This window comes from Juglans microcarpa x Juglans regia, chromosome 4D, assembly GCF_004785595.1.
Source record: "Juglans microcarpa x Juglans regia isolate MS1-56 chromosome 4D, Jm3101_v1.0, whole genome shotgun sequence".
NCBI classification, from domain to species: Eukaryota; Viridiplantae; Streptophyta; class Magnoliopsida; order Fagales; family Juglandaceae; genus Juglans; species Juglans microcarpa x Juglans regia.
The window spans coordinates 23,466,448-23,538,536 of record NC_054600.1 but is presented as its reverse complement, the minus strand read 5'-3'; the positions used below and the strand labels follow the sequence as shown (position 1 = coordinate 23,538,536).

The window sequence follows — 72,089 nt, the reverse complement described above, 5'->3', positions numbered from 1 at the left end:
ATTTTTATGATCTAAGATCTGAGGATTGTATCTTATTTCTTTTCCTTCATTTTCTCTTTCCTCTCTTTTTCTCTTCTTCTTTCTTTTCTTTTTGTTCTTTTTTTTCTTCTCCTTCCAGTTCTTTCCCGCGCGGCACCTCCTCCCTCTCTCTCCCCATGCGCTTCTCCTTCTCCACCCAGTCGTCATTGCACGCCACCATGCGCGACACCGCCCCTTCCATCAGCTTCCACACCCACCGGTGACCTCCCCCTTCGGTTTTCAGCTCCTCAGTTGCCGCCATTCTCTTCCACGCGCAGCTTGAAGACGCGACGTTCTCTTCTCTCCAGCGCCGCTGTCACTCCACCTCCGGCCACCATTTCTTCACCACTTCATCCTCGACCTCTTAGCAACCCAATGCACCCAACCCCAGCTCCGATCCTTCACCGGTGAAGCACAACCAACCCCATTTCTGATTTGGGTATTTTTGATCTTTAACCACCCTTTGCGCCGCCACCCATGGCCAACCACCACCACCACTAACTTCACCGACATCTCTAAGCCCTACCCTATCAATTTCGGGTCTTGGTTTGTCTCCGTTCAAAAGTGAATTTTTGAGACCCACGGCCATAGTGCATTTTGCACTGTTCTGTTGCAGTGCTGCCACTTCTAGCACCTCCGTGATCTTTCAAAAATTATATTATAACATTGTAAGTATTTTCTCAAAGAACTTTTGAGATTTAAATGTATTTTGCATTAACTCATATTTACTGTGAATTGGTTGGTTGTGCCGGACTGAGTCCCGAGGAGTAAGGGAGTCGGTTAGATTGGATTATGGAGTTGTTTGTGTGATTGGTTTATGATGTGAGATTTATTAGCGGTTTCGGGTTTAAATATTGGTGTTTTTAGTTTGACGTTGATTACGGTGGATATCGATAATTTTAGAAAGTGGTGATATATTTTAGAATTATGAAGGTTTTAAGTTTTGAGGAATTAAAATAGGTTATTTTAGAAGTTTAGGCTTAAATATCGAAATATGTGATTGATTGGAAATTTATGAAAATTACGTGATTATTTTATAGGTGACAATTTATAGTCGACTTGACTTTTTGAGGAAAATTTTGAAAAAGTTAAGAATTCCAGGTAAGCGGGATTCCTATGCTAGGTTTTATACGAATTATTGAGACTCAGGTTGACCTTCTGAAAACTTTGCATATTTTGTGATGAAATGAAAACTTGAGAAAAACCAACCTCGGTCGTTTATTTGCATCACTCATGAAATCTGTACGGAAAAAAGAAAATATTTTTCTGACATGTGTTGTGTAGACATGAGCAATATTTGACATATTTCTGAAATATGCAAAAGAGCGAATATGATATCATTGAGATATTTTTTTATACATGTGATATGAAATGATTTGGATATGTGTTTTGATCAAATGGAAAGGATATGAATATGTTTCGCACGTGTTTTGATATGATATGAATATGATAAACCTTTGGCATACTTATCTGTTCTGGATCAGATTCTGAATATAGTTCTAATATGATGATACTGGTTCACGTGATATGGTTGGTACCACCATGATATGATATGATATGAGTGCACCTACTTTAGAAACAAAGTGGTCTTTTTACTTGTTCTTTCCTGTGTGTACACTTGGGGCTCCGAGATTGAAAAATGGGAAGTTCACCATATGATACTGCCTGGTTTGGCCACCGGGGATAGCACAGTCCTACCACGGGGGTTAAACATGATATATGATATGATACAATATGACATAATACGATAAAATGAAGAGGTTCAGTTATGTTATGCCAAAGCGATTTTGAATATGAAAATGATATTTAATATGTACAGTTGGTTTTCGAATATGAAAATAGTTTTTGAATGCCAAAAAGGTTTTTGAGTAGGAAACGGATCTTTGAATATGAACAATTGGATGTTGAATATGAAAATGGTTTTTGCATATGAAAATAATCTTTGAATATGGAAAGTGTCTTTAAATATGAACAGTTAATTTTTGAGTCTAAAAAGTATGAAAAGTCTCTCTGATTTTCTGATAACATGTTTATGAGATCTGCATATAAAAATATAATGTTTTATTTCTGCATACTGAACTTTCTGAAAAGGCTCATGCTTGCATGCTAGTATATGCTCTCTGCTTACTGAGTTGTTGATAGCTCACCCTCTCTTATCTTCAATATTTTCAGATTATTAGAATATTTTCAGTTGAGGATTAAGAATATGGAGCATAGGTAAGAGGAGCTAAGAATAGTGGTTTAAGCATAGGAGGTTTACATGAGTATTGAGGATTTTGTTATAAAGTAAGTTTAATGCGTTCTGATGATATGAATTGTTGGGAGGTTGATTTTTTTATTAAGACTTTGTATTGTCTTGGATTAATTATACTGGAGTATTGATGTGAATTAATGAGTAGTTTGTGAGATAGAGAAAAATTTGATTATATATTATGTGGATGGAAAATGATTTTTAGCGACATGAGTTAACTCTCCGGACCCTCGGGGACGGGGCGTTACATCAATGCTACACACAATCTAATATATATATATATATATATATATATATTTATATAATGGGAATGCAGCTAGCCAACCAGTTTCCTTAGGCCATTTTGTTTTATTTATAATATCCATCTCAATGGTCTAAGATTCTCAAAGCAATCAATGACATATATATGTTGATACTGTACGTGAATGCCATATATATTTTGGAACCATAAGTAATTAGACGTGGGTCTGATCACAATTAGGCCTGTGCAAGAAGCCTGATGGGCCAATCAACCCGCATGACCTGATTGGATTCACTCGACAATAGTCGGGTTCATTGGGTCCAGATCATCTAACGGGTGTTCGATAATTCTCATGTTGGTTGAAACCGATCACCAACGGATTCAATCTTGCGTCCATCTTCGATAGATTTTGAACGAGCTACTCGTAAAAACCCATCGATCTTGCGTCGATCTTCGACGGATTCCCCACTGCTAATCAGACCCACCAAGAAATCAATAAAGTTTTACATTTTTCTCTGAGAATAAATCAAGCAAGCTAATCAGACCCACTACTTCCTCCCGAGGTGAAGGTCATCGATGATTTCAAAGGAAATTAAATAGATCTCGAAATAGATTTCAAAGAAAATGAAATACATCACAAATAAAATGAAATACATCATAAGCTTCATCACTGGTAAGGCATCCGGCAAGTTCCAGAGGTAGAAGCGACGATCTGTGGTGGGCCCTGACCACCCTCGACTTCGAGGACTACGTGGACCCCTTAAGGTGTACCTGCAGAGGGAGGGTGGGTTTGGGAGGAGAAAGGCTGAGTTGCAGAGGAGAGGAAGAGGAAGAGGAGGAACGAACTATGTGGGAGAGGCTGAGTTTGCAGAGCAAGAAAGGGGTGTGGGTCTGCAAATGAAGGTGAATGGGTGAAGACGATAAAAAAGCAAGACGAACGGGTTTGACCCGATCCGACATTTACGAGTCGGATCAAGTCAAGCTTAAAACCGTCTTCCTTGCGGGTCGGGTCAGGCCCAAATTTGATCGGGCCGGGTCTATGTGCAGCCCTAATCACAATCATCTAATTAATTAAAGATCTGATCATCACCAGTACGTACTCACCCACCCTCCCATTTGGGAAGTTTTTCACTATTATTTGAACAACTGATCCAAACTCTCTAACTCAAATTTCAAAGAAATCAAATCAACTTTATTTTAGCCGTACGTTTTGGTATATGGAGTTCCGAATCTAATTAACTGGCCAGCCATGGTGGCTATACACATGATCAGATCATTAACTAATTCTTCTTTTCATTGATCTCTCACGAAATCGGTCGAGTTCAACTTGAGTAAGTACTGCCCTTTCAACCAACTGAAATCTTTGAAATGTTTGTGTTTGCCAACTCAATATCACAGGCCGTTTGATTATGTAGCCGAAGCATTAATTGGAAACAGATGGTCCATTCATGTAATTAATTCTACTCATCATATCCTAATTCTCATCATCTTGATCTCATCATCCCATGACGTGGTATTAGATAGTTATAGACTATTTATTATATTTTACTTGTAAATCTATTATCTAATACTATATCATGAAATGATAATAAAAGAGATGAAGAATCACTACAAGAAAACTGTTTATTTGTGACCAGTTAATTCTAGCGAAATGACTATTTACAGTCAAAATGAGTTTGTTTTGATTACAAATAATTTTTTTAGCTCAATTAAATGGCCACAAAAATCTATTTTTCTTGTAATGAATATATAGATTTTTTCTTAAACTTAAACCAATATCATAAACAGTAACAATGCTAATCACTACTCTTTACCATGATTAATTCAATTCATTATTTTCAGTCACACCTAATTATATATTGATATAATATAGTTTAAGTCATTTATTTATATAAACTATATACGTACGTACTTAAATAGAAATTAATCACGTATAATATATAACAAACCAATTGATTTGACTGAAAAATAATAAGATCCAAAATAAAAATAACATTTTACTACCATAAATCCACGATCAACAAGCTGAAAAAAAAAAAAAAAAAAAATACTTGGACAAATTAGTTATGCCTAGACCACTATCACGCCACCAACGTACAGGCTGCAAGATCAAGTAGTTGACTTTACGAATACATCCCCCTCGTAATATTCCCATGCATCCAAACCACCTTCCATACATTCTATTAAACTCATTGCCTATTCTACCTTCATCCAGTCCCTGATCTCCTATAAATTCAACACATGCATCCCATCTCCCAGCACAAACTGTTCAACTTCTTCCTTTTTTAATCGCAATGGCTTCCAAGCTTTTCTCCTCCATAACAATTTTATTTTTCGTTCTCTTCCCCTTCTCTGACACTCTATCTTATGCATACAGCTCTGATCTCACTAATCCCGTCCCGCCTGAAACCATTTGCAGGTCTACCCGTCATCCTTCCTTTTGCAAATCCTTGCTTCCTAACCGTAATGCCAATGTCTTCCACTCTGGCCGATTTTTTATTTTGAAATCACTTCTGAAATCTCGCAAATTTTCAAAAATGGTGGACGCGTATCTGCAACGTAGGCCCAGTTTGTCCGAACCCACAATACGTGCCCTTGAAGATTGTAAACTGCTTGCAGGCTTGAGCCTGGATTTCCTTCAAACCTCCTACAAAACTGTCAATAAAACTAGCGTTGCTCTCTCCAGCTTGGAGGTCGATGACGTCCAAACGTTGCTTAGTGCCAGTTTAACTGACCAGCAAACATGTTTGGATGGTATAGTGAACACGGCGTCGGAGTCGAGCATAAAGAATGATCTCTTATGGAAACTTTCTAATTACACTAAGCTCCATGGTGTTTCTCTTGCCTTGTTCACAAAGGGTTGGGTGCCTATGAAGAAGTATAGCTCCCTGCCAAAGAGGAAACATCCTGCATTCCGAAATGGATGCTTACCTTTGAAAATGAACAGCAAGAAACGAGCAATTTATGAGTTAATGGGTGGCCATAGGAGTACTAATGGCTTTGGCTTTATGCATTTTGGTCTTGAGGAATAAATCCATAATGTATCTACGTTGAGATAATATAATCTGTCCTTTTGAATGAAGAGCCTCAAAACCCAACAAAAAATTCAAGCTGCCCAGATCTTTAATTGCAAAGTCACAATGTAGAGTATTTAATAGTTCATCAATGGCATGCTTGTCAGAACAAGTGATCAGAATGTCATTAACATAAATAAGAATATACATTGTGAACTTAGATGAAGTGTGAATAAACAAGGATGTATCTGACAGCGACCCATGGAAGCCTAAGTCCAGAAGGCGAGTGCTGAGACGTGAAAACCAGGCCCTTGGGGCTTGCTTCAGGCCGTATAGTGCCTTTTTCAGTTTACAGACATGGTTTGGAAATTGTGAGTGAACATACCCTTGAGGTTGGGACATGAAGACCTTCTTCGATAGAGTGCCGTGTAAAAATGCATTGTGTACATCAATTTGTCTAATCTCCCAACCTGAAGAAATAGCAATTGATAAAACTATCCTTACCGTTGTGGGCTTTATCACTGGACTATAGGTATCAGAAAAATCTACTCTGGCTTGTTGAAGGTAGCCCTTGGCTACTAACCGTGCCTTGTAGCATTCCACATCACCATTAGCTTTTCGTTTGATTCGATAGACCCATTTTGAACCAATAATATTTTGGGCATCCGTAGGGGGTACAAGAATCCAGGTACCATTTTTAAGTAACGCATTGAACTCTTGGTTCATGGCATTTCTCCATTGAGGATGCTTGACCGCAGTTGTATAACAAGATGGTTCAACCATTGCAGACTCTATTTCGGCAAGAAGAGCTTTGGGTATGGGATATCTGACGGTGCCGTTAGTGTGGGTTTTTGGCTTGGTAATGTTGTTCTTCAATCAGGTGAGCATGGGATGCTAAGATGGCTGGGTATTTGAGGTTGGCTGAGAGGGACTTTCTGGTGAGTTCGAGATTGGGGAATTTTGGTCGGGCGGGTTCGAGATTGGGAAAATTTGTTCTAGGGTATTGGAAATTGGGGAAATCGGGTCTGGTATTGAGGGAGATGATTCAGGGGCGAAGGAAGAGGAAGATGGATGTGTATGGGCTGGATGGGCTTGGGTATGTGGACGGGATGAATGTGATGGACTGGATGCACATGTGGGTTCTTCTACTGCATGATGAGAGTAAGTATTGGGCCTCATAATGGGTATCACAAAGGGGACTGCAAGAGATACTTGTGGAATAGGAGAGGATGAAACCGAATGTGATTGGAATGGAAATACTGATTCTTCAAAAACGACATCGTGAGAGATAATGATCTTGCCCGTAAGAAGATTGAGACATTTATAGCCTTTGTGATTATGGCTATACCCAAGGAAAACACACTGAATAGATTGAGGTTGTAACTTGTGACGATTATATGGTCGTAGATTGGGCCAACAGGCACAACAAAAAAATGCGAAGAAATGAATAATCGGGATCACTTAGAAATAAACGATGGAAAGGTGATGTGTTGTGAGAGACTGGTGATGGCATCCAATTAATCAAATAACAAGCAGTATCAAATGCATCATCCCAATATTTAAGAGGATTATGACTGTGATTTAGGAGAGCTAAACCAGTTTTAACAATGTGACGGTATTTACGTTCAATAGTACCGTTTTGCTAATGAGTGTGAGGGCAAGACCTTCGATGAGAGATGTTGAGAGAGACTAATAATGAAGATAGTGATCGAAATTCACCACCTCTGTCAAATTGAACATCTTTAATTTTACAATTAAATTGTCGTTCTACATGGGGCTGGAATTTACGAAAGATGGTTATAACATCACTTTTGCATGTTATGGGATAAAACCATGTGTATCGACTGTATGAGTCTAGAAAAGTAACATAATATCTGAAATCATCATGAGAAATAATAGGAGACGGGCCCCAAACATCACTATAAATTAATTCAAGTGGTGCCGAGGCACGTTTACATGGCTCAAAAAATGGTAATTGACGACTTTCAGAACTTAGACAAGCAGGGCATAAAAGTCTAGACTTATTCAAAACAACTATAAGAGAAAATTGCGATAAGACTCGATGGATTATTTTGAAGGCTGGACGACCCATTTGAGAGTGCCATTGAGAAAGTGATGCTCGTTCACTAATGAGTGCAGACGAAGAAGAAGATTTATTGGAAGCTAAAAGAGGATAAAGCCCATTCTTACTCGGCCTGTGCAGTAGAATTTTCCCCGTTGCTCGATCCTTCACAAAAAAACAAGAGGGATGAAATTTAAAGAAAATGTTAGTGGCGGTAGTAAATTTTTAAACAGATAGTAAATTTTTGGTAATTTTTGGCACATGAAGAACATTATGAAGAAGAAAAGAAATTGTAGGAGTGGAGAGTTTAGAGGTGCTAAAGTGTGTGATGGTTAAACCAGTGCCGTTACCAACTCGGATTTTATCGGGTCTAGTGTATTCCTCAGCAGTAATATTGAGATTGGAGAGATCTGAAGTCAAGTGATGCGTAGCACCCGTGTCTAGGTACCAGTTGAGATTGTTGAACTGAGAAGAATCTGTAAAATAAGCTTGCACAGAAGCGGTATTATGATCATATGATTCATCATACCGGTGGTAACATCGTAAAGCAGTGTGACCTGCTTTATTGCACACTTGACAAACAGGTCAAGAGTTTGAGGAATTAAAACTACGACCACGACCTCTGCCACGACTTGTGCGGTCAGATCCACGCCCATAATTGTACCAAGATGCATGACCAAAACTTCGACTGCCTCGAGAGCCATGAGAACCACGTGAGGCATAATTAGCACTGGCCAGATGAAGTTCGTTTGGCGTTCGGTGTTGTTCCAGGCGTATTTCGTGTGCAATTAAATGGCCATAAAGATCATCCATGGAGAGTGGCTCAACTCGGGTTGTCACATAGGTGACAAACGAATCATATTTCAGTCCAAGGCCAGCAAGTAAAAAAGAGACCAGCTCAAAATCATTTAGAGGTTGGTCAGCCGCAGCCAACGTATTGGCTAGAGTAGTAAACGTGTGAAAATAATCTGAGATCGAGGAGCTACCTTTCTTAAGTGTAGCTAATTGATAATGGAGATTCATTGAACGAGCACGGGACGTGGAAGTGAACATTCGTTCCAGCATTGACCATACTTGACGAGAGGTTTGACATTTCGTAACATGAGCAAGCACTGTTTCGGAAAGGGAGGAGTTTAACCCAGAAAGAATCAACTGGTCTTGCAAGATCCACTGCATAAAAGCCGGATTAGCCACTGTTTGGTTGGTGGCCGTAGTAATTATGGGTGAAGGGCAGATAGATGACCCATCAACGAAAGAAAAAAGATGTTGACCTTTGAGGTAGGGGACAACCTGTGCTTTTCATAACAGGTAATTGTCTCTCGTAAGTTTAATAGGTGTGAAGTTAGGAAGAGAGGTAACAGGAGCAGGAAAGGGATTTGATGTAAATATGGGTGGGAAGGGAGAGGAGACATTAGTCTCTGATATAAGGGTATTAGAATTTGCCATAGTCAACGTTAGTCTTAGGCTCTTGATACCACGTTGAGGGAAATATCAACTACACATTCAGTGTGTTGTTTCTCTTATTAATAGGTAAAGTTGTTGAGTACAGATCTAATAGTTGTAGGACTCGTAACAAATATTTAAAATGAAATAACAGAATATTCTTATCAAGATAACTACGGCTAATGAGATTGAGTTTCTGATCTTCTACTGATGTTAATCTTCTAGTCTTCTACGGCTTCTATAGCAGCTTTATCCTTATCCTTAACAGTGAGCAAGACAAAGCTTCTTCAGACATATGGCCAGGATGAAGAGGTTAAAGTTTCTGATATTGTGATTGTTTGCAAAGATGGATATGGAAACTTCACCACTATCAATGAAGCCATTGACGCTGCTCCAAACAACACGGCAGCTTCTTATGGGTACTTCTTGATCTATATCACGACCGGTGTTTACCAAGAGTATGTGTCCATTCCGGAGAACAAAAAGTACTTGTTGATGATTGGAGAGGGTATCAATCAGACTATTATCATAGGCAATTGAAGTGCTGATGATGGGTGGACAACATTCAACTCCGCAACCTTTGGTAAGAAACTATATCTAGTTTCGACATTTTAGGGATGTACATTACGTTGAATTAGGTTCAATGCTTTTGCCATTCTATAACAAGCTTAATTATCCTCTTTGATGGGTTTTCTGCTAACTTTCAAATCAATATTGCAGTTGTGGTTGCACCGGGGTTTGTTGCAGTGAACATAACTTTTATCAACACTGCTAGGGCATTTAAGCATCAAGCGGTCGCACTTCGAAGTGGGGCAAACATGTCCACATTTTATCGCTGCAATTTTGAGGGGTACCAAGCAACCTTGTACACTCACTCTCTCAGGCAGTTCAATAGGGAATGTGATATCTACGGGACAATTGACTTCATATTCGGAAATGCTGCCGTTGTTCTCCAAAATTGCAACATATATCCTCGGCTCCCAATGAGTGGACAATTCAATACCATCACAGCACAAGGTCGAACGGACCCAAATCAAAACATAGGTATCTCAGTTCATAATTGTACAATTAGACCAAACGATGATTTGGCTGCAAACGGTGGTACTACTCAAACATACCTAGGGAGGCCATGGAAGGACTACTCACGGACAGTTTACATGCAATCTTTCATGGACAGTTGTATAAATCCTACAGGTTGGCATGAATGGAGTGGAAGTTTTGCATTAAACACATTGTATTATACAGAGTATGGCAATAAAGGACCTGGATCAAACACTGCAGATAGAGTGGCATGGCTTGGTTACCATGTCATTAACACCAGTACTGATGCTACTAAGTTTACGGTGCCTTCCCTCTTGGATGGGGATGATTGGTTACCTAAAACAGGAGTTCCTTTTTCCAGCGGCTTAATATGAGCTACTCTATTTTTCTTTTCTTTTTTTGGACAATCTACACAAATGATTCCTTCGGTGTGCCCTTTTCTCTTTTTTCCTCCTTGATGCTTAATTTTCTATGATTATTTTAACTAAATAATTCAGCACAAGATCATGCGATAAGCAAGATCATGTGATAAGCTTGGCAAGTACGTATTTGTACACTACTTGACTCTGTACTATTTGATATTATTAATTTTGTTATTTTCAAGGCTTCAGGAATTTGGTATTCATGTAATATTCATATATATGGAAATATGGAATGCAACAATAGTTCCATGGTGTTAGCAAAGTTAGCATATATGTCAACATTTTATGGCTGCAGGCTGCAGCTCTGAGCCTGATGGGTTCCGGGCAACCTTGTATGCACATTCTTTTAGGCAATTCTACGGAAATGTAACATGCATGGACAGTTGTTTGAAGTTTAAACAAATCCAATGTATGAAACTTTTGTGCATTCTATGAAGAAAACTTTTATGCTTTTCAAGAGTTTCTTTTATCAAAGTTATCTTTTTATTTCGAGATAATGTGTCCTTTTATTTTTTCAACAGTAACTCAATAGTCATGAAGTGTGATCATTCTTATGTGCCTATATATAGGTTGATGTATTGTAATCTATTTTTTAAGAGAGTAAGAAAAGTTTTGATAAATTTCTCCCTTCAAATTGGTATTAGAGCCAGGTCACAACATATTCAGAATTTTCTAGAAATGGCCTCCAATTTTGTCCAACAACAAATTTTAAAACGTTCGAAAGATAGTTATGAGATATGTTCAATCCAAATGAGAGCTCTATTTGGGTCTCAAGATCCGTTGGATATTGTTACCGAAGGATTTACAGAGCCCACAAAGGCACAAGAAGTTGCATACACTGTAAATGAGAAGCAAACTCTTAAAGAGAAAAGAATGAAGGATAAAAATGCATTATTCGTACACTGCTTGACTATTTGATATTTTTAATTTCGTTATTTTCAAGACTTCAAGAATTTGGTATTCATGTAATATTCATATATATGGAAATATGGAACGCAGCAATAGTTCCATGGTGTTAGCAAACTTAGCATATATGTCAACATTTTATGGCTACAGGCTGCAGCTCTAACCTGAAGGGTTCCGGGCAACCTTGTACGCACATTCTTTTAGGAAATTCTACTGGGAATGTGACATCCATGGGATAGTTCTTGGAAGTTTAAAAAAATGCAATGTATGAAATTTTTGTGCATTCTACGAAGAAAACTTTTCAGTTTTTCAAGAGTTTCTTTTATCAAAGTTATCTTTTTATTTCCTGATAATGTGTCTTTTTATTTTTTCAAGAGTAACTCGATGGTAATGAAGTATGATGAGTCTTATGTGCCTATATATAGGTTGATGCATTGTAATCTATTTTTTAAGAGAGTAAGAAAAGTTTTGATAAATTTTTTCCTTCAAATTGGTATCAGAGCTAGGTCACGACACATTCAGAATTTTCTAGAAATGGCCTCCAACTTTGTCTAACAACAAATTTCTAAACTTTCGAAAGATAATTATGGGATGTGTTCTATCCAAATTAGAGCCCTACTTGGGTCTCAAGTTCCGCTGGATATTGTTACCGACTGATTTATAAAGCCCACAGAGGCACAAGAAGCCGCATACACTGTAAATGAGAAGCGGAGTCTTAAAGAGCAAAAAATGAAGGATGAAAAAGCATTATTCGTACACTGCTTGACTATTTGATATTTTTAATTTCATTATTTTCAAGGCTTCAAGAATTTGGTATTCATGTAATATTCATAAATGGAAATATGGAATGCAACAATAGTTCCATGGTGTTAGCAAACTTAGCATATATGTCAACATTTTATGGTTGCAAGCTGCAACTCTGAGCCTGAGGGGTTCCAGGCAACCTTGTATACACATTCTTTTACGTAATTCTACCGGGAATGTGACATGTATGGGATAATTGTTGGAAGTTTAAACAAATCCAATGTATGAAACTTTTGTGCATTCTACGAAGAAAACTTTTCGACTTTTCAAGAGTTTTTTTTATCAAAATTATCTTTTTATTTCAATGGTCATGAAGTATGATGAGTCTTATGTGCCTATATATAGGTTGATCCATTGTAATATATTTTTAAGAGAGTAAGAAAAGTTTTGATAAATTTCTCCTTTCAAATTGGTAATAGAGCCAGGTCACGACACATTTAGAATTTTCTAGAAATGGCCTCCAACTTTGTCCAACAACAAATTTCAAAACTTTCGAAATATAATTATGGGATGTGTTCTATCCAAATGAGAGCCCTATTTGGGTCTCAAGATCTGCTGGATATTGTTGCCGACGGATTTACAGAGTCCACAGAGGCACAAGAAGTCGCATACACTGTAAATGAGAAGTGGACTCTTAAAAAGCAAAGAATGAAGGATAAAAAATGCATTATTCATATTCTACTAAGGGTTTGATGATGCTACCTTCGAAAAAGTTGCCAAAGCAACGACAAGTAAACAAGCATGGGAGATTCTTGCTTCTATTTTCAAAGGAGATGAACGGGTGAGATGAGTTCACCAGCAAACATTACAAGGCCAATGCTATACATGAAGGAAGGTGAAATGGTGTCTTATTATTTCTCACGATTGTTGGTGATTGTGAATAGTGTTAAAAGAAATAATGTGTAAATTGATGACATTCGAGTCATCGAAAGGTCCTTTGATCCCTTTCTCCTAAATTTGAACATGTAGTTGTAGCTATTGAAGAGTCTAATTTGAGGAGTTGATGGGTTCTCTCCAAGTACATGAGCAAAGGATGCAAAAGAGTGTTGATTATACCAAGCTAGAACAAGCACTAGAGTAAACAAGGACTCTAAATGATTGAGAAAAATCTAGCCCCAACCAAGGTCGTGGCAGAGGCAGGGGGCGTGGAAGTCGCCAACGACTAGACCAAAGTCAGCAGGAAAGTAGAAGCTCAAGAGGTCGAGATCGAGAACGAAAAGGCAATCGAGGAAGAGGAAGATCCACACATGGAAGTGGAAACACCAAGAAAGAACATCCAATACTACAATTGCAATAAGTTTGGACACTATGCCTCATATTGTTGGCACAAAGACAATGAACAGGCCAATGTTATAGAAATAACAAATGATGCTGGTAGTGACACCACCTTATTTCTCTCTCATAATAATTTAAGTTCACAATGTGAAACTTGGTACCTTGATTTCGGTGCAAGCAATCACTTGTGTGGAAAGAAAGAGCTATTTGAAGAATTCACCAAACAAGTTCATGGAAATGTGAACTTGAGAGATTCATCCAAACTCCAAGTTAAAGGCAAAGGGAAGATACAAATTTATCAAAAGAATACATCTCTAATGTTTATTATGTGTCAAATATGAAAAAAGTAATATTCTCAACGTTGTACAATTGCTCGAGAAGGGATACATCATACATATAGAGGACAATTCTCTCACTCTAAGAGATGGACGTTGAAGAAATATGACTCGTGTTCCAATGACCAACAATCGTATGTTCTAGCTGCATCTTATAAAAAAGTTCAAGAATTGCTTTTATGGAATCAAAGAAAGTGAGCCATAGAAGTGGCATCTTCGCTTTGGCCATCTATATTTCAACGGCCATAAGCTACTATCTTCATCAGGCATAGTGCATGGATTACCAATGATAGAGGCACCACGTTTGTGAAAGGTGCATACTTGGCAAGCAATCATGACAACCTTTTCCAAGTGGAAAGTCTTGGAGAGCAACAGAGCCATTGCAACTAGTTCACACCGACAGATGGGACCAATATAATTCATATCTTTTGGAGGTAATAAATATTTTATTACTTTCATTGATGATTTCAACAGAAAAATATGGATTTATTTTCTTAAAGAAAAGTACACTACTTTTTGTGTATTTAAGAATTTTAAGACTCTTGTTCATAATGAAAGTAGTCACAAGCTTGTAACTCTTTGCTCTGATTGAGGTGGTGAGTACCCCTCAAAAGAATTTAATGAGTATTGTAGGGAAAATAGCATAAAGCATCAGTTTATTACTGCTTACACATCACAGCAAAATGGAATTGCTGAAAGAAAGAATCGAACTATCCTCAATATAACTAGAACTATGCTCAAAGAGAAAGGACTGCCAAAAGGATTTTGGGCAGAGGTTGTGGTGTGCTTAGCTTATCTACTCCATAGATGTCTTACCAAAAGTGTCAAGAATATGACACCTCAAGAGGTGTGGAGTAGTTACAAACCAAGTGTCGCACAATTAAGAATTTTTGGGTGCGTTGCTTATTCCCAAGTTTCCAAAGCCAAGAGAAAGAAGTTTGATGATCATGGCGAGAAATGTATCTTCATTGGATATAGAACATAATGAAGAGTCAAAAGCATATAAACTCTACAATCTATGAACAAAAAAAGTACTAGTTAGTAGAGATATTATCTTCGATGAAGAAGGAGCACGGAGTCCAAATGATGAAGAGATTGCAAAAGAGAAGTACATGTTGGAGGAGCTAGAAGAAATCTCAACCAAAGTTCCACCAAGTACCATGTTCTCAACCCGCCACACCATCCGCAACACATTGGACCTCTCCACCTTCTATGGGAGATAGTAGTCATAGATCCTCCACAAATCAAAGTAGAGCCAAGATGAGAAGTCTTAGGGAAATCTATGAGAAAACAGAAGATTGAGAGACAAATCTTTTATGTCTATATATTGATCATGAGCCTCTCACATTCCAAGAGGCTATATAAGAAGATTGTTGGCAATTAGCGGTGCCGGAAGAGATCCATGCCTTTCAAAAGAAAATGGGAGTTGACAACACTCCCACCAAACCAAAAGGTTATTGGTGTCAAATGGGTGTACAAGATCAAACGTATTGCATAAGGTGAAGATGAATGGTACAAGGCGAGATTGATAGCTAAAGGTTACAAACATAAGTATGGCGTTGACTATGAAGAAGTTTTTGTGCCAGTTGCAATACTTGATACAGTGAGATTGTTGATTTCACTTGCTGCTCATCATAGATGGAAGATATACTAACTTGATGTCAAATCTACCTTCCTTAATGGCATCCTCGAAGAAGAAGTGTATATACAACAACCAGAATGCTTCATAAAGAATTGAGAAGAAAACAAGGTATATCGCTTAAAGAAAGCATTGTTTGGCTTAAAACAAGCACTAAGGACCTAGAATGCGCGTTATGATAGTTACCTTCATCAAAATGACTTTACCAAATGTCCATATGAACATGCAGTGTATACGAAGAAGAATTATTGTTGTAAATTTCTAATCATTTGCCTTTATATTGATGTTCTTTTATACACAAGAAATAGTGAGAAGATGATTGAGAAATTCAAGCAATCAATGTTTAAGGAGTACGACATGAGTGACAATGGGTTGATGTCCTACTTTCTTGGTATTGAAGTGAAGTAGCAACATGATGAAATTTTTATATGCCAAAAGAAGTACACAAGGGCATTTTAGAAAAATTCAAAATGGATGGTTGTGACCCTATAAATATTCCAGTTGCAACAGGTACAAAATTATCAAAAGAGTGAGATGGACAAGTCATTGAAATGACTCTTTATAGAAGTGTGGAAGTTTGAGATACTTGACTATCACAAGGTCTGATATTGTTTATGGAATTGGACTCGTGAGTCGATATATAGAGAAACCAATGTAGACTCATTCTTTAGATGCAAAAAAAAAAATACTGAGATACATCAAAGGAACCAAAAATTTTGATTTATTTTATGCTTATGGTGAAGAAAAAAAAATAGTTCGGTATTCAAATAGTGATTGGGGAAGTGATAAAGATGAGAGAAAAAGTATTATTGGTTATGTGTTCTATCTTAATTCAACAACATGAGTTGTAGCGTTGTTTACCTGTGAAGCAGAATATGTGGCAGCTTCCTCTACAATTTGTGAAGCTATATGGCTAAGGAATCTCTTGAAGGAATTAGAGTATCCACAAGAAGAACCAATAATAATTTATGTGCATAACAAATTAGCTATAAAGTTAGCAAAGAACCTAGTGCAACATGAGAGAAGCAAACACATTGATATGAGGTTTCATTTTCTTAGAGAGACCATGTGAAGCAAAAGACAATAGAGCTCCAATATTGTCACACCACTGAGCAAGTAGCATATATTTTTTACCTAGCCATTATCTGGTAAAACTTTCATGAGGCTAAGAGACATGCTCGGTATAATGACATTTAGATTTGAGGAGGCATGTTGGAAGTTTAAAAAAAATCCAATGTATGAAGACTTTTGTGCATTTTGCGAAAAAGAGTTTTCGGTTTTTCAAGAGTGCCTTTTAATTTACCAAAGTTGTCTTTGTATTTCCGATAATGTGTCCATTTACTTTTTCAAGAGTACCTTAATGGTCATCAAATACAATGAGTTATGTGCCTATATATAGGTTGATGCATTGTAATCTATTTTTTAAGAGAGTAAGAAAAATTTAGATAAATTTCTCCCTTCAACAATTGATTTCATAGATGGAAATGCTTTTGTTTTTCTCCAAAACTACAACATATATATATCCTTGCCGTCCAATGACTGGACAATTCAATAACATTACTACTCAAGGTCGAACAGATCCAAATCAAAACACGGGTACTTCAATTCATAACTCTACAATTAGAGTGGTCGATAATTCAGCTACAATCAATGGTTCAACTCCAAACATATCTAGAGAGGACATGGAAGGAATGAATACACCAGAACAATTTGTGTGTATTAATTAATCTTTCATGGACAGTTCCATGGATCGTGCTGGTTGGCATGAATGGAGTGGAAGTTTTGCATTGAACTCATTGTATTATGCAAAGAATGGGAATAGGGGGCTCGGATCAAACACTGTGTATAGAGTGACATGGCTTAGTTACCATGTGATTAATGAGATTCATGCTGCTAATTTCATGGTGTCTACCTTGTTGTATGGGAATAATTGGTTGTCTCTAACAGAAGTGCCTTACACCGATGACTTAATATGAACAACTTGTATCTTTTTGAGAATTGGAGTGACTCCTTGGATATTGTTGTTTGCTATTTCACTGTCGGTTACTATTTTTGGCTAAAGAAGTAATCACGATTTGATGTCAAAAGCTTGCCAAGTTAGAGATTGAGATTGTTGTAATATGGATTCAAACTACGTCAGAATTTATAAAATAAAATTGAGAAGTGAAAGTGATGTTTATTTTGGGGGTGGTGGGGAGATAATTAATTAAACAAACTTTGTAAAATCAGTGTAACGTGCGTAAATCATTCCTTACGCAAATCATGAGCCAAGATTTGGAGACTTTTTGATAACTTCCTTTGTTGAGTTTGGATAGTTGAATGGTCTATGGCTATTGCTTAGCCTGTTATTTGGTGTAGCTTTTGCTGATATTTTCTATAACAATCTCTAATGGTTGTATACGCACTACAAGAAATCAGGCATTTTTCAGTATTCAAAATTGTCGCAAATATTCACAATAATCGCTGCATTTGATCAATTTTTGCGATTTTTAATTCATTACATTTTCAACGAAATTAAAGTGCTATTTCTGACCAACTTCAGTGATATGCAAAAATCGTCACAAAAAGTACCTATTTCCAGCGATTTTAGTTTGTCACAAATGCATCAAAAATCGCTGGAAATACCGTTTTCAATTTATATTTAAATTGTTGAGAAAAGTCAATTGTGGTAATATTTATCGTTGCAAAAACTTAATAAATCGCTGCAAATAACTATATCTTTTTCCAACGATTATAAATTATCATCACTATTATATATTCCAAGCGGGTTATTTTCGCCGCAAAAGAGTATTTGCGGTGATATGTGAGCGCCGCAAATAACTTGAATAGTTTCACAAAAAAAAAAAAAAAACAAATTGCACAAAAATATAGATGAACTGTAATATTAGAGACCCTTATATTTAATATATGTATACATAACTGTAAGATATAATTAATTCACCTAAATAGTGCGGCAACCCCTCACAGTGATTGTTGTTTTAATACTACACACACACACACACACACACACACACACACATATATATGCATATCAATGAAATGAGAGATTTTGCTGGAAAATTATATAAGCTACCTATTTATTATTTATAAGCAAAAGCCAAGTTTTAAGGTATGAATTATTAAAGTTGAAACAAAAAGTCCTCATAACCAATTTTCAAAGCAATTTTTTTCCTCAAGTAATCACTATATATAGTGTGATTCCAAAGAGAATGAAGCTCATGGGCTTGATTATAGTCTTCTGTACCAATGCTAGATTAGATCAACTAACATACCTTATCCAGAAGTATTTCCAGAAAATGTTCAGGACGTAAAATAATATTCTTAAAATTGATTGTCGTTCTCTGCAAAATGAGAAGAAAACAATGTCTTAGACTGTCAACTAATTTAATTGAGCAACAATTTAAGGCATAAGATTTAATGAGAAACTGAAATAGTTATGGTTATACACCAATTTTAAAGGTTTTCATTTTAGATTACAGTAGAACCAAGGTACAGGCAGAAGTGCAAGGATCCTAAAGAGACCTAACACTTCATGAGAGGTGCAAGGATCCTGTGATATACAACCTCCTACCACACTTCCTCGTCATAAATATTGCATAGGACTTATGCAAAAGAAGGGTTTGCATCATCCTTTCCTGATTAAACTACTCAAAAAATGATAGCTACTTAGTTGTCATGTATATTGTGGAAGACTGTACAATAAGCTATCAACAATTAACATTAGTGCAAAATACATGTTACCTCAGAAACTTGACAGTTGCTTACATACGACTTCCAAGGTTAAGGTTCCAATACAATGCCACCATGCTTAAGACTGCAATGCAGGACAAAAGCATTTCACAAGGGAGACTACCAAAAAATAATCTACTCTCACAATAAAATTGAATAAGTTTGAAAGATAAATTCTTATATCCTACTGATCCCGCAACCACTTGAGCGCCTCTGCATATCTCTACAAGGGAGACTACCAAGTGTATTTACCGAATGCATCCAATTTCAACTGTGGTACTTCAACAGCTTGTGTAGACCAGAAATCGATAATCATCATCAACTAAACTTGGTTTCAACAAAAGAAACCCAACTTTGCAAGAAGACTGCATGTCTTCAAATGTGTATACACACACTCACACAATGACATAAGCTAGGGTCCTCATCATAAAAAAATATATAAAAAAAAAAAAAGAGGTAGTTGTTGGCGTTTTTGTTTTATAGGCATAATTTGGTGACACTTGATTTGTCAGGCATTCATAAATGGACTATTTGAATAATCTGTTGCCTAGTTAAAATGGTGGAAGTTGGCTTGTCAAAACAGTTTGAGGCACAAGACACTCAACCAGGTACAAGAATGTGAGAAACATTCTAGCTTTTTTTTTTTGTTTTTATCACCAACCAAATGTAGCTAAAAGACAAAGATCATTGGGTGAAATAAAAATAAATAAGAATCTGATTTTGGGACAAAATAAAGTGGCTTCATTGTAGCTTTTTGCTTGGACATGATGATATACAGCTGATCTTTTTCATGATCACAAGGAATAATATTCATGCAAACATTACAACTGATCTTTTTATTGCAAAAGAATGCAATGAAGCTCCAGAATCGTCGGTATAATTTTTAAGCTCAACCACACAATGAGAACACCAACACTAACCTTTCCCCATAGTAACAACAACAATTGTTACTACTAATATTGGATATGATATTCAAGAAGCAGCAGAAAATCCAAATTATCATAGCATAATGGATATGCAAAAGAAATTGTGAAACGGGGCCTAAAACTCATTTACCTCCCATTGAAAATATCAAATTCATTTTCTAGCTAATACAAGGCTTTGGATGCCATATATTTGACCCCACATACCAACGATGAATTTATCATCTCCTAAGAGTTTAGATTTTTTGGAGTTTAAATTTTTTAGATAAGTATAATTTAACTCAAAGAATGAAATTATATCATGAGATTTTTCGGAATTAATTCCAAATCATGCTTGCTCTCTACTTGTTTTTCCCCTTTGAAGTCCTTAAGCCAGTGCATTGCCTTCGTGCTTGCTCTCATTTATTTTCTAGCCGATCCTCACTGGTTATTTTAAATGTTTTCATATGATGCCATTTGTACTAACTGTAGATAGCAAAGCTCCTCTGTTGTTATAACAATATACTTAATGAAAAGAATGATCTAGGTCATGATAGTTTATATCTCAAAGTTGTTGATGGAAATACTGTTTTCCAGGCAAACAAACACTATCAATAGCACCCACCAAGAATGCTTGGAGAGACTACAAGTTAGTCAATATACAAATTGAAACAAAATCCTAACTTCATGTTCATAACCCAAATCCATTAAAGTAGCAATCCAATTCTAATTACCTCCATCACAAAGCACCTCACAACTCTAAGCCACCAACACAGACAACAAAGACACAAAATAATATTCTTTATTACACACTTTTGTAGCACAAAATAGAGAGATGAGAGAGAGAGAGGCGGTGGAGGAGACATGACCTAGCGACGAGGACGAAGAACATGGTAGTTATGGTGGCAGAGCAGGACCGAGGAGTCGTAGAGATGAGAGAGAGACCAGGCGGTGCTCGGCGCCATGGAGTGCTTCTTGAGAGATGTAGCCGAGAGAGAAATAGAAAGACTTTTGCCCTCGAGCTGCTAGGCTAGGCGTGGAGGAAAAGTGGACTCCGACAGAGGACTAGCGATAGCTTTGAGGTGTGAGTGGTGGAGAATGGCGCCCCTAGTGGCGACGATTTCCAGAGAAATATGAGAGAGAGAGAGAGAGAGAGAGAGAGAGAGAGGCGATTCTAGATTCAGGGAAATGAAAATTTTTGGCGTGGGGGTTGGTGGGGAAGGAGGGGGTGGACGTTGAGGTGAGGTGGCTGTGGCGTGGTAGGGTCGTTAGCGACGGGCTATGTGTGGCGGCGTGGGTTGAGGGAGAAAAGGGATTGGGGAGACAGAGGGGGGAGGGGAGTGGAGGTAAAAGAAGAGGGGGAATGCGGGCATTTTAATTTTAGTATCGTTTACGGCGATATTAACTCGCCGTAAAAGCTACATTCTTTGCAGCAAAAGACAAACGGATCATTCACGACGATATAACAATTGTTGGAGCTACTCATTTCCGGCGATTAAAAGATATTTTGGGCGCTTTTATTCGACAAAAATAACATTTAATTCGCCGAAAAATATTCTATTGTGGCAATTTTCATATTCGTCACAAAGAAAATTTGCCACAGTCAAAAATTTCATTTGTGACAACAAAAAAATTGCCGCAAAAAGTTCAAAAGTCGTCGCGAATAAGTGAACAGTAAACTCACCAACAACATTTCCATTTCATTGCTAGGGATTTTAGCGGCGACCCAAAAATCGCGGTAAATAATGACTATTTGCAGTAGTTTTTTTTGCGACAATCTTAAAATTGCTAGAAAAGACCTGATTTTTTGTAGTGACGTACGCATGGAAATATATAATATATTTTCCCCATTATACTTTGTAATAGGGCTGGGCTCCGACTCCGACGGAGTCGGAGTGCTCGTTTTTTACCTTCGACTCCGACAAGAGTCGGAGTCCGACTCCTATCGGAGGTCGGAGCTCGACGTGCGCTCGACGTGGCGCTTGAGCGGAACTCTTTCAGAGAGGTTCGCTCGACTTTCACTCGACATGTCACTCGAGCGAACCTCTCTGGAAGAGGTTTGCTCGACTTCCGCTCGACATGTCGCTCGAGCAGAACTCTTCCAGTGAGGTTTGCTCGACTTTCGCTCGACATGTCGCTCGAGCAGAACTCTTCCAGAGAGGTTCGCTCGACTTCCGCTCGACATGTCGCTTGAGTCAATGTTCAATATAACGTGTGCTCGACTTGCGCTCGATACCTCGCTCAAGCGCAAGTGTACAGTAAAAAAAATTTTGGAGTCGGAATCAGAGCTTCTTGGAGCTCCGACTCTGACTCCAACTCCGAATAGATATTCGGAGCTACTCTGAATTCCGACTCCGAATTTCGATGACTCCGACGAAGTCGGAGTCAGAGTCGGAGCAAAAGTTGGACGGAGTCAGAATTTTTGAAATTTTGCACACCCCTACTTTGTAATTTGCTCATGGATTTCTTAAGGAAGTTTTACCAAAAAGAGAAAAAACAACCATAAAAGGTGTTCTAAGTTGTTTTCCCAACCACCAAGGTCCTTTGGATCAATTGACATCACCTTTTTTTTTTTTTTTTAATTAAGGAACCACTTGTATTCATACTATAAAATATTCATTACAATGCTTGTCTTTCTCTAAGCAACTAGTCATAAAATCTGGACTCTCTTCTATCCACACTTTCTTAGAGTCTAAGTATAGAGCTGCTTTTGCCAAGTATGTGGTACTATATTTTTCTCTCTATTACAAACCTCACATGCCAATCAGTTTTATCATAAAGGAAATTCTTTATTTCTTGTATAATGTTCCCATAGTATGAAAGGTCTTCATTATCGTTATTAACTGCATTGATAATAACATGTGTGTCCCTTCTAAGATCACATTGGTAAAGTTCAAATCTCTGCATAATTTCGTTGTTCTCCATAAAGCATAGCTATATGCTATGGTTGGTTGATGAACATTTCTTCTTCGGTCACACATTACAACCATCACTTCCCATTTCTCATCTCCAACGATGATTCATGTTCTCATCTTCTGGTTCTTTGATCCAAAGCTGCGTCCCAATTGGCCTTCACGAAATTCTCTATTGGCTTTCTCCATCGCTGACCATTACTCTTTGTATTTGCTAATCTTTTGGGGCTCTTCAAGGACTATTGGGCTAACTAAAATTCTTGCATCCTTCCTTTGTTGATCTAATCACTCTACAGGGACTCTGGAGTTTTTTTATAAAAAATAAACTCATTCCTTCCAATCCACAAACCCCTCATTATTGTAGTTGTTTCTTCCCCTTCTCAATTATTTAGCTTCACCCTTAGCTTCTCCCATAGATTAAGCAAGTCTTCTTCTGCAATTTTCCCTTTCTAAACTGGATTCATGGCCACTGCCCATACATCATTAACTGCAGGACATTGCCATAAGACATGCATCACAGACTCATCTTTTTGGAGGCAGGTAGGGCAGTGAGTATTTAAAAAAAAAAATTGTTGAACAAATTCTTTCTTGTAGCAAGCAGGTCATTCCCTGCTTTCCATAAGAAAATCTTCACTTTCTTAGAAACATTCAGGCCCCAAAGGTCCTCACATCTACAGTCCATCTCACACTCCCCTAAGGATTCACCTTGTATGGTTTTTTTCCTTTCAATCTCCACATAGTATACACTTTTAACTGAGAATCAACCTTTATATGAGGGACTCAAGATCAGTTTGTGGAATACTACAGATTTGATCTACCTCCTCCTTCGTAAAGATACTCCTTATCAGTTCTTCATTCCATTCAACCTTTTGTTGAATAATAAACTCTTTTACTCTTGCATCTTCATTCAAGATTGATATAGGAGATTGCAACCTAAAGGAGGCTGGAGAGGATAACCATTTATGACCCCAAATCTTGATGTTGTTGCCATTTCCAACCCTCCATCTCAAACTCCCATTTAACAACCCCATGGCACTTCCACACACTTCGCCAAATCAGAAATGGTTTGTTACCCAATTTTGCTTCTAGCAATGATGTCTTTATGAAACACTTCTCTTTGAAGATCACGCCACCAAACTATTGGGATTCTTGATAAATCTCCAACCTTGCTTGGATAGCAAAACTAAATTGAAACTCTCTAAGTCCCTAGAACACGATACGGGTGGGCAGCGGGGCCCCGCCCCGCCCCAGTGCGGCAGGGTGGATCACCCCGTCCGGCCGATGTGGGGGGCGAGGCCACCCGCCCACATCTGGGCCTCCCTCTGGGGGCTGGGGCGGGATGGGGGTGACCCCCGCCCCACTCCGGATATATATATATATATTATATTTATTAATTTATATATTTATATAAAAAAAATAAAAAATAAATAAATAAATAAAAAGCAAGGCATGAAACGACGTCGTTTCATGCCTAGGGTTTTTTTTTTTTTAAAACCTAGGCTGAGTTTATATCAAAACCCACCCAGGCCCCATGCCGATTCCCTCCCTCGCAGCCTCGCTCACTTCTCATTCGCTCAGACTCTCAATCGCTCTCAGTCTCTCCCTCTCTCTGAGTTCCCGGCGCTGCACCCACTCCCTCTATCTGCATCGCCGTCCCCATCACCGTCGCCGTCGCACGACTCGCACCCGGTCGCTCTCTCTTCATCTTCGTCACCAAAGATCCGAAGTTAAGAAACCCTAAATTCAAAATTTTATTTTTTTTGTGATTTATATTTTTAATGGAGATTGGAGGAAGGATGAGGTTTATCGGAGATGGAGGATGAGATTTTGTGAATTGTGTGTTGTGGAGCTTAGATTGTGCTTGTGGTTTGAACTTTGATTGAGTCCCGTGCATGTGATTTTTTTTTTGTTTGATTTATACTTAAGAGTGCCATATTATTTGTGTCTAATTAATTGGGATTGGATCCCTAAATTAATTTCGGACTCCAATCCGAAACCCTAAATTACTTTAGGGGTTTCAAGATTGAAACCCCTAAATTAATTTAGAGTTTCGAAATCCCCAATTTTATCACATTTTAAACAGAGTTTTATATCAACAATTTTAATGACATATACTTTAAATGTATGCTGAAAATAATAAAGATTAAAATAATAACATTATTCTTTAAAAAAATAAAACTTCTATGATACTAATAAGAAAGATCATAACCGTGAGGTTATGATCCTAACAAGAAAGACCGTAAATTTACAAACAACTTAAAGTCTTAAACTTGAAAGGGGTAGACCATCTTAGACTTTAGTTGGTAAGTGTATACTTCAACAAACTTTATAAGGCATTGGCCATGTACAGTAGGGATGCCAATTAATATTGACATAAAGATGTTAGGTAAGACATGGATCAATTTTTTTTAATCATTCTTACTCTTTCTATTTTTATTCTCGAGCTTTATTTTAGTATTTACCTTGTCAACATGCATATATGTAACATAATGCTTTACTTAAAAATGGCAACAAAAGAAAAAAAGAGATAAAAAAGGCATACTATGTTAGTCCGGGCTGACCAAATATTGTTTTGGCTTTGAATATGTGATATGAATGGTTATTATATGGTCATATAGTCTTGGACTGTATACAAATTATATTCTAAATTTATTACAATGTGTCCTATAATGTGATTATATAAGAGTTCACATTCATATATATATATATATATATATATATATATATGTGAATGTGAATGATACTTTTTTTTTATTCTACTTTTTTTTATGTTCATTATATAGTTGCTATGCTTATAGTCTTTCAAGTCTAAGAAACTATAATCTATATTGTTAATATATAGTTGGCATGTTGCTAAATTTTCTATAATTTCAAATTTCTTGTTTGCTTGAGCTCATGGATATGCCAGCAGATTCTAGTGCCAGCTCTCTTTTCCAAGCCAAGGGCACCCCCACCCCTACACCTACACCTACCCCTACCTCTAGCCCAACGGCACCTTACCCCACCCCCAAGCCTAGCCAGAAACCTGCTTCAATAGTTTGGAGTCATTTCACCAAATTAGAAGGTGGTGACCCAAGTAACCCCCAAGCCAAGTGTAACCATTATGGGAAAATTTATGGATGTCACTATAGGAAACATGGCACCTCACAATTAAAGGTACACTTAGAAGAGCAATACAAAAAAAGTCCAATATTAAGATCATTACAAGAGAAAAGCCAATCTAGGCTAGAAATTGGACTTCAAAAAATGGCAGATGGGACTAGTGGGGGTGCAACTTTGAGGGGGTATACTAAGTATGATCCTGATGAGTGTAGAAGACACCTAGCTCGTATGGTCATCATGGACGAGCTACATTTTCAACTTGTTGATGGGAAAGGGTTCTCGCTACTTGGAACTAATGTTTAATATTCCTTCTCGCCACACGGTGGCAAAAGATGTAAAAAAATATTTTTACATTGAAAAGGAGAAGTTGAGGGGTCAATTGGCGGATCAATTTGTTTGTCTCACCACTGACACTTGGACATCGATCCAAAATTTTAATTATATGTCTTTGATTGTGCATTTTATTGATTGTCATTGGACATTGCAAAAAAAATTATAAAATTTTATAAAATCACCGATCATAAGGGTGAGACAATTGGGAAGGCCTTGGAGGCCGCAATAAAGGAGTGGGGGTTGACTCGAGTTGTTACAGTCACAGTCGATAATGCCTCGTCTAACGATGTCACATTGGGACATCTAAAGACCTATCTTAAAGAGGCAAATAAGACACGGATGGGTGGTGAGTGTCTGCATGTGAGATGTGCAGCACATATTCTGAATCTGATTGTCACTGATGGTTTGAGGGATCTTCATGACTCGATTGCTCAAGTTAGGACTGCTGTGAGATAGGTGAGATCTTCTCCTTCGAGGTTGGAGAAATTCAAAGTTGCTGCGAGATCTGCGGGCCAAACATCTAAGAATGGTCTTTGTACTGATATGCCTACACGATGGAACTCAACATTTCTGATGTTGGAGGTGGCACAAGAATATAAGCTAGCATTTGCATTATTGGGGACATCAATTATGTTAAATATTTTAATGATCACAGGGGATTGGGGAAACCCGTAGACGATGATTGAGAAATTGTAGCTATTTTTTTAGAGTTTTTAAGGCTTTTTTATGATGTCACCACGAGGCTATTTGAAACTTTGTACCCTACATCTAATGTTGTATGTCAGCAAATATGTAGGGTAAAAGAAGAATTAGATGATATGGTCGAGGGTGGTCACATTAGGCTGCGGGAGATGTCATTGATTATGAGGACAAAGTACGACAAGTATTTGGGAGATTTAACTAGGGCTAATATTTTGTTATATGTAGCTGTCGTCTTTGACTCGAGGTATAAGTTGGATGGCATGATATTTGGATTGGGCCTTGCGTACGGGCAAGTATGGGCTGAGCTTATTGCAGTAAGGGTTCGGGAAACCCTTAATAGATTATTTGATGAGTTTTCTACCCTGTGGGGTGGTAATATTACGGCACCTACACCTACCTCCTCAGCCTCAGGCTCACAGTCTCCTGAAGTCGAGGTTAAAAAAAGACGTAGATTAGAGTGGAGTGAGAGGTATGAGCAGACCCCCTTTCTCCGGAGTTCTGTAGAGGCTCAGTCAGAGATAGACAGATACTTAGCAGCAGAGATTCTACCATTTTCACGAGGTTTCGATATATTAAGTTGGTGGAAGGTGAATATTGTGAAGTATCTCATCCTTGGAGAGATAGCCCGCACACTTTTGGCCATCCTTGTTAGCACCTTAGCCTCAGAATCTGCCTTTAACACCGAAGGGCGTGTATTAGATTCATTTCGGAGTTCATTAGCTCCTGCTACTATGGAGGCTTTGATTTGCACGCAGAATTAGATCAAAGGAACTCCAATTCATGTTCTGGATTTTCTTGAGTATGAGGAGGCCGACAACGAGGAGGAGGGTGATGATCAGCCTGGATCTGGTATTTATTTTAATTTTATTTTCTAATTTCTTATTTTAATTTATTTATTTTCATTTAATTGGTATTCATTAATTTGATTTCAAATTTAATACTTATAGTGATAAATGAGACGGCGTTTACGGCTACCTCCGATGCAGTATGACTTTGTATTGGACCCACCATTGCCATGGTTTGCACAATTTCTCCCTTAATTGTTTTTTGCATTTAAAATTTTGTTTCATCTTTATAACTTTTTAATTCTAATTTATTTTATTTTTAACTTATTAATATTTCAGGTTTTATAACTTATTAACTTTTATGATCTTGATTTTCAGTCTCACAGCAATCGACACAACTCACCATTCAGTGAACTCAACGCTACAACTCCACCCCAAAATCAAATTGATCAAATTGAAAAAATATGATTTTGTTAATTTACAATTAATTGTAATGTTGTCACAATAGTTAATTGTACAATTTGTAATATTTATTTTTTTAGAAAAGTTTGTAATAGTATAATAGTTTATTAGTTCTCTTAATTTGTATAATTGTAAACTACTAATTTCAGCTTAGTACCTTAGTGATGATTATTATTTAATTAGTTAATAGTTGAAACTTAATATCTACTTAATAGTTCAATCTATGATTCTATATATATATATATATTATTATTATTTTTTTCAATTTTTAAATCTATATATTTTTTAAGTTAAATTATGGGCTCAAAGTGGCCCAAAACTGATTCTGGGCCATTTAGAGTCCAGAAAATTGTATTGGGCCGAAGGCCCATAAAGGGGATGTGGGGGTGCAGACGGATGAAGGTCCACCCCCGCACCCCGGCAGCGGGACGGGGTACGGGGAAAAATTCCCCACCCCTGCATACGGGGGAGGGGTGGCCCCGCCCCGTAGGGGCTTGGTATCACCCCTAGAACACGAGCCTCCTTTCCCTTTCTATTTCCTCATCTTCTCCTTACTTTTCCACTGCACATTGTTATTCTTTTGTTCCCCACCAAGAGAACTAAGAACCGAATTCCCCCATATATATATATATATATATATATAAAGTTGTTTTCCCAACCGTTAACATGATGGGTAAACTTCCCACTTTCTAATTAAGGAGATGCAATTTCAAGAATTTTAATTGTTCCAAGTTAGCTAATTAGAAATATGTGCAATTTGTACAGAATCACTACAATAATTTTACGTGTGTGGCACAAGAAGCGCTCCACTTGAGGATTGATGAAGACTCCATCTAATGTCTATAATCGTTCATCATTAACTCCATTACGAGTGATTTAACAATAAAACGCAGCAAGAGATCACCCTCTTTCTCTTACCCACCAATCCTCATTCAATAAAATAAAGTTGATTTGAGTTTTTTTTTTTTTTTGGGGGTACAAATTAGAGCCTAAGGCAAAGTTTAAAATGTGACTTTTAAATAACTATTTAAATATTATTTAGATTTTTAAATAGAATAAGGGTTTACTTAAAATTTTATATTTGATATGATAATTTAAATTAGGCCTCATCTTATTTTTTCTCTTAAGTTTCAATTTAGGAAAATTATATAAAAGTATAAATATTCATTGATTTAGATATAAAATTTTGTTTCTGGGCCTTGAACACAGTAGAAATATTGAGAATGGTTCTTTATTTAAAATTTAGTTGAATTTAATGACTTTTATATATATATATATATATATATATATTTTCCTTAAAAACGCAATAGAAATAAAGTTCAGTTTTATTTAAGGGGCCTTCCATATAAGGGGGGTCTTAGGCAATGGCCTAAGTGGCCTTGCCTTTGAGTCGGCGCTAGCTCGGGTACTTATTCCCTTTCTCCTTCCATTTTTCCTTTCAAGGCTTAAGCTTTTGTCTTTTTTTTTTTTTTCCTCGACGAAAAGAAAAAGTATTGGCATCAGCTACTATTTGGGATCATCCAAAACACACTATAGTAAAATGACTAAAAACACTCCCACAACAAAACTCATTTCCTTCTCCTTTCACACATTTTATTTTTCTTCTTCTCTCTACCCCTTGTCACCCAAGCCCCCTAGCCTCGCCCCTCGCCCATCCTCTCCCCCCACCCCCACCACCCGAGTCAACATCCTCTCCCCCACCCAGCGTCGGTATGCTTTCCCCCACCTGGCATCGCCATCCTCTCCCCCACCCGCATCGCCATCCTCTTCCCCATCCTTACCCCCGTCGCCCCTCTAGGCCAAATGAGAGCCATGGCTGAGCATGGAGGTTGAAGGAGGTGCGGTGGAGCTGCTAGTGGCTAAGGGAGGCTTGAGGTGGCGGTTGGAGCCGTGGGTGGCAGCATACGTCTCAATAAGGGGAAGAACCCGTATGGGCGAAACCCATTTCGGGAAAGAGAGGGAGAGGACTGTCGTGGCTATGGAAGCTCGACAATGACTAGGGGAGGTCAAGGGGCTCAGTGGTGCTCAATGGTGGGGCTGGAGGCTGACGATGACGGCGGTAGCAGCGGCAACTCGTGTAGGAGAACCCATTTCGGGTTGAGAGAGGGTGCTATGCGTGGGGGCTCCCGTGGAGGTTTGAAGGTGGCTGGAGATTGTCGACGTGAGAGGGAGCCGATGGTGGTGGGCAGTGGCATTGCTGGTGTCGCACGTTGGGGCTGGGTGAGGTAGTGAGCTAAGAGAGGGAATCGAGAGAGGGAATTGGGCTGGGAAGGGGGAAACGAGATTTGGTTTTTTTGAAGAAAAAAAAAAGAAGAAAAAAAAGAAGTAATAGACACGTCATGTGTTCTACGGATCAATCGTGAACAGTTACTGATTTGTAACACAGCTCGGACAAAAAATAAAAAATAGTGATCTCTCACCTTCCAACTCTACTTGAGTTCACCAAACTGCCAACTTCTCAAGTCACCAATTTATAAGGATCAAGAAGCGGCGTTGCAAAACGGTGTACGACTGTACCTCACGCACCTCCCACAACCAAATCTCCAAAGCCACATGCGCCTCTCACATATTCTTAAGCCTCAAGATTTTTAAGACCTAACCAGTCACACCACTCCATAACTGGCCCATGGGCTCCACACACTGGTATAAATTTGTGTGCACCTCAACGCTATGATCAGGTCAACCCTCAATTTTCCCATCTTACTACTTTTCCAAAATCCAAAATCAACGTACTGTCATGTCCATGTCTGTTGAATAAGAGACGAAAACCATCTACAACTGTAACAATTTCTACCGAACTGAGACAACCTCATCGACTACATCATCTCACAGTTATAGTGGAAATCGGGCTCTGTTTGGCGCGATTATAGGAGGTCCCAACCCCACCACCTATTGTACTTTAAATTATTATAATAAAATCATTTGCTTTGAAAAACTATCCCATGCAATTGCATCATGAATTCGTACGACTGTTCATTCAACCCGCATCGATTGAAATATTTTCAATTTGAAAAGGTTGTTTCGTTTGATTATATAGATAAAATAAAATTAAATAAAAATTTAAAATTAAATAAAATATTATTTTTATTTAAAAATTTAAAATTATTAAATTATTTGTTATATTTTATATGAAAATTTAAAAAAATTATAAAAATTAAATGAGATGAGATGTGATAGATTATTTAGTTTGTCTAACTAAATTAGGCAAATCAAATTTCCAACCCTAATCTTGTTTGGAAAAATTTGACATTTTTTACAAGATTCGATCCCAATTTTTTATTTTTTATATTTATTTTTATTTTAATCAAAATTTAGCACATTTACTTAACCCATATTTCGGGTGATTTGGATAGAAAGTCGTCAGATTGGCCTAATAACTTTCAACGTGTGATCGGAATTTTTTCGATTTTCCACCCGTTTCTCATTGGGTCCGTAATTTTCGGGCATGCGTCGGCTAGCGACTTTTTTTTCTTTTTTTTTTTTTTTTTTTTTTTTTTTTTTTTTTTTTTTTTTTTTACACTCTTGTAAATTCGAGTTAGACCAGCTCTGACCGCAATACATACATAAATATATACTCACCAACATATACATACACATTAATTTTATATATATATATATATATGTTTGTTGGACCCGGCCATTCGTAGGACCCCAGAGACACAGATTTATTTGTTTTTACAATATTTCTCATCTTATCTTATATAATCTAATATAATTATTATAATTTTTTTAAATTTATACACAAAATAAAATAAATAATTTAAAATTTTCGAATCTTAATATAAAAATAATATTAAAAAATATTTTAATAATTTTTAAATTTAATATCAACTTATTTTATCTTTTTTATGTAAAAACAAACCAGACCTTAGATACTTTAATAGAAGGGAAATAACAAATGAAAATACCATGCATCATGTTCTCGTCCATTATTGACGAATCTTCGTGACATGAATAAAGAAAAATTTTATTGTAAACGAGTTCACGCATTGATATTGACACGTAGGCATCCATGACATAAATAAGAAATACTCGCGGTCGATCCGTTCTCAAAAAGTCAATTCAATGGGAATAGCCTTACGTCTAGGGAACCAGTACTAGGATTTAGGAAACATTAATTAGACACGAGAAGTGCAATGGAAGGTTTTGATCGAAGCTTATAATTAATTACCTCAAAAAGTCTAATTAAATTATTGTCCATGCATATATGTCATGAAACTACATAATTAATAGCCATAATTATATAATGGCTTTAATTAATTAATCTAATATAGCAATCTCTCAACTTAATTTAAATGGTCAACATGATGATAATCATGATGAGGTGAAACGGCAATGATCATTTTCTGATTCTGGGTTGGATGTAATTAATCATATATATATTTATATTTCATACGAACGTTCGGATTAGCTAGACCTATATATCTAGCTAGCTAGCTTGCATCATCTCGAGTTTGTCTCCTTTAATATATATCCGTATATATCAAGAAGTTCATTTTTTTATACTAGTAAACGTATTAATTTGACCAATCCACATGATCAATCCTTGTTAAGTACTACGTACATTGCAAGTGAGAAAGCTAGACATTTATATGAGTAATCATGTTAGGTACAAGTCTTAAATGTACACATTTTTTTATAAAAATATAGGTCTCATCAATAAAAAATAAAATTTTCACACTTCTTCATAGTGAAGTCCATTTTTTTATAAAAGATTTGCACGAGACTTATACATTTGAAACTTGTATATATCATTTCTCTATATATAACTTGTTTTTTCTCAGATCGAGATGCCTTTTTGTTCATTAATTATATGAAAAAATATTGGGAGCAGCTACTTTTGCACATCCTACGTGGCATCATCCAAATCACATCTCTCAAATTTGAAATTATTACCGAACTGAGAGAGAGACGATGAGAGAGAGAGCAGGCGAGAGAGACAATGAGAGAAAGAGAGACCGAGATGAGAGAGAGAGAGAGATCTTATGAGAGAGAGTCGAGGAGAGAGCCGAGATGAGAGAGAAAGACGATGAGAGAGAGATGATGAGGGATGAGAGAGAAAGTCAATGAGAGAGAAAGTTGATGAGAGAGAGATCTGATGAGAGAGAGAGTCGAGGAGAGAGAAAGAGCCAGTGAGAGATAGAGATGATGAGAGAGAGTTGATGAGAGAGACGCTGGAGAGAGAGATAATGAGAGAGAGGGGTAAAAGCCAGAAAGTCTAGTGCGTTTTTCACCAAAAAATAAAAAAAAAAAAACAAAAGATTAAAAGCAGCCACGTAGTGTGTGCAATGTGTGCACAACTACAATAGTTGATCTGTAGTAATACTCTAATTATATACCCGCACCCAATGTTTTATTAGAAAAATAATGTTATTTGCCTAGCTATTTGCACATGATCTTCCATGTACATGATATCTTAGTTAGGCACATGATGTTCCCCAAACTAACAAGTATTTCAACATTTGCATGTGTGCCCTCTGCGTACACGTAAACAACAGTGAAATAAGGACCCTATTAGTCGTGCATGATCATTGCCCAAGTCGGTGGTTTAGGAGTTTTCTAAAACCAGCCCCTAGCTGCGTCCAATCGAAGTAAGAAAATCATGATCCGTCCAGCCTTCTGCTGGCTTTGTTTTCTTTGACCCTACACCTGCAGCTTCTTGAGAATGTTGGCCCAAAGTTTAATCCAAATATGTTTGGATGGAGTCAAACTTTCCAAGTCACAACGAATTACATATGATCCACGTCTTTTGACTTTGTTGGGCAGATTCAAATGAGCAACTTAATTTGAACGACTGCAGTCTGCATCATTTAATAATAATTGAACTATAACTAATCTATATTTCATTCGGATTGTAGCTCTGGAAACAATCAAGGATTTGACCGTTTCGTTTCTTCAATGAAAGTGGGTCGATCGCATTAACCAGTTTTAAAAAAAGAAAACAGTACCGGGAAGCTTCGTTCTCTTTTGCAACAGCACATGATGTTTACGCGTTAAGCTCCTCCTAGATAGGTTCTACCTAGTGCTGGTATATTTGTTTGATCTCTCTCTCTCTCTCTCTCTTTCTCTCTCTACTTTTTAGGTATAACAAATGAAGCTTTGGAGGACTAGTGAAAGATGTAGGGTCCGCTTCCACCGTATCGATGCATGCATGCATCCTTTTCCAACTCGCTAAATGAGTAGAGTTCACTCTGTTAGAGTACTGTACGTGTTTTTCAGTCAAGTCAAGAGATGATGATTAGAATATAATTAACTTTGGGAAGAGGGTATCGATACTAATTCTGTGGAAAAATGATTGATAGATCATGATGATCAATACAAGTAAAAATGATTAATGCATGGGACTCATGACCCGATTGAATAAAAGAGAGGTGGTGCCTCATTTTCACATTTGTTATGAGGGTGATCAAATTCTTGCCGGCTGCTGCAACACAACCATGGCCAGTATGCAACAAACTTTTCTTGATATTACGCTTTTATGATTGTCTAACGTACAATTATATATGTAATTAGTTAGTGTAGTCGGCAGATCGCATCATTTGGGTGCTGACTAGCTACCACCATGAATTCAAAACAAGTAAAGTTTAATATTGCCGGAGAGATGATTGCAGAAACGACTCATCTATCGCTATTTTCTGTATTTTCTGAACTTAAAATGGCCCCTAAAACCGACGTGAAAAGACGTTTCAACCTGCAGAAAGCTCTGAAAGAACAATAATATTTCCATTTAATAGTAGGTATAATTTGTGACAATAACAAGTAGAAAGTTATAATAGGAGAAGGTTCTGAACAGAAACGATTGAATATTGGTGTTAGGTACTTAGGATCAGAGAATGATATCTACAATTTGGGTATCTCACGGATCATGTCTTTCGATCGTATTTGGGTTTGTCACCACGATGGTTGGCACCTACCCCACAACGTTTGACAAAAAAGGAAATTCATATAATCCCAGTATGAGACAAAACCCAATCATGACCAAATTCCCACGATCGCGATGTAAGGGATTAAACTATTTGATGATCGTGAATTGAATCAGAAATTAATGTCAATTTGCGTTACAGCTTGCTATCCCTATCTTCATGGCAACTACCCATATTTATTAACTTTATAACCATCAACCCCAAGATCACCAACGCGCTTTCGAACAAGTCAAGATGCAGGTTGACTTCGCATATTTAAATACCCACGGAAAATTCCTTGATCTCTATGACCACCAATTATATCAATATTATTTGAAAACTGCTATATATATAAAAAAAATTATATAAAATAAATTTATAAATTAATGTGATTGCATGGATCAATTAAATTTATTTTATAATAAAAATAACTTTACAATCTGACGTACCTGTCAATCAACATAATTTTGTGAGTTTATTTTTTTGTAATCTCCTTATATTTAAAATATTTTCCTTATTATTAACCTAATTATCAACCTAATTATCCTCCTATAAATTATTGTAGCTCCCTTCCCTATATATTCAACCCATTTGTTCATTCCTTCATACTGCATATTCTTAGCTTCTCCCTTGTCTTGTCTAAAAGATCACTGAAACCAATAATGACTTCCAAGCTTAAGCTCTCCTGTTTCTTAACTTTTTCATACCTCGTTCTATTTCCCTTGTTTGTCTCTCTTTCTTTTGCTGATAGCAATTCAACCAGCCCGGTCTCATCAGTAACCATTTGCAAGTCCACCCCGGACCCTGCTTATTGCAGATCTGTACTCCCTAACCAAACCACGGCCAATGTGTATTACTATAGCAGGTATTCAGTCAGAAAAGCAGTGTCTCAATCCCGCAAATTTCTGATGCTGGTGGACAAGTATCTAAGGCGCAACTCCACCTTGACAACATCAGCAATTCGGGCACTCGAAGATTGCCGGCTGCTTGCCGGACTTAACATGGATTTCCTCTTGAGCTCCTTCCAAACTGTAAACTCTACTGGAAGAATTCTTTCTAGCCAGCGAGCGGAGGATATCCAAACTTTTCTTAGCGCCATTTTAACCAACGAGCAAACTTGTTCGGATGGCCTTCAAGCCACGGCTTCAGCTTGGAGCATAAAGAAGGGCCTCTCAGTCCCGCTTGCTAGTGACACTAAGCTGTATAGCGTCTCTCTAGCTCTTTTTACCAAGGGTTGGGTGCCTAGAAAAAAGAAAAGCACAGCATGGCAGCCTAAGAGGAAACAAGTTGGTTTTAAAAATGGACGCTTGCCCTTAAAAATGTCGAGCCGGACGCGAGCTATTTACGAGTCAGCGAGTCGTAGAAAGCTACTGCAGTCGACGGATAATGATGATGAGGTTCTGGTGTCTGACATCGTGACCGTGAGTCAAGATGGAACTGGAAACTTCACCACCATTAATGACGCCATTGCTGCAGCTCCAAACAACTCTGTTCTTGCCGATGGCTACTTCTTGATCTACGTCACGGAAGGTGTTTACGAAGAGTATGTGTCCATTGCCAAGAAAAAAAAGTACTTGATGATGATTGGAGATGGTATCAACCAGACAATTATCACGGGCAACCGCAGCGTCGTTGATGGGTGGACAACCTTCAATTCCGCAACATTTGGTATATAAATCATTTCCCACCTAGTACAAACAGTTTAATTTTTAGTTAGCGTGCCAGAATGAACTAAAATGGCTCCATTTTCAATGTTCATTGGAAATGCAGGATGGATGATGGATATCATATACTCTCACATATATATAGTAAGAAATATAATATCATAAGATCTAATGGGTTTCATGTTGATTTTGCAGCTGTGGTCGCGCCAGGGTTTGTGGCCGTGAACATTACTTTCCGCAACACAGCCGGGGCAATCAAGCACCAGGCGGTAGCACTTCGAAATGGGGCAGACTTGTCTACGTTTTACAGCTGCAGCTTTGAAGCGTACCAGGACACCTTATACACACATTCTCTCCGACAATTTTATAGAGAGTGTGACATATATGGCACAGTCGATTTTATATTTGGAAACGCTGCAGTTGTTTTCCAAAATTGTAACCTATATCCTCGGCTGCCAATGAGTGGACAATTCAATGCCATCACAGCGCAAGGAAGAACAGACCCAAATCAGAACACGGGTACTTCAATTCAGAACTGTAGGATTAGAGCTGCAGATGAATTGGCATCGAGCAATGGCACAACTCAGACGTACTTGGGAAGGCCGTGGAAGGAGTACTCCAGGACAGTTTATGTGCAAACTTTCATGGATAGATTGATAAATCCTGCTGGTTGGATGGCGTGGAATGGGGAATTTGCGCTAAGCACATTGTATTATGCAGAGTACAACAACACGGGACCCGGATCAAACACTACAAACAGAGTGACATGGTCTGGTTACCACGTGATGAATGCCACGGAAGTTGCTAATTTCACGGTGGCAAACTTCTTGCTAGGGGATGACTGGCTGCCTCAAACAGGAGTGCCGTTCGCTGGTGGCTTGATCATATGAACACAAACAGATGGCTTTTTTTTTCGTTCATTTATTTATTTGTTTGCTTCATTTCTTTTTATCAGAGAGATTTGAAAAGCATGTGAAAGCCCAAGCCTTTGAAAAACAGCTTGGTTTTGACAGTCAATGATAGTACACAATGCATTCAAGAATGTCAGTTATTCTCAAGTAACATTGAAGAACAGAGACTTTATGTACGTCTTTGAGCCAGACTAAAATTCATCAGAAGCAATTATGAATGAATCAGATGATTCAGAGACCTAACAACCCATTTAAGTCCCGCTAGCTGTCCGTTCTCTGTACCCAATAAAAAAACAATTTTAATTTGTCTAATGTTCAGAAGGCCACAGAAATTAATGGCTAATCAAAAAGAACGTCTCCAATGAAATCTTGAATTTGAAGTTGGGTGGAATTGACTTGAGGGTATCTGTAAATGCTTTCCAACTTTATGAAGAAATGAAAACGACCACAATTCATGTAGAAATCTGGGTACGTACCATCAACCATGATCAATTTGCATTTCTATGGTTTCGGATTGTCCTTTACGTGCTTCTAACGCAGACACTGTCATGGTGATAGCGTCAGCCTCTCGCAGACAGCATTGGGTTTGCATTGACAAGGAATATCCAGAGGGAAAACTCAATTTCATGATCATATTTTACAACGACGGATTGGTTGCAACTTCAAGTAACCATGTAAGTCAACAAAATGGCGAATTGAACATGGGTCTTTCGTAAAACTGTACCGAAATACAGACTCCATTTAGATTGAAAAATGTGCCAACGTGTGATGGCATCGCCTTCTAAATTACAGCAGTAAGGAGTAGAAAGAAAGCTGTGTGCAGAGAGTGCCCACTGTTTTTTCAGTTAGAGTTTTGGATGACCCCTTCATTGAATTACAATCTAATTGTTTAATCAAATTGACTAGTTTAATGCAAAGCTGAGTGATAATGTTCACGTGAAATCCACGCTATCAAAAAATCTTACATAGACAACATTAAAATGTTATAGAACTTGCATAATATGTATATCTCTTTCTAAATCATCCAATTTAGTCAGACAATTGAAACTAATCATCTTGACAACTTTTTTTATTTTTGATAACCAGACATTCATTCATTCATAAAACCTCAATACATATTATTTTGATCAATTCAAAGAGAATGATCAACAAAAGTAGGAACATGCTCCCACCACATAGAAATATTATCAACATTCCAAACATAACGTGCTAATATATGAGCTACCTCATTCCCCATTTAATGCACATGTTGAACTTCAACCTCTTGAAAATGTTGTAGCAAGCTCTTAGCTTCCATAATAAGATTATGATCTGCTAGCAAAGAATCTTGTTCATTTTTAAGTTCTTGAACCAGCAACATACAATCAATCTCAACAACTAGTTTTGAAAATCCCAAGTGGACAACCAATTGTAAACCTCTTAATAAGGCCAACAGTTCAATGGTAGATGGATTCTCCACCTCATTTTCAATCTTGCTTGTAGTCATAACTTGTTGACCTTTGTCATCGTGATGTACCACCCCCACACCAGCCTTTCTTACATTTGAAAACACAGCTCCATCCACATTCAATTTTAGAAAACCTCTTGAAGGAGGATTCCAACTACATACTCTTTTGGCACTCTGAGTTGATGAACTTCTTAAATCAGTAAAAGTTTTATGCATAGACAGAGAATGGTTTATAACCTGCTCGGGCTGAATCAAAAGCTGTTTCATCTACATCTTATTGCGTCTGAACCACAGGCCCCAAGTTATAAGAAAGAACATTATAAATTCTAACTTTGTTCCTCTATCAAGAATAAAATTAGTCACAGCCAAGAAATCCAAGTCTAGAGGCAGCTGCTGCATAATAGGTACATAATTCTTCCATAAGCCTTTGAATAATGGACAAGAAACAAAGGCATGATGAACATCCTCAAGGGCTGCCTTGCAAAAGCAACATCTATCTTCCATATCTACTTTCTTCTTTTTTAGATTTGTAAGAGTAGGCAATATATCTCTACAAACTCGCCATGCAAAAGTTCGAATTCTCTTCGAGACCTGCATCTTCCACAACATTTTCCATAGCCTCTTCTGATCTGTAGCATTCGAACTCTCCCCATCACTGTTGCTACTCAAGTCTTGTATCAATCTATAAGCACTTTTAACACTAAAAATCTCATTCTTTTCTTGTGTCCATATCCATTTATCCTCATATTAATTTGATGACAGCTTTATTTTCAAAATGTTAACTGCTACAATTGGATTAAAGAGAGCTCTAATATGATCCATCCTACATCCTTTTGTTTCTGAATCAATAAGAGTGTCCACTATCTCTTTCGTGTCAGTATCTTCCCTCAATATCAATTCATCCACCAAAGGCTTGTGGCTAGGAATCCAAGCGTCCTTCCAGATATGAATATTTTCTCTCATCCCTACTCTCCATCTGCATCCCTACAACAACCATTTTTTGGCTTCCCATATCCCTTTCCATGCATAAAAGGGGTTTGGTTCTAACTTAGAGGCAAAAAAATTCCCTTGTGGAAAGTATCTTGCTTTAAAGATTCGGTGTAAAAGGAAACCCTCAGTTTATAAAATTCTCCATTCTTGCTTAGGCCCAGTTTGTATTCGCAAGTCATTTCAACTCATTTCAACTCATCTCAACTCATCTCACTACTATTCATTATTATTCATCAACTTTAACTCACAAATCTCACTACTATTCACAACTCATCTCACTACTATTCACAACCCATCTCAACTCATCTCAACTCATCTTCGAATCCAAACGATACCTTAGACAAAAGTGCCATATTAAAAAACTGTAAATCCTTAAAACTCATCCCTCCTCTAAACTTAGATTGACACATACAATTCCACCTCATCCAATGCAATTTTTTTTCATCATTTCTCTATCCCCACCAGAACCTTGCCATCATCCTCTCCAACTCCTTACAAAAGCTAGCAAGTAGCTTGAAACAACTCATGGCATATGTGAGAATGGATAAGGCAACAACAAGATATTGTATAAAGGGAATGGATAAGGCAAAGGCAACGTATGAGTAATCATCTTGACAACTTAAATGACAAAATATTGATAATAATTTCTTGATTATAACTCCACATGATTAGTTACTATTGCATTTTTTTTTTTTTGAGAAATAATTTGTATAAATTCTAAATAAATAAGTTCGTGCAAGCCTTTATAAAAAGTAGACCCATCTTAAAAAATTATTAAAAAAAATTATTTTTTATTAGTAGGATCTACTTTTTTATAAAGGGTTAGCATAAGGCTTGTTTATTAAACTAGCATAAAATACATTTTGTTCGATTTTATTTGGGAATAAATATAGTATTTAGTTGGTAAATTCACGTATTACAATTCACACCACAATTTTCCTTATACATTAGTACATTACTCTCAACGTTAACTTACCCAAAAACAAAAGAGCTTCTCGACCCTATACTTCTAATACACAAATACAACACACGTGCATAGTCTTTCATGGGCCAAAACTGATCATGGGCTTCCAGGCTTCAAATTGGAAACATTATCGTGTAAGCTTTTGAAAAAAATTAAATAAATCTGTATAGGTTTATTAAGCTGACCTTGTTGCAGGCCCATCACACCAAGAAGCCCACATTATCTAGGCCTAATATCCAAAGGCAGACCAACTTATGGAGATTTCGAAAAATCAGAAATAATTTGTGTTAAAATGTTTTGTAGAATTTTAAAAAAGTGAAAAAGAAAAATTTAAATAAAAATATTATAAAGTTAAATATTATTATAATATTATTTTTATTTTAAAATTTATAAAATTTGAATTATTTTTTATGTTTTGTTTAAAAGTTTAGAAAAATAATAATAATTAGATAATAATTAAATAAAAAATTTAAAAATTAAGTATTTATATTTTTGATATTAAAATATTAAAATGAAATGAAATAAGATTGTACGGATAAGATATAAAATGTATCAGTCCCAATCGGGCCTAAAATTGCCTCGGTGATCCAACTGGATCATTCCTGTCCAAGTTCCAATGACCTTTAGGGCCAGGCTTGGCATGTGACTGACTGCATGCCTTTCAATCAACCTCACCTTAGCTAGCTAGTCTCTGCCTCTAACAACCCGCATGTGACTGACTACAACCTCACCTAGCTAGCTATATGCAATAGAGTCAGGGTACTCTGCTACAGTGCTACTCATGCTTACCGCTTTTATGTTTTGTTTTTTTTTTTTTTTTCCTCTTCATAATTTTTTTAATATATTTAAATATTTTTAAAAAATATAAAAAAAATTTCAATATAGTTAAAATCACTTCCTCAATCACTAAGTAAAAAAAAAAATTTTTGTCAAGCAGTCAAATAGAACATTATAAATGGAAGGGCAAAGTAGTATTTTTCTATGCAATGAGTCGGGCTATTCTGCCGCCCAAAGCCCCAAAGTAGCCCGCTCATGTTTGTCGCTTTTGTGTTTTGTGTTTTTTTTTTTTTTCTTTTCACAATGTTTTTAATATATTTAAATACTTAAAAAAAAATTCCAATACACCTGAGTCAGAGTGCGTTTGGATGTTGAAATGAGTTGAATTGAATTGAGTTGAGTTGATAAAATATTATTAGAATATTATTTATTATTATTATTATTGTTTTATGATTTAAAAAAATTGTAATGATGAGATGAGATGAGTTGTGTTTCCAAACGAAACCTCAGTCGGGATAAGTATATCAGAATGCTAGGTAAAATGGTTTACCGTTTATGACCCTCAACATTTGCCCCGCCCTCTTTTTCCTTCAATTTCCTTTCTTTAAAAGAACCTAAATTGCATAATTATAACGTAATGATCATTTTAAATTAAAGTATTGATACACAACATATTTTCACAACATATTTTATAATAATATTATAAATAAAATTATTTTTATAAAAAATACTATTTTTATAAAATATTTTACAAAATTATCCTTCAATAAAAATATTGTTACGAAAAATGTTGTGTATAAATTATTTTTCTTTAAATTAACACCCAATTTTTATCCGCACCATTGGAAATAGTATAATTGTTGTCCCTCTTAATTTGAGTTATAATGTCAAGGGGATAGAAAAAAAAAAAAAAAAGTTAAAGAATTGGAATGTCATTTTGTTGCAGCTTCTATACTGTTACAGAAATAATATTTGCAGTCGTAAGTACGAAAGCGTCATGCAATCATTTTAAAAAAATGAATAAATACGAGATTTATATAAAAATAATAATTTTTTAATAGTAGATCTCACTCTTTTTTAAAGCGATTGCACGACATTCACGCATTCCACGACTCCATATAATACTACTCATTCTTTTAATAGTACAATTACAACAATCCAAAAGGAAAATGCAAAATTCTACATGTAAATTTCTACGACACATTATCTTGGTACCTTTGCATCGTACTACTTTCACACCTTCATGCATGCAATGCCATTCAATCAGTGTTGTTTTAAGTTTCTTGTTAATTTTTTCAGTTCTTTTGTCATGCATTTAGGGTAAGAAGATTGGAAGTTTCCCACCATGTTATGAAATCAAAGTAAAACAGTGTTCAACAAAGGAGTTATGTACATCCAACAAGAGTGAGCTAAGCTAAGCCTAAGCCAGCTGTACATTTGCAACGTATGCAAGATAACTGCCATGTGTTCTGAGAGACAGTGCTTCTGCTAACACGGAACAGCCTCCCATTGCTCCTTCTCTCGGGTTCGACTTCCGATTCATGAGCATCACAGCATATTCCCCTCATATGCTACACATCCTCTTCAACGAGAGTACCCGATATTCCCCGGGTGAACCCGAATCCATCTCATCCAACCCTCCCAGCCGAGGCACCTCTACAACTACACTCATAAGCTCAGATGGCTTTCTCCGGCAACCATTGGGTCCCAGATTCACCGGCTGTGAAAACTCCGGGACACCCCTTTCAGCTGCTTCCGTATGAGCCGGTTCTGTCAGTGTACCAACGGGTTCATTCTCCGTTTCGGAAGCGATGTCGGGTTTCAACACCGAAATATCGGCCACAATCGGGGCTCTGCACAGCGGGCAATTAGAGACAGACTGGAACCACGTATCAATGCACTCGACGTGAAAAAAGTGTTGACATTTGGGCAAGACTCGGCCTTTGTCGTCGTCTTCGAACTCGGATAAGCAGACGGCGCATTCCAGCGGAGAGTCGTGAGTTTTAAAGGAGTAGGTGAAAGTTGGGAGGGCATGGAGGATGGAGGGGTCGAGGCCTTGAGTAGAGGTGGTGGTGTTGGGGGTAACGGAGTTATATGAGGAATGGCGGGCTCGCCGGCGTCGTCGGCGGTGACTGTGGAAGCAGCATCGAGAGAAGATACGAAAGCCGACCATGATGAGTACGACAAGGAATAGAGTGACCACCGAACATAGCATAATCTTCCCGTTGAGAGCATAGCTCCGGTTATCCTCCATAACACAGAGAGAGAGAGGGAGAGAGAGAGATGAGCCTGAGAGGGGAAGGGGTACACTGAGGGGTTTTAAGATTATATCGGTTGTAGAGGCCGAGGGGGGGGGGTGTGGTTTGGAAAGGACCGAGGAAGGTTCCTATGCGGTCAGAAAATGGGTTTCGGTCATTGCTATTTTGAGCTTTTTGGCGGGATTCCTTTACCTAGTAACTCCCTTCTAATAGTATCAATTATCTGCCGTGGAAAAACTGCTTTTATTATGTACGGTAAAATTCTACTATCCACGTTCTCTCCGTGTAGTATAATATGATTATCTAATAAACTTTTACATTAGGGTGTATCAAAGATAAATGATATTTAAAAACATGATAATCAATAGCATCAGTTAGTAAAGTACATAGACAATATCGGATGCAGCATAAATACGGTCAAAATAGATGTATGTTTTTTTCAATATTCCCTCGTTGACTCGGTCAACGAATAGAGTCCCAATCTAACTTCTTTAGGCTATTATTGATTAGTTATTGGTTAGTGAGAATATTTTATTATTATTTTTTGTTATTATTTATTATCTTTTTATTATTTTTTACAGCTCATTTGAGATCCATTTAAATTTCAAACGTAACCTATTTTTTGCTCTTTTTTTTTTATTTGGTGCTTGCACTATATTTATTGCAATGAGATTTTTATTAAGTGTCACGCGAAATACCTATACAATTTTCAAACTTTTAAAAATATAGTTATAATCTTTAACATATCAAATAATCGGCATTTCTAGTTTTGAAATCATTTTTTATATTTATTTTCAAATAAATGTAATATATTTCAAAGTGTTTTAAACATATGATTACTAAATAATAAATAATATTTTAATAATAGAACTTATTACATAATTATAATCTATAAACCCTAAAAATATAACTGCATATACAAAGTCATTCGTTTCCTCTTCTTGTATTCTTATTTTTAATTTAATAATTAAATACAATCATTGATTAAAGAAAATGACTCAAATCATTTCTCGAGTGTAATAATTTTCTTTTGAGTTATTGTATTATCAAGTCGATGTATAGAGTACATATTTCACATCATTTAAATGGTAAAATTTGATTTGTAAAATTTAAATTTTAAATTTTAAAATTTATCTTTTAAATCAAATTATATCCTGTAAACACTTTACTAAATAGAAAATGATACACCCATAATTTTGCCTCGTCAAAGTTATAGCTCATGGATTTTCTTTTTTACTTTTTAATGGTTAAAATAAGTAACTATTAATAAAATTATATATTTTTTTAGAATATTTAAAAATATATATAATTACACTAATGATAAATTTGAGGGTGAAAAAATTACTCTACGCAGCGAGTTGACAATAAAATCTTCATTTTTCTCTTTTATTTATACTGTCAATAGGAAACTCGTGATCATTTTTACAGTTCTCTGATCTCGACCCTGTACGCACGGAATATATCCAAATATAAGAAGCACAGCGTCATGATATCATCCAACAGATTCTGGCTAGAAGGAAAGTTTCCACTTTCCAGAGCAATAAATCTACCAAGGGGATCATCCATTTTCTTTATTCGGTTCATCTGAACGTGAAACACAGAAGGAACCATTACAGTAAAGTAAACTTTCCTTTCTGCACCACTGTAAAAGTTGCTTGCAATTTCTGCAAAGTTGCAGTTCATTTTCACCTACAAAAACCCATTAATGATTTGATAATCATAACTTCTCGGGGTTTATTTCAAATCGATGTGTATTTTTACTCAAACTTGATTGTCTGTAAAGCTAAATTACGGGTACATTTGTTGATATCACCACTTAAAATACATTAGATTGATACTATTTAAAATACCATTATTCAAGTTTCATTAAGATTAATATGTTTGAAAGCCTACAAACACCACACAAAAGGAATGAGAAGGATAGGGATGTACAAGACAACAGTAGTCATGATTCATCGGATGTACAAGACAACAGTAGTCATGATTCATGAATGCCATCATACTTTTATCTCATCAACCGTATTATGTATAAAGTATAAACACCCAAAAAGCACACATGGCCCCATTTGTATGAGAAAACAAGAAAGCCCTTCCAAAAATACTTACGAACTTGATGGCATACAAACAATACTCATTTATGATTTTATGTTGGCCTGGCCAGTCAAATTTACCTCTTGACCCGATTGTACCCTTTCCCAAGTTCCAACAACACCACCAAAACTGTTACTTTGTAGTACGTATATTTATCCAGGAAATCTCCATGTTGCATGTGGACAATCATGTGCTTGGCTTCTACCGTGCACCCAGAGTTTAGTCCATTTCCTCCTTTCAAACCAATACACTTCGATAAAAATCTCCTAGTCCACTACTTTATCTTCATTTCATTATAACAAAGACTCCCTACCTTAGATATTTCTCTGATTAATTGATTTTAAATGTTGTAGGACGTGTTAGTCTATTTCATAATTCTTCTTCTATCTAAAAGTTTAAGTTGATGAAATAGAGCGTAGAGTTAGAGTTCGTGAAATTAAAATTTTTATTATGATATTATATAAAATTATTACTTGTCTTAAAAATATAAATTTAATTATTTATATTATGTTCTTAACAGTCTCTTATGATTCTCTCTCACTGTGTGTCGCCTACTTCAATTGTGTTTGTCTTGGATCTTTAAATTAAATTTGAGCAATAATTGAGATTATTTTGTATCAACGATGATGTGATCCAAATGCCAACTGCACGTAAGCCATCGCAAAACAAAGATGAAAGATTGATTTATTTTTTACTCGTTGCATCTGTACAACAAAACACCCACAATCGCAGTCACTACAAATCCCAACCACCCACCAAAAAAGAAGACTTCTCCATCGCAAACCCATGTGCCACAACGCACAACAGCCCGGACCACATGTACCCATCACCGTATTTATATACAGCCACAGCCAACACACCCAAATGACAGTACAATACCATGAGAGCAAAGTAAAAATTTATTGGACGTAATTTCAGAGTGGGTTGAATAGATATTTTATGCTTATTATTTATACCATTTTTTTTTTTTTTTGAGATTCTGCAGACTAATATTACATAACAACCGCATATCAACAAATATCATAATATTAAGAATATGAGTAATGTTAGATATAGATTTCAAATAGATAAGTCTAAATTTTTTAAAAAAAAAAATGGGTTCCACTAAGAAAAAAAGATTTTTTTTTTTTTAATATTTTTCAAAGTGACATTCTCTTTTTTACAAAGGCTTATGTTGGATTTGTCTATTTGAACCTATTACCAATTATTTCTCTTTTTATAATATTACCAGCAAAGTTGTTTGCTCCGGAAGTCCTATAAGGTATTAAGTGTCCACACAGTCATATCTCTATGAGTTTATATTAGTTCAAATTATATCACTTAACCCCGTTTCGATAGTAAAAGTATTTCATCTCATCTTATCATTACAACTTTTACAAATTCTCATACAAACAATTAAACTTTTTTAAATCTTAAAATAATAATAATATTAAAAAATAATATTCTAACAATATTTGATTCAACTTTTAACTTTTATCTAAAATCATCTCATCTCACTATCTAAACCACACCTTAATGAATGCATTATAGTGAATACAAATATCTCTAGATTTCATAATACCTAAAAGTCTATTTAAGCATTGAGAGGATTAAAGATTTTTACTTACAACATAGTTGTTCATATAGCTATCAAGAGATACTCGGAAGTAAAGTTGTTAAGATAATTCTTCTCTCATAGTCAAGTCATATTTTCTATCAAACTGCAATAAAAAGATGTAGATTTTCTAACTATTATTGTTTAATAATGTTGTGGATCACAAAAAATCAAAAATCTTAAAATTTAATGTTTCATGTTAAAATATTCAACAAGTCCATGACACCGATAAACTCACCTACAATAGTTAAGAATAATGCTATTGCAAAGCCTTTACATCATATACTGTTTATGTAACATAATTAATTAAAAAAATAAATTTTAAAATTTAAATCTTACAAATCAAATTTTATCATTTAAATGATATAAATAGTTTGTTCTACTTCTGCACACCGACTTAAAAAGAGAATAACTCCAATACTTGAACACGTATAAGACAGTCAACGAGGAATGAGTGGTAATTTTCTTCGGCTGGGAAGCACACATTCTTACATATATGTTGGTTTCCTCTCTCAAAAACACATATATTATAGGTAGAGCTCATATCAGGTCGGCCAGGTTAAAACAGAACTAAGAAACCCTGTAAGAATCAAGCTCGGATATGTTTGCTCGACCGGAAGTCCCACTGCACCTGAGAATCGATTTATCCTGCCATCTCTGTCGAGCTTCCAACCCCCGTCCTTTGGCCCTTAGCCTTACATTCGTTATCACGGCCAATGTCGTTCACCTTGCGCGCCATAGAAGGTTAATAAACGAAAGAGGATTCTTGCTTTTTGGTCAACGGGTCAAGTACCCAAGAAACAAAGAACTCAGCTTTGAGTTCACAACACATCCAAAGAACATTATGCGAGTTAATCGACTTAACTAGGCAACATCAGATACCCACGCGCCAAAGCATTGATTGCATTACTCAGATATTTTGAAGCAATAAATAATAATCTAAGCTTAAAAAAAGCTACTCAATGATAATAATTTGCCACCACAAAACTCAAGAAAAGCATCCAATAAACTTTAATATCCAACGGATTTCAGAACTAAATGGAAAGGATAGCCATATAAAATTTTCTTTTAATAATAAAAAAAAGCCTGAGAAAAGAGAAAACCTGCCAAATAGAACATAAAAAAAGGAGCCAGAACTGCAACACGTTTGCACAGAATCGGGGAGTGCATTTGTGTTTTAAGCAAAAGTTTGGTAGCTTAAACTCTGAAGCCCTTGCTGTTCCTTCTTCCTCTAGCCCTCTCAAATTTCCTTCCTTTTGATCGTACGTAGGGTTTTGAATGGCTGTGTGGCACACCTGGAGCCGGTCCAAAGTGCTTCACAGCTTCACGAGCATTCTTGGGACCTCTAAGAAGAACCTGCGGCATTTGCCATTGATCATTTTCCTAAACAGTTCCTCTCACTTCAATTTAAAAAAATATTTCAATAGAAAAGTGGAGTGGAGTGGAGTGGAGTGCAAGAAGTTTTGATTTGTATATCCATTATATTTGACTAATATAGAATTCATGAAGTTCTATCAATTAAATACAAACAACTCGTTTGAATTTCCAGCAAAACCCTCTCCACCTTTAATACAAAATGACATCTACTTATTGTAAATATTGAAAGGTCCATCCTTCCGTTCCAGTATATTCTTTTTTTTATTTTTCAGCTTAAACATTTCAGATTTTACCAAGCTTGCGCAGCACTCCTAACCTTCTGATGATCCCCTATACAAATTCTAGTAACCAGAACCAAAGGGTACCATAAGGTTACCAATCACAGAGAAAATAACTGGAAATTGTATTTACAAGCAAAAAATTGCATCTTTCATGTGAACAATCCGAAATTACATTAAAAAATAGAGCCTCATTAGTGCTAGAGAAGCACCAGGTAAAATAAAAAAAATTACACAAATGCTATTCCAAATCTAGATTCTTTTATACTATCCACCCTCTAACTAACATATGTTGTTGTAATATGTACCCCAAACTACCAAAGTTGACACATTTTTTTATATAAGTACCAAAGTTGACACATTGCACCCTCTTACTATCAAAAAGCTGTACGTGCACCCTCCATTAAGATTCAACTCCCAAAATTGTTAAAGAAAAAAACTCCTAAAATTGTATTTCCCATTCATCTAACAGCCAAAATTGGTCAAGGGTGAGCTTTGGTAGTTAAAGTCTGTTAGTTAGGGGATGGAAAGTATATTTCCCTTTCTTTATAAGACTTCGTATACATTTCAATTCCAACAATAGACACACATCTCTCGTGTACTTCTTGTATTATTGGATAACACTCCCTCAGCATCCTTTCCACTGGGCAGCCAAAAACACACAAGGCATCAAGGGCTTTAATCACTTCATATGAAACGTCAATATGATGCACCACTTCCTAATAACAGAGAACATTATAAGCCAGATCATGCTAGCCCATCAACCATGCACAGAAGTACCAGGAATAAAGCGCCTAGAAGTTACATGAATAATAAACTTGAGTAATCACTAATAAAGTCCAATAATGCCAAAAGCCACTATTTTGTGTAAATGGAAAATTCTATATACCAATCTATAATAAATTATCCATGCTAACAACATATCATCTAATTGCATTTTAGTTTGCATATCTATCAGCCTCGTGTAACTAACAACAGCCATCCAATGTACATCACTAAAAACCAAACATAATATCAATAAAATTTTGTTTACCCATAAAAAAGGTAGTCAAACATAATTAACATTATTCAATTCGTGAGTATTCGAACGAATATCATATTTTAAAAAACCATTTACATACAGTGCATGATAAAATATTTTTAACTGTCAATGACAGAACGCTGAAAAACTAGTTGAGATGGCACAACAAACAGAGTGACTTCAGCAATAGTTCTAAATAACATACAGTGTTCTGTCCGAGAGGAGCTCTGAGAGCCAGCTGGTCAAATGTCAAGCATTCTCCACCTGCCTTCTCAATCCTAGCTCTCGCGGTCTCTGTGAACCTCAGGGCAGTCACTTTCAGGGTGGGGACTTCATATACTCGGATGTCATCTGTCACAGTCCCAACAACCACAGCAATCTTATCCCCCTATATAAAAACCAGAAGCCCTATTAATCATCAATATAAGAAACAATTTCAATCAATGTAGAAGGCACTAATTGGATGAAAAACACTATTTTAGATCATAAACCCCTTCGAATCCGAACAAAACACAGTAACTTAAGAGCAAATCATAAGTTCAATTTTAATTATAAATTTATAACGAATGTGTTGATAGAAGTATGGTCTTCTACTTCAAATTAAACATAAGAGCGAATTGTCTTTTTATCTATCAGGTTTGCCAATAACGAAACAAATGGTTTCAAGTTTGCAAGATCCGAACTGATATGTCCCTACTCCTCAGACACCAAAAAAGACTAAACAAATGTATATTTTCTTCTCTTTTTATGTATATTTTCTTCTCTTTTTCTCCTCGGTTCTCTCAGCAACCAAATAGAAGATACAGAGAGAGAGAGAGAGAGAGAGACCTTGCCCTTCATGAAACGAATCAACCTGGAGAGAGACAATGGCGGCTTGTTGACCTTGCTCATGAAGAGCCTCTTCAGTATCACCGCATTGAAATTGCTCCCTGTCCTCCGCACCAGAAAACGGTACAGCTGTTCACATAAAAGCAATCCACGTCAACCATAAATAAAATGCTCCACACAAATACAGGGAAGGGAGCTAAAGCAAGAGAGGGAAATGGGGGACCTTTACGAGGAGCTTGAGGTAGATATCGTCCGATTTAGGGGCGGTTCGCTTGGACTTCTTGCTCTTGCCACCGGCGACCAAATCGATACCCTGTAAAAATAAGGAAAGTGAAAGTGAGTTTACGGATCGATTGACAGATAAAAACGGCATTCTGCATTATTAGGGTTTGAGAGGCGAGCGAATACCATGGCTGCTGGTGCTAGTGTTGGTGCTCGGCGCTGCTGCTAACAACCCAAATTCTGCTTTTTAGAGGGAGAGAGGGGCTAGGGTTTTGGGACTCGGGAATGATCCCAAACTGCGCACATCACAATGGGTATCTATGGATCCTAATCTTTACGCGTACACGTGGCAAGCGCTAATTTTTTTCGTTTAGAACATTGGGCATAGGCAAGCCGCAAAATCAATAAAATGTCCAAATTTGCCTATGTTATATCTGCATTGAATTAACCATATTATATACGTCTTGATTTTTAGTTACACTAGTTCAGCCTATGCAGCGAGATTGTGTAAAAACAGGAAAAATCTATTTCTAGGCCAATTGAAGTTAGCAACACCACACACCGTGACGTGACGAATCCAATCTAATCGCCACGTCACGATTTTTCATTTCCCACTTAGATGGGATTTGCAATCGCACGCAGATCCCTTCAAAGAGTTTCCTCTCTGTCTCCCTCACTTCCCTATGTCCATAGCCCACCAAAATCTCATGTTCAAAATCTCATATTTGCTGTATCGACATGCGAGAAAAGGCTCCGTACCTACCAAGCCTCTGTTTTCCCTAGGCGATTTCTCTTTCTCTCCTCTGCACCTTCGCTCACCGTGGAACGTCTAGACTAACACTGGCAAGTTACTCCACCTCCATTTCCTTCACTCTCTGGCCCTCTCGCTCTCGGTTTCTCAACATTTTGCAAGTTACTCCACCTTCATTTCCTTCATTTTCTTATAATCATCTAAGGAATTGTCATAGGTCCCTTTGAGCCCAAACTGTAAATTGCATTTCAACAAAGATATTGCATATAATGGACTGCATTTGTTGTCATTTTAAGGTTTTTCCTCCCTTTCAAGCCATCTCTTAAATGCATGACTACTCTATGGACAATAAAGGGTTTATTAACGTCTGTGTAGTGCATAGAGCATTCTTTTGTTGGAACATGTAGCATAATGGATGGTTATCTATGCTCATGCGTTGTTGTTGTTTTTATTTTTTTATTTTTTTTAATTAATTTTTTTCTCGCTCATTAAGATTGCCACATTGATTTGTTTGTGCTCATTGTCTCTTCCTCCCAAGTTATTGTGTTACTTGCCCATGTCTTCAACAATTAGTTAAACTGGTCTTTTTTTTATTCCTTCTTGTTATATCTCTTTTACAGGTATAAGTTCAAATTTCAAATACCTTCATATTTTTCTCGTCATTCGGAGGTAGCCATATTTTTTTGGCAGAGATCCTATGTATCTTTCTTATGCATCATATTCGATACTGTTTGTGAAAGTTTATACGGTTAATATGAGTAGTTGAATGACATTGGTTGCTCCACCTTTGCATGATTATTCTTATTATTTTGCTTTATGGCGTTTAATGTATTTTTTGGCTCTCAGCCTTGCTGTATTGGAGGGAATTGCAATTGGCTTTGACCCAGACCTTTTGTGGGTCAGTTTATCTTATATTTAACACAGACCTTTTGTGGAAGCTATATTACAAATATTGCATTATAGTAAATTTCCACTGCCTTTTAGTTATGCCGTACATTTCTTCTTGTTGAAGTTGTAAACTAGATAATATGTTAGTACAAATAAAAAAGACTATGGACTCGTATATGCGAGTGTGCTAGAGCAAAATTGTCATTTCCAATCATGTGGCCTTCTATGTTTCTGTATGCCAAAAAAGGAAAAACAGGATAGAAATTCTTCAGACCCAACGGTTGCAACACACAAGGAAACCAATGGTTGCAACACACAAATAAAACGAGACAAGTGTAGTCTGCGTGTTTGAGAAAATGTCTCAGTTTCCTTATGTATTGTAGCCGTTGGGTCTGAAGTTTCCTTTCATGTGTAATAGATCATATGTGTATCTTCAACAATATTTACTTGGAAGTTATTAAATTAAAGACAAAATCTGAATTTTATTAGAATTAATATTAAATTAAGCTTTGTCATAATAGATAGAAGTTGCCTACAATGGATGTGTTTATATGGATGTTTTACTTTGCTTTTATACCTTGCCTTCTCAAAGTGTCATATGTGTCATGTTTTGTTCCAAAGCAAAGATATTCATGGGCTGTTGGTATTTTCAGTAGCTGTTTCTATTTGCTTCAGATCTACCTGGCTCTTTACCATATGATGCATGGAACTCCATGGTGTTCCTTGTGTTTTAATATTGTCTATATATAGTCACACTTGTCTGTGATGTACTCATCACTATTGCTGCCCTACGATAATGAAAGATTTATTTACATATCCAGTGATGCATGGGTTTCCCATTTATCATGATTTTAATTGGAAGATTGAATAAATGCAGTCTAAAGTAAACTTTCTGTTGTTACTTGATTTTTTCCAGCATGGACATTTTCCTCATTGTTTTCACTCTCATTTATGATTCTCATTTAGATAAACTATGACATCAAGTCAATCATCATCATGTATTGTGGATGCATTTCAAATGGAATCACCAACTTGTTAGTGTGGTTTGAAAGCACCACTAAGGACTTCCCAAACTAACAAAAACATAGGAATGAAATTTTATATTTACTCGAAGTATAAGACGGAAATCCAAATTGCTATTTTGTAAATAATTTTTATTGCATCAAGAGTTTGTCATATTTTAATGTTTGAAATTTTTGCATTGTATGTAGGGAGAAGCAAGTTGTCAATTCTTCATATGAGCCAATATATTTCGGTTGGTAGAGGAGAAATTTATAACAAGAGAAAATGTACTTCGAAATAGAGGATGATTTATTATTGCGTGAGTATTAAGTGTCGAGAAAAGAAGATAAACTAATACAAAGAGAGAATGATCTGTACAAGCAAGAGGACGAAGTTCAAAGGCGGGTCATAGAGAATAGATGTGGTCGTATATTATTATATCTGTATTGGGTTTGTTCTATTGTAATAGTTTTTGGTTTATTCGGATGATAGATGTATTGACCATTATTGTAATTGCAGAATTCTCTATAAATATTTTGTAATTGTGGAACGATTTGCGTATGGTAATATGAATATAAACTTTTTTGTATTTGTGAGAATGGTACTGTACATTTTATTGGAAAAAAATATTTCCAATTAAAAAAAATCTGTCCAATTTCATAACCTAAGCAATGAAAAAAAAATCTGTCTAGTGTTAATAGGCATCACAAATCTGTCCAGATTTTCAAAAAGACCAGAGTTGATCCACGTTAGCACCAGGTTGAGCTTCCGATACCTCACCATGATGTGATTCATCAACAAATATTTTTCTGCAAGTCTAAATTTCAAACAAAAAAATACACATCTATTAGAAAGAAATATGCATACAGTCCAATAAATATATAATCAACATAAAAAAAAATTACTACATATTTCTTTCTTCTTTTGGTCACAGCATTCTCCACAAGCGAAACCTTTCTTTTCGATGGAGGCATCCATTTCCCTTAAACAATATGTGGGCTTAATATTTTCTCACCCTTGTCTCTGGTCGTGTTTTCTTTGACCTTGGTTGAACTAGACTCAAATGGTAATCCTTTAAAGTTATTCTCAAACTCATTTAAATGGCACATGAATGCATTGACGTCGTCATCACGCTGGGATACACAGGTTGCTAATTTTAGACATTGTTTCACCACAAGCTTATACATTCGTGCATCTGCATTTTATCACATGTCATCATAACTACTTTTGACCAGTGTGTATCTACTCTTTAAGTCCTTTCACCATCGATCCAAGACGTACTTCTTTGGTACCACATGCATCTTCTCCATCTGGCAAACTTCCAATGCATGCCTACAAATGATCCCCCTCATCTCAAATATGCAAATGTGCATTTCAGTTTACACTCCTCCTCGTTATAATAAACTGCGTATTGGACAGTTTTGATATGGTCATCCTTAATGGTAATTTCATCCAAAATATCGAATGTGGAAATGCAACCTTGTTTGCTGACAAATATGCAATTACAACACATCATCCCCAACAACTCTTTTTGAACCTCTTTATACTTCAGATTTGTATACAACGCTTGAAACTGCTTCTCAATGCGAAATGGGGATACATAGGGGATGGTTTGGTTGCAGGACATGAAATCAATTGTAGTCTCGACTTCCACCTTCTTTCTCAAAGCATTGTAAAATTGATCTACAAATTCTTTCAATGTCGTACAAGAATACACAAATCCATCGAAGAAAGCTTTTATGCTTTCAGACCATTGTGTAGTGCTCATGCCTGTCCAAAATACACCCTTCAAGTAAGCTTGTATCCAAAATGACATTTCGTTGTACAACCCTTACAACCATGCATTATCACCAAGATCATACGATCGGAGCTCCGAACGAAGGTCGGAACTCCGATCGAAGTCCAACCGTTTGTTTCTCTATGTTTCTTACAGATCGAGTTGTACGTCGGCTTAGGACATTTGTTTTGTGTATATAGGACGTTGTGGAGATAAATTAAAATGCCTTTGGGGTGCCAATACTACCATATATATCAAAACTTTACTAGCGGCAAAAGAATGAAGAATCTGATACTAACAAAAGTTTGAAGCAACATGACTCGATTGGCCAAAATCCTAATTGCAAAGAAGATAATTAATATTGAAGAATATGAAAAAAAAAAAAGACAAAAATCAATGCGACCTAAATAAAAGTATCATTTGATGGGTCCTTGTTTCAGTCTTTGCTCGGATCGAGCACAATGTAATGTAACTACATAAATATAACTACATAAATATGATCACCAAACCCCAAGTCAAAACCTGCAAAAAGAAATATTGAAAAGATTAAAAAAAAAACCATAAATACAATAGTTTAAAAACTAAATAAGATGTATGATGTAGCCATTAGTTATAACAGTCTCATATATAACATAATAACAATATTGACTTAGCCTTGAAATATAACTACATAAATATTAAACACGAATTTCACCAAAATTTCAATGGTCCATTGGTCATGCCTGAAATGAAGATAGAAAGTTGCAATCAATAAATGAAAAAAATTGATAATAAAAAATTGAACACGGTAGCAGCAGAATTTGATTCTTACCAAGAAATGAGGTTCTCTCAACTCCATCCCAACTCTCAAGGGGCATTCCTCTCAGACTCTTAGTTATCGACAATTATGTTAGGGTTCACAATTAGGTCTATAACATCATAAAAAGTAGAAGTTAGAAACATTAAAAATAATTAAATAATCATTTAAAAGCATATAAACTTACCCGATTCAAGTCTATAGCTCTTGATATCAACGCCAACGATATCTAGTCCAATGGGCGTTTCACTTATCCAATTCTGTGTGCAAACAAGGGCCTCCACGGTTGACGGTGACAATAAACTCCGATAAGCATCCAACATGCGACTTCTAGTGCTAAATGCTGAGTCTGATGCAACCATAGTGATAGGAATGGCTAGTACATCTCGGGCTACATGGGAAAAGACTGGACACTTGGTGGAATTAACCTTCCACCAAGTTAATAACTGAAATACATCACTAGGTGTCTCGATAGCTTCCATAAAATATCGTTCAACCTCAGATGTACACTGCATAATATTCTCTGTTGACATGAGTTGATGATACTACTGCATAATACGATGGCCTCTAACCTCTATGGATGGGTCAGTATCACCTGAGGAAGCTGTCGACCCCGCCGGCCTCGAATGTGTGGAGCTACCAGCTGCGGATGAAGGCTGACAACTATTGTTGTAGTGATTATGTAGATCATCAATATCATTTTTCAATACTAATAAAATTTGCAGCCTTCACTGCCACGAGGACGGAATTTACTCAAAATTCTAAAACGGCCAACTTATATCGGGGGTCAAGGATCACAGCCACAAATAGTAATCTATTTATCTTCTCAATATTCTCTCCATATTTATCATATTTGGTCTTCATCCTCATAGTCATAGTAGATAACAATCCACCAGAGTCAGTACAATTATGTTTCAAGTGGAAGTGAAGCTCTGAGAGCTCGCTGAAGAATGAGTTCGCAGTCGTATATTTGGATCCAGATAGCCGCATGGTTATGTTATAAAAAATTCTTAAAAATTCAACAAAGTACCTCACACTGGTCCAATTATGTGCGTCCGACGCACCGAGCCCCTGTCCTGCTGGCTCCAACAAAGCATACCTCAAGCCCCCATCCTTGACCTCCATCAGCTAGAATATTTTTTGGTACTTTTGTGCCACATCCAACATCATGTATGTAGAGTTCAATCGAGTCGGAACATCCAAGCACAACATACTAAAACATTCAATCTTAAGTTATTCTGCTATTGTCTTAAACTTGCAAGCCTTTGAGGGGAACCCCTCACATATCATACAATGCTACAGAGTAATGGAATCATCAACCTCTTTTAACCCCTCAACAACTATGAGGTTGATAATATGAGCACAGCATCGAATGTGAATAAACCCGTGGGCCCGAATGACATTATCTCTCACCGTTGTGTTCCTATTAAACCAATCAATTGTTGTTTCAGTGGCACTGGTATTGTCAACTGTAATGCATAACACTTTTCAAATTTCCTAGTCCTTTAAACAATCATCCATCTTCACCCCAATGGATGCACCTTTATGATTCACAATTTCTTTAAAGCCAATAATTTTTTTATGCAAAATCCACTCAATGTCAATGTAGTGTGCTGTGATACACATGTAGCAGACATTCTGTATGGACGTTCATGTGCCACTCGTAAACGACACTTTCTGGCCAGTGGTAATAAACATCTTCCTCATCTCTGCCTTGTCTTTCGCATGCATCTTCATACAATCTCGCATCACCGTATACCATAATGGAATGGAAAATCGTGGCTCAACAAAATTTAGAAACTTTTGAAAGCCTCTTTTCTCGATTGTGGTAAAGGGCATCTCATCAGTAATTGTCATCTCTGGAAGCATGTCCCTCAACATCTTCTCACTGTATTGAGGGATAACCAATTTCTTAGTATGTGTACCATCAGTGGCTGTAGAAGTTTGGTAACTGAGATTAGTCTAATCAGTGGCCGCAATCCCTTTGCGATCTTATATCGTTGGCAATCATTTAGATGTACTATTAACACATTGGTGCCTTGCTTCTTCGAATGACATCTACAAAGTTGCCTACATCAATGACATCTTGCTATCGGGTTCGCAATATCACCAGGAATTTTGGTGAAATGCTCTCATGTCCACTACCTCTTTTTAGAAGGTCGTTGTGGTTAATCTTGCTCAATGGGCATCTCCTCCTCTTCGTTGAACATGTCATCATCCTCTATATCTACTGGGAGTGAGAGTCGACTATTCGCACAAGATATAGCTGCTCTAGATGTAGCTATCATAGATGTGACTCTAGGGTGGAAGTACCCACCGGTGTAGGAGTTGTAGCATTGGCATTCGCCACATCCCCTTGTGGACGATCATCTCAGCTAGGTTTAGGATTCATATCACAATCAAAGAAGCTGAAAAAATAAATTAGAAGCAAAAAAATAGTTTAAAAAATAACTAGGCTATATTAAAAATTTAAAAGGCGTCAACTCATTTAAGATGGAGAAAAATCTAAAGGTTCACTTTGTATGTTAATGCTAAATGCTAATTATGCATGATTGGATCAGCATACAAGAGAGATCAGTACTGTGTGTTGTTCCAATATTGGATTAATTCACTTAACTTTCATGGCAGTACCACTCATTTACTATCAGTCATCAGATTTTTCCTTCTAATTTTTCCACATGAATTTCTGTATATATAATACCATGAATTAACGCATATAAAAATTAAGTGATTTATTTCTTCTTATTCTTCTTTTATTTGTTAATCACAAGGTTTCTGGAAAGTAGAACCTATTAATCTCGCCCTGGCTAGAATATATATATACATACATATATATATATATATATATATAATATATATAGCCAATATTATAGGTAGGCTTTGGACAAAAAGAGTCGCAACTTGCAAACCAAGTGGTCCTTATTCCTTAAAAATACCACATGCATATCATGGTGTTGGAGGAAGGAACTGGAATGGGCATATGTTTACATGGAATGCTCATAAGAGAAAGAGATGAAGCTATGTTATCCCGAGCTCTTCATCAGATTCTAGAGGGCAAAATTCCAATGGAAGAGGAGGTGGATGGACTTGATCAAGATGACTCAAAAAGAATATGAAACAAGGATATAAAATATCCAATCAAGTACCTTAGCCTTATTGTATTTTTAGCCGCTATAGTAACATACAAGAGGCTTGAGCATGTGCTCAGAAGTTATAGGCTTACTGATATTAGATCAGGTAGAATAACATAAGCTCATATAAGAATTCTTCAAATAAAACAAAAAAAATTAAAAAGAAAATAAAAAGAAAAACAGTGAGAACCTTGCAAGGCCTGTTCTTGATGAAAATATAGCCATTCTTACGAATAATCAATTCAGAGCTCTGGTGACATCAAAAAAGTTCAAACTTGAACAAAAACCATCTCAATAATCAGTTCAAAAACATGGGTACACGAGAAAAAATCTAATAACAAAATCACAACCCAATCCTTTTATATATATAGAGCTACCAAAGAAATTACATTATTTTGTATAGGAAAATCCAAACAAAGAGGACAGACAAATACAATAAGAACTCAACCATTATTTCTATGCAAACAAACACAAACACTTGAAAGAAAGAAGAGAGGATTTGCTGTAAAATAACTCTAAAAATAACCCAACACCATGTACAGTGAGAGAGAGAAATGCCACCTGTGAGATGGTGGCAGACTATTGGAGTTTGTTTGGCTGGTCGGTGTCGATGACATCTCAACACAATGACGTGACAAATGAAGTCCGGTCTGGGTGAATGAAGGCAGAGGAGCAACGTGGGAGAGGGGCAACGCGGGGAGGGAAAAAATTCGAATGGAATTTAGGGAGGAAGGACATTCAGTAAAACAAAAGTTTTACTTGAAAAAAAAAATTAAAATGCCACATCACTGGTGTGTGGTGTTGGAGAAGTAAAGGCAAATGTATAGATAAACTCTTAAAAAAATATATATGCAGTGAGATAATAATAATTTATGCATTCTTTCTTTAACATTATTTTTTCTATGTAGAATGATGTAATTTTTTTATTAATTGATACCACATTTCATATGTATTATTTTATTTCTACCACATAATATATGTCCATGATTTCGTCTCTCCCTATAGGTAGAATGTTAAATGAATTTTAATGTGATGGATAATATCATGTTTTGTTGTTGACTATAGTATTCTTTTGATGTATAGTTTGTTGTACTTTTTATGTATGTAAAACAAATACTTGTGTAGGGGGTTCCCCCTGTCGGCCTGTATAGCAAGCCCACGAAGGACTATGAGGGAAGCAAGTCAGAGAATCCAGCCAAGCCCAGTCAAGCCCAATGACCCTCAACTAAAAGGAGTCAATGGGTCTCTACAAAGTACTCGACCCACGAACAAAACCCATGCGTAGGGAAAACGGATGACAGGGGCAGGTCCCTCGCCACCCTGACACCACCTCGATGACACCCTACCCTGGTAAGCAGAAAATATGGAGAACCCTTAATCTTCTGATAACAGACATGGAAGGGCTTACAGTGAGCGTCCACAGGGAAAAGTAAGTCAGAAAACCATGCCGCATCAATGGCGCCATTCCTCGAATTCTACGCCGTATCAATGACGCCGCCCTAGAAATTACACCGCATTAAAGGACTCTGCCTAAGCGAACAATTGAAGTGACATAGACTCTCCAAAGCCAGGTGTGAGTTGTCCTCACCAAGAAATCTAGTATAAAAGTCGACCCTTAAAAACGAAAAACTCTTTCTGATTCTTCTAAGCTTACGTACGAACTACTAAGGAGATATACTGCTTTAGTATAGGGACTCCCTAGCCACCATCAAGCCCCCCCCCCCCACTCTCTGTGTTTTCTTAAGTGTGCAGGTGAAAGACTCAAGACCCGAATTGTTGGAACTCGACCCAAAGACGTACAAAACATGACATTAACAACTTGGGTTGTAAAGATTTGGGTTGCTAAATCTTAAAGATGTTATTAAAGTTTATAATTGTGTAAATATGAGATTAATATGGTCACTTTGTTTGAGATTAATATAACCATTTTATAATTGTGTAAGTGTTCAAACTTATTTTGTAGCCACCAATTTCAAACACCGTTAAACGGCTACAAAAGAGTAAAAGAGGGTAGTCCAGTGTGTCCATGACATCTCTGATGAAAAAGAGAAAGAGAGCTAGAAGTTTTGTGATAGTGATTAACCTTACTCATTTACATGTTTTCTCTTATTTATACATGTGTCTATCATGTCTCTGTGATGATCACCTCCTATTCCAGACAACATATCGTCGCATTTAATGCGGCCATTCCAATCAGAGACGGGACATCGACTTCTAGTGTGGGTCATTTGACGTCGCATTTAATACATCTAATCCAGTCGGGGACAATATCTTGACCAGCCTTTCCCTCATTAATGCGGTGCATCTGAGGGCATGTTGCTTACTCCTCCCTTCGCTTGAGTCTTCTTCCTTTCGTTTCTTAATCTGCCAAGTCATAGGCCTCTGATTTCAGCAATGTGGGTCGGGCCTGGCCGACTAGATATAAGAACTCCCTTCTAATAGGTTTTAGTTGAGTTAAATTTGTTTACAGTCCATTGAGTGTGATTTGTGCCAATTTATTTTGTTTACAATCCAGTTAAAATGTAGACAAAAAATAAACAAATAAAAATTGATGGTTAATATCACCTCATCATAGTGGGATAAAGGTGCGATATGTAGAATTTTTCTATCATATAGATAGTTGAAAATTTTGAAAATTAAAATTAAAAATTATCTAAAAATTAAATAAATATGCATTAAAAGTGTAGATAAAAAATTTAAAAAAATAATATTTTATTATTATAAGAGTGAGATAGCTAATTTACTGTAGGATTCAAACCTTAAGTAGGTAGCTAAAAATAAAAAAGTGAGTAAATACAGGACTTACATGAAAAAAAATGAACTTTTTAATAGTAGACCCTACTTTTTTTTAAAACAATTGCTTGGTACTTGTACACTCTACTATTGTATGTAGCATTATTCATTAGCAAAAGTTTACCGAAAGTTTTGCCTAGACTTAATAAAATACATCGCACACTAGACAAGCCAGTTTTTCATCTGTAGTATTAAAATATAATATTTTTTTACCATTTCGTTAATCAAAATGCTTGAAGATAGAGACAAGGTGAGAGTGAATGTAGGTGCCTGAGAAAGAGACGAGTTACTGTATGGGAGAGAAAATAAGATTGAAAAAATATGCCCAAAGGTACTGTTGAAGACGTATGTTGAGTAACTAAAAATAAAATCAAAATGTTTGACTGATGGCTATTGCAATGCAAATAAATTTTATCAAAAAGTGCGTAAGCGTTGCATATTTATTTTAAAAAATATAAATAAATATGAGATTCATATAAAAATAATAATTTTTTAGTAATAAACTCCACTCGTTTTGAAAAAGGAATAAGCAATGTTTTTATCTCAAATTATTAAATGGTTAACCCAAGTGGTTAATTCAGTGCCAAATTGTTAACTCAATGCTATTGCTCAATGCTCATGAATATCAAATAGGGTAGTACTTGGAGCCGATCGAGTGGGAAGTGAATTTTAACACTAGCCAATTGAAGGCTGCCAAATAGGTGTCTCCACATATTTCTATTTGCACCCTCACACAGGTAATAAAAACAGTTTATTTGGATCCTCCCCCACCCACGTGACCTACTTCCCTCACTCTCCCCTCATCTATCCGTCTCTCTCTCTTTCTCTCTCTCACTACAATACGATCTGCTTTCCAAAGATTTGTGGAGCTCTCTGTTTGGTTTTCAAGATTTGTGGAGCTCTCGTGTCTGATGAAACTTTTTGTTTGTTTAGTCCCTCATTTTTGTTTTGTCTCACAAAATCCACAAATCATTATAGGGTTCATGAATTTAATCAACTGAAAGGTGCAACCTGTAGGCATTTCTCTTTCTCCCATTTTTTATAATTTTTTTTTATTTTACATATCTCACGATTATATTTTTAAAATCTAAGGATCATATTTATTAATTTATCTAGCATTCTTTTTATGTATCGATCATTTTTTATGATGATAAATGTGTTGTGGCCCTTATGCATGTCTGGTTTATAAAGCAAACCAAGTGGTCTCGTGACATTTTCTTGTCATTCTCTATCAGCTAATATCTGCCTTATAATATTTGTCTATTTTCTCTATATTTGGTTGGACGTCTCCATCAATATTTTGGTCTTTCTTTGCTTTTCTTTTCTTTCATTTTTTTTTTCAACTTGTGTGGTGCACCACATACAGCAGCAGCATATAAATACATTGGAATTTCATGTAATTTTCTTACAATTTTTGCATTGAAATCTGTAAATTCTAGTCTAGAGTTTTGTATTGAGTTATATATACTACACGTAATTTGATTGTCTATTGAACTATCATTGCCCTGTAAATCATATCAACTTGAGTGAATAATGAGTACATAAAGAGATCATGTTGATATTTTAAATAGTTGTAATTCTAGCGCGGATGAAGTTGAGATGATTGAAGAGGATGGTGAGGTTGAACAAGACAAGAATATGCCCAACGAAGGCCATACGATATCATTTTCATATGTGGAGCCGAATGTAGGTATAGAGTTTGAAGATCTAGAGGATGCACATAGTTGCTATAAAGCCTTCTCTAGATGAACTGCTTTTAGCATTACAACAGATCATAATCGGTTGTCAAACATGGACATATCATTAATTGGTGCAGAGTATGTGCGTTCGAGAGAAGGATCCCGTCGTTATTATTCTAAACTTAAAAAGAGAGCAAGACCCGAGTCTGTGAAAACAAAGTGTGGGTGTAAGACAATGATGATAATAAAGAAGGATGGAGACAAATGGGCTGTGTCCAAGTTTGTACTCCAACATAATCATGAATTGTTAACACCTAGGAGTACAAGTTTGCTTCGTGGGTATAGACGGGTGACACCAACACAAAATAATTTGATAGACACACTAAATGAGTCGGGATACCAACACGAAAAATAATGTCTGTGTTGAGTAAGGAGTCAAGTGGTGATTATAATATTGGTTGCATTGCTAAGAATATTCAGAATTATTTCGGCAATCGAAGGAGGCAACTTCTTACAAAGGGAGACGCGCAAAAATTATATTGCATTGGAATTGTATTTATTTTTCTTTTCCTAGTTTTATTTATATTTTTGGCGCCAAGAATACAAATTTGCAAGGTTTTTGTTTGTCTTGAGTATGCAATGTTTATATCAAGTTGTCACAATTTGTCATGCCTGCAAGTTTAAACTTGTATAAAAACATTGATATTTAACTGTATGTCAAAACTTATGTAGTAGTATGTCCACACTTTGACCATGCGTTAGAGGCAAGTGTGTAATTATATAGTTTTGGAGGCAAAACTTATGCAGCACCAATGGATTTATGCTTTGTTTTCTTTCATCTTTATAAAATTGTAATTATATATGTAATTACAAAGTTTTGGACTCCCTTGTTTTCATCTCTATTTATGTAACCAAGGGATGTAATTACATGATTCGATGTAATTACTCTATTTATACCCTTTTTTTCTTACTTTTGGGTTATAGATCTATCTCTTCCTTTGTCTAATATAAGCAACAGTTTTTTGGCAATTATTTCTTGTATAAAATAGAGACACGTTCCATGTATAATGGATGATTGTGATCTGCAATAGCATAAAACGCAATACAAGAATAATTTAAATTATCATTAATGATTTACATTAAACGTTTTATAGTAGCATTAAATGATTTACATTATCATTAACTTAAAAAAATTTCAAACTAACTAATAACACAATAGATAAAATCCAAGATGCAATCAAGGCATTTTTGTACTTTTTTTTCATTCATTGGAATTTTTCATCTTCTATTCTTGCACATTCATATGCTATCATTTCATTCCTTCGTTGTACTAATTCTAAGGCTCGCTTACAACAATCCAGTTGTTCTATTGCAAAGTCAACCCATTCAAAAAATCCGCATTGATTTTGAACCTTTTAATATGGACAATCCAAAAATCGCCGACCAAAACTTTTGGGGTTGGCCGACGTCTGCAATTTGGAGGGAATGCTAAAATAACATAGTGGTTTTTGTCCCGACATGATTTCATCTTCTGCCCACATAGAATGTAAACTAGAAATGGTGTCTCCACCACCACCTTTCATATTTCTGGAAACGAATATAAAAACAAGCAGTCAACAAACATCAACAAGTTGATCCATCACCATCTACAAGTTGATCTATCAATATCTACAAGTTGAACCATCAAAACAAACATTAAACAAACCCACAGTGTATGAGGTATTTTTACAAACACATGGTGCACAATTTTATGCTCGACCGGCCTTAAGTTTTTCTCATCTACAAACTTGCTGCAAAAACCAGAAGTCAAAAGTCACGACCATAAGATCATCCTCATCATATAAAAGACAATAATTACAACAAAATATGAACACAATTGCAGCATTAAAGTTTGGACCCACCTTGATGTTATTCAACACAAACATATAGATATATATATATATATATATATGACCATTTGACTTGTTATATTTTATACCAATGAACTTTGTTCCATACATGTTATTTTATATCTTATTTCAACTAGATTCACAATAATTCTTTCAAGCAATCCACATAAATTTTATTTACTTGTGACATATATTCACTATTTCTCCAAATATGAACCAATCACAGAAAAGTGAATTTCACAAGTCCAAACATGTCATAGGTTTACTTTAAGTCTAAACATGAACAAATAGATCAATAAATTAATACCACCTTATGCTATCTCAAGTATCTTCAACCCGCCCAATCCATTTGTCAAATAAGAGAACATCAGGTTTACTTAAGTGAATGGTAACACATAATGCATAAGAAGGTGTATAAAGAAGCAAGAGCGGATTCATCAAATAGCTAAAGGATTTAAGAGATCACCTCTACTTGTCATAGGTTGTATCTTTTATCAAATAACATTCAGAAGAGTTTTATCAAACAATCTAGTCGAGATAATGTTATTTATTGGTATAATTGCATAGTTTAGAATGTTTCAGTTGTCATTCTCCGTAAAAGTTAAAAATTATTCAAAAACGTATTCGGAATATATAGAGATCCCACAAGAAAATGCATAAATCAAACCCTAGAATCGCATGAAATGCAAAAATAAACTCATAAATCAAAACCTAAAATCCAACAGAAAATGGCATGTGAAATGCATAAATCGAAAACTTACCCACTCAAGGAGAAGACTGCGGGAGAGGGAGGGGTTATGAAATAAGCACTGCAAGAGAGGGAAGGGGTGGGGAAAAGGCACTGCGCAAGACTGAGGGGATAGGGAAATTAGCAGCGTGAGATGAGTCAATCTTGTAAGAATCATGTTGGATGACGAACGAAAAGGGGTTGGGACTGTGAATGGAATGAGATAACTCTTCAAAAAGGGGCTGCGAATGGAAGGGGAGAGGAAGGATTCTGAAGGGTTGGGTGTATGTGTTTGGAGGCTGCACCTTCTATGTGGCCAATAGTTATTGGTTGTTGTGAAAATGAGTTTTATACCTGACCGGGCATTAGTTTTTCCCTATTAAATATTATCAAATGATTCGAATCATGACCCCCTCGATAATCTGTCTGGCATGATTTCAGCTGTTAAAACTCGTTAATACATTTTTTTTTTTTTTTTGCCCAGAATGGTGAATTGGTGATAGATTAAGTAATGAGTCATGAAGTATGTAATTTTGCTAAAAAAAAAAAAAAAAAAAAGACCTCTGCTCAACTATTGCATGCATGTGCACAGGTGTTGCCTCCAGAGTCTTCCACATTCTTTTCACTTTGCTCCCTACATTTTCTGACATTGATCTTTATAAGAACACTCGCTCAGTTTCTGCACAACCAAACCACACTTAAGACTTGGAACGTTTTGAGAGAAAAAAGATGGGTTTGTTTTCCCAGCCAAAAGCCTTCTTTTCAACTTCAATGGCCTTTCTCTGTGCAACTCTTTTCATTTCGATCTGCATGTCAACCCTCCCATTTGCTTTTGGCGATGCCGACTACACACCCTCTGCTTACAATGTTCTTCAAGAAAATGACTTTCCAGTCGGCCTTCTCCCAAAGGGTGCAACTGGCTATAAATTAAACAAAGAAACAGGGGAGTTCTCGGCCTACTTGAATGGAAGTTGCAGCTTCTCCCTCGAAAATTCATATAAACTCAATTACAACTCCACCATTGAGGGTGTGATCTCCAAGGATAGGCTCAAGAATTTGAAGGGTGTGAGTGTTAAGGTGCTTTTGACGTGGCTCAACATTGTCGAGGTGGTTCGTGAAGGCGAGGAGCTCCATTTCTCCGTGGGAATTGCTTCCGCCAACTTTCCGGTTGAGAATTTTGAGGAGTGTCCTCAATGTGGGTGTGGATTGGACTGCAACAATTTCGATGTTTATCATTCTTCTGTTTAGAAGAAAGAATTAAGCGCTTGTACGTATACATGCAAGTGATGTATTATATGCTGCTTCTTAATATATAATTCATACCATAAAGGGCATCCAGATTCCAGATCAATGTTCAGTACTGTTCTAATATTCCAGATGCTTTATCTTTTTATTCGAATATTCTATTTTTACTTAATATGTTTTTTAAAGCACCTTTTGTATTTTCCATTTAAAGTTGTTAAAATACATACCATTGTCCCATGGTCTCATATTCTAACTAAGAGAAAGTTAAACGCATAAACTAAACTATATAACATTTATTCGTATGTAATATACAAGGAATATCTTTCGAATCCCCCAATTTTCCCCGTCATCTTCACCCCTCCAAGCCCCCTATGTTATAAGTATCCTCAACTTCCTACCAAAACAACACACTCAAAACTCCATCCTCCACCAAAAGTCTCCTCAAAAAGAAAACTGGCTTCAATCTTTCCACCAAAACCCATGCCTCCAATATCAATGGCAATCCTGTTTCTAATCCTCTTATTTCTCATCTACACAGCAACAGCATCAGCCTCCCTCACGGCCTACCAAGTTATGGAAGAATTTGGCTTCCCGGTGGGTCTTCTTCCCAAAGGAGTGTTAGGCTACAAGCTGGACAATTCCACAGGCAAGTTCTCAGTATATCTGAACGGTAGTTGTACCTTTTCCATTGATACTTATGAGCTAAAGTACAAGTCCACCATAACGGGTGCCATAGCCAAGGACAAGATCACAAGCTTAAGTGGCATCAAGGTTAAGCTACTCATCCTATGGCTCAGCATTGTGAGCGTGACTCATGAAGATGAAGAGCTCGATTTTTCCGTAGGGATCGCTTCCGCTGATTTTACAGTTAGTAATTTCGTTGAGAGCCCCACCTGTGGTTGTGGCTTTAATTGTGTTAGTGATCAGAAGGGAATTAGGAAGATCAATAAGTCATATAGTCTTTTGTCCTCTTCTCAAGTTAATGAGGGTTCTTGCTTAGTTTGAGGCTGCTTTGATCTTTGAAACAAATTTACAAATGGCAATGACATGTACTTTCTTGGAGAATCAGCTAGCATGTTGTTGGGTTATTGTCCTGATTGGCAATACCTATGTTAGCACTATCGGAATATGCTTCATTTGTCTCACTATGCATGTACGATATTAAAAAATCAGTAGTTCGAATGGGTGTATTCAAAACTCACTAGACTATTTAAAATTAATAATCAATTAATTAATCAAATCATACGAAATAATCAACACAACAATTTTGATAACGAATTGAAAAATTCATTTGAGAAATATATTCAATTTCTAAAATCACTCCAAATGTAAATCAATACCTAAAATCTTCTATAGAAATTGAGTTTGTTATAACTAATTTAGAAACACTTATAAGATTGTTGAAGTAACTAAATCTAACTTGCAACACCATGAGTATCTCATTCGATCTCTGCACCGTGGCAACTTCGGACTACCAGCCTTTCTATAGTTTCATTATAAGTACCAACTTGATTTCTACGCATCTCCGAAAATCCTTTTGGCCAAAAAAACATATCCACATCAATGAATTCAACAGTACTTTAACAAGAGTACAATATGATGAAGATTTGTTTATCAAGAGAAAATCGATTTTCAATGCGCAATGGATCTTCTTAGGCTGCATTTGGATGTTAAGTTAAATTGAGCTGAGTTGAGTTCTCTATGAATAATAGTGAGTTGAGATGGTGAAGTGAATTCTGTGGAGTCCGTATAAAATGAGTTTAGATGTGTTTAGATGTTAAGATAAGTTTAAATGTATTTATGCAAAATTGAAAAAGATTATGAGTCCCACGTGTAAAGAGTTGTTGAGTTAAAAAAAGTTGTGAGTCCCACATGTAAAGAGTTATTGAGTTGAAAAAGATTGTGGGTCCTACATGTAAAGATGTTTTGAGTTGAGATGAGTTTAATGATTTGAGAGTTGAATGTTTAGATATTAGAAGAGGTCTAAATTTGAACCAAACTCAACTGAGTTGAGTGCAATCAAGAAACTAAACGAGCCCTTAAGAGTTTCCTCTTAGAGTTTTTTTTTTTTTTTTTTTTTTTCCCAAACATTCAATTAATATGATAACATTGACCTATCTCCACAACCTAGAAGTCATGCATATTATTCTATATATACTTAGAGGAGTAGGCCACTTAGAGAGTCCAAACCTAAGTAGCAGGTCGTCTTACTTGCCACAGTAGCACTACGGCCCCGTTTGGTTGCTTGGCTGCACTGAGTGCAGTCCACTAAACTCCTTCAACCATCTAAACACCTCAAGTGAGCTGCATTATACATGAATTCGATGGGTTCATTTTATGTAGATAGTCGTGACTAGGCTAGCTGATGTCCTCTACAGCTTTCTTTTTTCTTTTTTCTTTTTTTTTTTTTTTTTTTTTTTTTTTTGCCATCAACTCTCTCTCTCTATCTCGACAAAATCAGTTTGTGCCCAGTGGTGGGGGACAAAACTTTTTTTTTCAGAAGTCTCCTCTGCAGGTTGGCATGTGGGTGACAAAAATGTGATGTGAACAGTAGTGGGTCCTAATAATTTTACAACTTCTCATAAATATATTTAAACTCATATTAACATCTAAACATACTTTAAATTCATCTTAAGTGAGTCTCACAAAACGCACTCAATCATCTCAACTCACTACTATTTATAAAGAGTTCAAATCAACTTAACTCAACTTAACATTCAAATACAACCTAAGATACTATATCTTTCTAGGTCCCAAATAAGTCCCAAGCATTGCTGTGTACACCCAAGCTGCGCCCATGCTTGGGTGACAAACTAAGTCGAGTGGCGACCGACTAGGCAGCACAGCCTGGATCATTCCACCCACTTTGGCACGACCTTGGTGTTGCCTAGACTTACAACCCTGGCAATTGCCTTGGGTGCAGGACCCAATCAAGTGCCTAGGTAGCACACCCAGATTACTAATTTTGAAATGCTTATTTTCTTTTAAAAATAATTATTTTTTACATGGCAATTATTGGTAATTGCATGTCATTTTAACTTATTATTCGTGTCTTAGACCCGATTTGGATATACAAAATTATTTCATCTCATTTTATTATTATAATTTTTCTAAATTCTCATATAAAATATAATAAACAATTCAACTTTTTTAAATTTTAAAATAAAAATTATATTAAAAAATTATATTCTAACAAGATTTTATTCAACTTTCAACAAAACATCTCATCTCATCTTAACTGCTTAACCAAACGAGGTCTTAAGAAATTATTCTATATACAACCATAAATTGCATAAACGCTGCGAAATCGTTTTGAAAAAGAGTAGAATCTACTATTAAAAAAATTAATTTTTTTCACGTGGGTCCATGTTTTATTCATTTTTTTCAAATCGATTACGCGACGGTTGCACAATTCACAGTTGTAAATATATTTTCTCATAAATTAAAGTTGAGAGTTCAGATCGTAAAAAGTTCAACATTATAATATTAAAAAAAAATTATACTCATCATTCATACAATATATTTTTTTTTCCTTTTAACAAGTGTGTGATGTAAAGATAATGAGTAAAATAATACAAATATTAAGGGCTAATTTGTCAAGACGACAAACCACAAGAACTAGATAATGTGAATGATTTTTACATCAGTAGTACATTGGGTGTGTTATAGTCGAGACTAGAAATAGAGTTTTTCTCAATAAATTGGATGG

At 36.3% G+C, this 72,089-nt stretch overlaps 5 protein-coding genes, 1 long non-coding RNA gene and 2 pseudogenes across 6 annotated transcripts; 5 read left to right on the top strand and 3 right to left on the bottom strand.

Annotated features, from left to right (window-relative positions):
* Positions 1-4,804: 4,804 nt before the first annotated feature.
* LOC121260413 lies at positions 4,805-10,444 on the top strand (annotated as a pseudogene).
* Positions 10,445-12,298: 1,854 nt separating this feature from the next.
* Positions 12,299-17,427, top strand: LOC121260222 (annotated as a pseudogene).
* A 1,259-nt stretch (positions 17,428-18,686) lies between these two features.
* On the bottom strand, positions 18,687-19,462 carry LOC121260412. The gene is made up of 3 exons (XR_005939714.1): positions 19,369-19,462; positions 19,193-19,265; positions 18,687-18,792 (listed from the first exon to the last, which is right to left on the bottom strand). It is a non-coding gene; the product is annotated as an uncharacterized LOC121260412 (long non-coding RNA).
* A 16,431-nt stretch (positions 19,463-35,893) lies between these two features.
* Positions 35,894-38,090, top strand: LOC121260411 (probable pectinesterase/pectinesterase inhibitor 7). Its single transcript, XM_041162275.1, has 2 exons — positions 35,894-36,948; positions 37,140-38,090. Exons 1-2 carry the CDS (start codon positions 35,943-35,945, stop codon positions 37,832-37,834), a joined length of 1,701 nt encoding a protein of 566 aa, XP_041018209.1. The 5' UTR covers positions 35,894-35,942; the 3' UTR covers positions 37,835-38,090.
* Positions 38,091-43,387: 5,297 nt separating this feature from the next.
* LOC121260410 (RING-H2 finger protein ATL5-like) lies at positions 43,388-44,463 on the bottom strand. The gene has a single exon (XM_041162274.1). The coding sequence runs from the start codon at positions 44,285-44,287 to the stop codon at positions 43,598-43,600; it is 690 nt and encodes a 229-aa protein (XP_041018208.1). The 5' UTR covers positions 44,288-44,463; the 3' UTR covers positions 43,388-43,597.
* Positions 44,464-48,964: 4,501 nt separating this feature from the next.
* LOC121260409 (60S ribosomal protein L18-2-like) lies at positions 48,965-52,035 on the bottom strand. The gene is made up of 5 exons (XM_041162272.1): positions 51,889-52,035; positions 51,704-51,793; positions 51,481-51,609; positions 50,858-51,040; positions 48,965-49,332 (listed from the first exon to the last, which is right to left on the bottom strand). The coding sequence occupies exons 1-5, from the start codon at positions 51,889-51,891 to the stop codon at positions 49,174-49,176; spliced, it is 564 nt and encodes a 187-aa protein (XP_041018206.1). The 5' UTR covers positions 51,892-52,035; the 3' UTR covers positions 48,965-49,173.
* A 15,867-nt stretch (positions 52,036-67,902) lies between these two features.
* On the top strand, positions 67,903-68,463 carry LOC121260408. Its single transcript, XM_041162271.1, has one exon. The coding sequence runs from the start codon at positions 67,907-67,909 to the stop codon at positions 68,381-68,383; it is 477 nt and encodes a 158-aa protein (XP_041018205.1). The 5' UTR covers positions 67,903-67,906; the 3' UTR covers positions 68,384-68,463.
* Positions 68,464-68,875: 412 nt separating this feature from the next.
* LOC121260221 lies at positions 68,876-69,385 on the top strand. Its single transcript, XM_041162057.1, has one exon. The coding sequence runs from the start codon at positions 68,876-68,878 to the stop codon at positions 69,383-69,385; it is 510 nt and encodes a 169-aa protein (XP_041017991.1).
* Positions 69,386-72,089: the final 2,704 nt, after the last annotated feature.

Bases quoted from the DNA above. Each gene is read 5' to 3' on its own strand.
- LOC121260411 (XM_041162275.1), top strand. From the start codon at position 35,943: ATGACTTCCAAGCTTAAGCTCTCCTGTTTCTTAACTTTTTCATACCTC. The intron at 36,949-37,139 runs GTATATAAATCA...TTGATTTTGCAG, and splicing joins CTTCAATTCCGCAACATTTG to CTGTGGTCGCGCCAGGGTTT.
- LOC121260409 (XM_041162272.1), bottom strand. The intron at 51,041-51,480 runs GTCTCTCTCTCT...GTTTTTATATAG, and splicing joins TTCGTTTCATGAAGGGCAAG to GGGGATAAGATTGCTGTGGT. The intron at 49,333-50,857 runs GTATGTTATTTA...CAAATGCCGCAG, and splicing joins CTCCTCTCGGACAGAACACT to GTTCTTCTTAGAGGTCCCAA.
- LOC121260221 (XM_041162057.1), top strand. From the start codon at position 68,876: ATGGCAATCCTGTTTCTAATCCTCTTATTTCTCATCTACACAGCAACA.
- LOC121260408 (XM_041162271.1), top strand. From the start codon at position 67,907: ATGGCCTTTCTCTGTGCAACTCTTTTCATTTCGATCTGCATGTCAACC.
- LOC121260410 (XM_041162274.1), bottom strand. From the start codon at position 44,287: ATGGAGGATAACCGGAGCTATGCTCTCAACGGGAAGATTATGCTATGT.